This window comes from Euphorbia lathyris, chromosome 4, assembly GCF_963576675.1.
Source record: "Euphorbia lathyris chromosome 4, ddEupLath1.1, whole genome shotgun sequence".
Lineage (NCBI taxonomy): Eukaryota > Viridiplantae > Streptophyta > Magnoliopsida > Malpighiales > Euphorbiaceae > Euphorbia > Euphorbia lathyris.
The window spans coordinates 12684577-12756665 of record NC_088913.1 but is presented as its reverse complement, the minus strand read 5'-3'; the positions used below and the strand labels follow the sequence as shown (position 1 = coordinate 12756665).

The window sequence follows — 72089 nt, the reverse complement described above, 5'->3', positions numbered from 1 at the left end:
ATAGGCTTTAAATTATATGTAAATTTGTGTTTGTATGTAATTTGTATTTTTAATTTAAATTAGACTCATTTTTATTTAATTTTATAGGCTTTTATCGAGCCAAAATTTTATCAAGTCGAGCTTTTATTTGATATTCAATTTAGTTTTATCTTTAATAATATATATATTTATTTATTATTGATATTATTAAATTTATTAGAACCATCATTATTATTATTATTATAAGTTTATTAATGTCCAATATTATCAATTAAATTATTTTAAAGTCTAATATCATCATTATTGTTTAGTTCGGTTCAGTTCGGTAGTATTCAGTTAAGTTCAGTAGTATTCAGTTAAATTCAGTTCAGTTCAGTTCAGTATTCAGCAGTATTCAGTTCAGTTCAGTTCAGTTCAATTCAGTTCAATTCAGTTCAGTTCAGTTCAGTTCAGTTCAGTTCAGTTTTTTTCAGCAATAAAGAACAGAGCCTAACTCCATGAACTTGTTTAAATGTTGCAACTGTCCTCTCCAACTTTCAATTGTAACAACTTACCTCTTAAACTTGTCCAATTGTAAAACATAACCCCAAATTGGGAATTTTTTTACCCCGTACTTGAAGCAACCGTAAAAACATTTCTCCGGATTCGTATCATGCTAAAGATCTGATTATCATACTCCACGAGTATTGTAGCTTTTGTATTTCACGTGTTTCTTCAATTGCAGTCCATGTCAGCAATTTGGAGTTATATTTTACAATTGGACAAGTTTGAAGGGTTATGTTTTACAATTGGATAAGTTTGAGGGGTAAGTTGTTACAATTGAAAGTTTGGGGGTCAGTTGCAACATTTGGACAAGTTCAAGGGGTTATTTGTATATTAAGCCTTTTTTAAGCCTTTGTTTGGGAGGAGGTTAATGAGAGTAAATGGAAGTAATGGAATGTTAAGTATTAAGTTAACCTTGTTTGGGAGTTATTTTTGGAGAGTAAATGGAAGTTAAATGTTTACTTCCTCTAACCTCCAAACTCTAACATCCAAATTGGGGGTTAATAGGAGTAACGTAAAGATTTTTAAAATTTCTTGTCTCTGCAGAGTAAATTTAACCTTCATTCCCCTCCATATTTAAACTCTCAAACGAAGTTAAACATTTAACCTCATTTACATTCTATAAACTCTCAAACATAGTTAATTTTTAACTTTCCTTTCCATCACTTCCCTTTACTTTCCATTATCTCCTTTAACTCTCATCTCCATTAACCTCCAAACTCTCAAACAAATGCTAAAGTTTTTTTAGCTATTAAATGATAATTTTATTATTATTTAACACCAACTAGCTTTTGGCCCGTGCGATGCACGGATTCATCTTAACACACACACACACACACACACACACATATATATATATATATATATATATATATATATATATATATATATATATTAACAAAAATATAATCTAATAATTACAATTAATGATATAAAGGAGCAAGTGACACCACAGCTCCATCGTTACTGTTTTATATTATAGATAGATATGCAGAGAATTAGAGAGATTTTAGGGATTAATTTAAATTCTGTAGAACTCTTAGATATAGTACGGATAAAATAATTTTTGTATAGATAAATATAATAATATAATTAAAATCTATATATTATATATTATATTTTTTATTAGTAAAAAAGAAGGAAGTGACACATCAGCTCTATCATTACTGTTTTATATTATATATAGATATGCAGAGAATTAGAGAAATTTTAGGGATTAATTTAAATTCTTTAGAACTCTTAGATAGAGTACGGATAAAATAATATTTTTATAGATAAATATAATAATATAATTAAAACTAATATATTATATATTAGGGTAATTAATTTATTAGTCCATATATTTTGACAAAACACACTGTTTAGTCCCTGTATTTTCAAAAATACATGGTAAAGTCCTTAACGTTTTTTTCGGTGAACTGTTTAGTCCCTAACGTTTTTCTCGGTGAACTGTTTAGTCCCTGTCGTAGACTCTCATGAAGATTCTGTTAGTAAATTTGGATTTGTGTTCTTCTTTTCCTTTATTTTCCTTTCCTTTGAACTCTAATGCAACTGAAATCAACTTTGAGTGTTCGTCTTCTTGATTTTCTTCTTAATCGTTCAAATTTGGAAGCATTGGGTCTGTTCTTTTTCTTGTTCTCCATACAAATAGCTTCTTCTTCTAAATTGGATTTCCTCTTCTGAAGTTTGAAGGTAAATAGTAAAGGTTAATTTAGTCATTTCCGAAGTCATAAACGGTAAAAAATCTAACAAACAGACGGAAGAACTAAACAGTTCACTGAGAAAAAGGTTAGGGACCTTACCATGTGTTTTTGAAAATACAGGGACTAAACAGTGTGTTTTGTCAAAATATAGGGACTAATAAATTAATTACCCTATATATTATGTTATGTTTTTTATCAGTAAAAAAAGAGGAAGTGACACCTCAGCTCCATCGTTACTGTTTTATATTATATATAGATTTTTCACAACCTAGGGTTTTTATATTCCTCTATCCCATATATTTCTTCCTCAAGTGCAGCCGCCGCTGAATAACTAACAATGGAGGAGAAGGGTGGTTCATCGGCAAATAGTCGACTGGAGTTTGAGGGGAAAGAAGAGCGAATCAGTGATTTACCAGATTTTCTTATTGAGCACATCCTATCTTTTTTGCCGTCAACCAAACAAGCTACTCAGACTGGAATTCTATCAAAACGCTAGCGGAATCAATGGACTAGTGTTCCGGTACTCATTTTCTATTCCTCTGATAATTATAGTGGAGATTTCGGTACATTTATTGATAAAACCCTAACTCTCCATGATTGCCCAAAGATAAAGAAATTTCATATCGAAAAGTATTTCACAGACTATGAGCTTAACTTAGCTTCGAAAATCCATTTTGCAACAAGAAAATATGTGGAAGAGTTAATTGTAGATTACTTTCCTTCCAACGAGTATGCTAAGAAGAATGCGTACAAATTGCCCAAATTCCTTTACAATAATGCTTTTTTGGTTAAATTAGAGTTAACCAATTGTTATTTTAATCGTAAGTGGAGGGTAAATTGGCCATCTCTCAAGCAATTGAAGTTGAAATCTTTTGTTTTGCCGTTTGCGGCAATTCAGAAAGCAATCTCCGGCAGTCCCGCCCTCGAATCTTTGGAATTAATCAATTTTAATGCGGTTAAGGGAGATGCTCTTGTTTCCAAATCTTTGAAAAGATTGAGTTTTGTAGATGTTAATTGTGACCACGATACTCATCATCATATTGAAATTTCATGTCCAAATCTTGAAGAATTCTCCGTGAAGGCATTGTTTTTTGTCAATACTCATGTGACTCGTCAAACAATTGAAAATGTTTTATTTGGCTGTCCGTTACTTAGTTCATTGGAGTTAACTAGATTTGAATATGATGACGAGTTTGTTATTGCTTCAAATTCTTTGAAGAAATTAGTTATAGGAGAAAACGATAGTACTGGTGTGATTGAAATTTCATGTCCAAATCTCGAGGAAATGAAGTACTATGCTTCTGATATTTTATCTCTTAAAGTGGTGAATCTGCCATCTTCTGTTTTTGCAACTCTCGATTTTACTTCTTCTTTTGATGAAGTTCTAGCGAGACGGATCCTTGAACAGTTTCAACATGTCAAGAAGCTCAAAGTTGAAGAAGATGAAGATGAATTCTGAACAAGAAAATATTTTCAAGAGTGAACGTTTTTTTTTGTGGAGCTCAATGGTAGGAAAGATAGAGCAAATGTTTGATAGCTTTTAAATATTAGAATTCAATTCCATATGAAGAGTGTTTTTAGTTTTTGAATTTTGATTCTCATTATTGTTTGAAGGTGGAAGATCTATTTCTCTATTATTATACTGCAATTGTTTGACTCTGAATAGTAGTAATTTTGATAAGTAACTCTCCGGAATTGTATGTGCAATTTGTAGTTTACCGTGATTGGTTCCACGGTTAGCTAATAGCTGTTAGCTGTTTAATTATTAAAAAGTGTTTGGTTACTTTTTTCCTTTTATAGCTGAAAAGTAGCTTTTTACAAAAGCAGAGAATCCATACTTTTCAGAAAAGCAGCGTTTTGCAAAAGCAAACAGGAACAACAAGTAGTCAAACAGACTCTTAGTTTGGTAAAATTATATTGAACTATTGTTGTTCAGATTTAAAATGTCTAATATGCACACGTTTTAAATTAATCAACACGTTTTCTAGAGCTCAGTGGTAGGAAAGATAGAGCAAATATTTGGTAGCTTTTAAATATTAGAATTCAATTCCATATGAAGTGTGTTTTTAGATTTGAATTTTCATTCTCATTATTGTTTGAAGGTGGAAGATCTATCTTCTCTATTATTAAACTGCAATTGTTTCTCTGAATAGTAGTAGTTTTGATAAGCAACTCTCCGGAATTGTATGTGCAATTTGTAGTTTACCGTCCTTGCCTGTGTAATTTCAACAATATACATCGAAGAAGCAACATCCATGGAGTTTATCATCCTAAACAATACCATTTCTGCTAAAGTTTTATTCAATTATGACCATATCATATTTGTAATTATCAATTCATTAAATTCTTTAGCACTATAATTTATCCGGTATAACCAAGTGGAAATTTTCGATATGAATTTATATTTAGGACCAAAAAAATCACTCTAGAGGGTTTTTTCTGCAGCATTGCAAAGGTTCGGATTGCTCTGTATGGTTATCGTGTTCCCCGGAAACAACCCAAATAGAGGTGAAAGATGGCGATGATGCGCTTCTGGGTCCTCAAAATCTTGTGCCTCTGACAGAATTTATGCAAATGTTTCAGTGTATGGACAGAGGTGGATCCAGCTCAGGGGGCTCGGCCCTCGGCTTCACCCTTTAGTAAAATTGGTTCAGCACTTGAGGTCACAGATATTTTTATGTCTCTGATTGATAATTATTCAAGGATGACTTGGGTCATCATAATGAAGCATAAACGTGAAGCTTTCAAGAATTTTAAGCAGTGGAAAGCATTGGTGGAAAACCAAACATGAAAGAAGATAAAGAGGTTACGAACTGATAATGGTCTGGAATTCTGCTTGTCTAAGTTTGATCAGTTCTGTAAGGATGAAGGGATTGCTCGGCATCACACAGTCAGGAATACACCGCAACAAAATGGTGTAGCTAAACGAATGAACCAGACATTACTAGAGAGAGCGAGGTGCATGCTCTCTAACGCTGGGTTGGATAGAAGATTCTGGGCTGAAGCAGTGAACATAGCATGTTATCTGGTTAACCACGGACCAGACACCGGTATACAGTTCAAGACGCCCACACATATGTGGTTAGGAAAGGTTGCTGATTACTCAAATCTAAAAGATTTTGGGTGCACAATTTACTATCATGTTAACGAGGGTAAGCTAGAGCCAAGAGCCAAGAAGGGAGTGTTAATAGGCTATGGAGATGGGGTTAAAGGTTTCAGGATTTGGTCTCCATCAGAGAAAAGGGTCATTCTGAGCAGAAATGTAGTCTTTGACGAAAAATCTATGCTTAGACCCATGGTGAAGCCTACAACTGCAATAGAAACTGATAGCATTGATAAACAAGTGAAGTTTTAGGTCATGCAGAGTGAGAGTGGTTTGAAGGAACAAGAGTCAGAAGCAGAAATTGAGCTACTAGAATCTACACCATCAGTTTCTCAACCGTCTGAAGCTACATATCGTAGCTTAGCTCAAGATCGACCAAGGAGGGTTGGAATTGGGCCACCTAAGAGGTATGGTTTTGAGGACATGGTGGGCTATGCACTACAGGTTACTGAAGAGGTGGACACTCGTGAACCATCAACTTACAAAGAAGTTGTTTCAGGCACCGATTTTGAGAAATGGCTTGCTGCTATGGGAGATGAGATGGAGTCCCTTCATAAGAATCAAACATGGGATTTAGTCATACCACCTCTAGGGAGAAAGATTATTACTTGCAAGTGGGTTCTCAAGATGAAGGAAGGGATATCACCTGCAGAGGGAGTCAAGTATAAGGCTAGAGTTGTTGCTAGAGGTTTCAATCAGGGAGAGGCAGTGGATTATAATGAGATATTCTCACCAGTAGTCAGACACACCTCTATTAGAGTGTTGCTAGCTATAGTTACACATCAGGATTTGGAGCTTGAGCAACTTGATGTAAAGACAACTTTTCTACATGGAGATTTGGCAGAAGAGATATACATGACCCAGCTAGATGGTTTCCAGATTCATGGGAAGGAGAATTATGTTTGCAAGTTGAAGAAGTCCTTGTATGGACTTAAGCAGTCTCCTGGGCAGTGGTATAAGAGGTTTGATAGCTACATGATGCAGCTGAGCTACACCAGGAGCCCATATGATTGTTGTGTCTATTACAATAAACTGGAAGACGAGTCTTTTATCTATCTGGTGTGTCTACATGATGCAACTTGATGTAGATGACATGTTGATAGCTGCAAGGAAGAAACACGACATTCAGAAGTTGAAGGGTCTTCTCAGTGCAGAGTTCGAGATGAAAGGATTTGGGTGCATCTCGGAAAATTCTAGGAATAGAGATTTACAGGGACAGAAGCAAAAGGGAACTTTTTCTATCACAGAAGGGCTATATTCAGAAGATCTTATCAAGATTTGGCATGTCTACCGCAAAGCCCATAGATACTCCTAGTGCTGCAAGTGCACATCTGTCTATTGCTTTTGCACCTAAGTCTGCTGAAGAGAAGGAGTACATGTCTCGAGTTCCCTATGTTAGTGCGGTAGGAAGCTTGATGTATCCAATGGTCTGCACTAGACCTGATCTTGCACAGTATGTTAGTATTGTTAGCAGGTTTATGGGTGAACCTGGCAAGGAGCATTGGCATGTGAAGAGGATCTTTCAGTGTCTAAAAGGTACATCTAACGTTGGTCTCATTTATGGAGGTGATACAAAGTGTTTGGTGACAGGTTTTTCAAACTCTGATGATGCTGGAGATGTTGACAGTAGAAGATCTATGACTGGTTATGTTTTCACTCTTGCCGATTCAGTTGTCAGTTGGAAAGCTACTTTGCAGCATACAATGACTTTATCTACTCCAGAAGCAGAGTATATGGCACTGATTGAAGCTGCTAAGGAGGGGATTTGGCTTAAAGGACTAGTCAGTGATCTTGGTCTACATCATGATCAGGCTACAGTGTATTGTGACAGTTTGAGTGCAATATGTTTAGCCAAGGATCAGGTTCATCATGAGAGGACCAAGCATATAGATGTCATGTATCATTTTCTGAGAAGTGAGAAGAGGGTCAATGTGAAGAAGGTAGGCACTGCCGACAATCCTGCTGACATGTTTACCAAGCCCGTTCCACAGAGCAAGTTTCAACACTGTTTGGACTTACTAAACATCAGAGATTACTAGTTGTCTGTGGGCAACTCTGAGACAGAGGGAGAAGTCTGTTCATCTGGCACTGTCATGGTTGCATCTGTTATGTTTTTCAGGAGGATTCAAGTCAAGGTGGAGATTTGTCGTAATGCCTTGAATCAGTATATCTTGTTTCCTATTCGGAGTAGTATTATATTTCGGATTTCTACTTGGATTCGGAATCGTGGGGACATTGTGGGATCATGGGTTCCTAGTAGGATTAGGATCATGGGTTCCTAGTTGGATTAGGATCATGGGTTCCAAGTAGGATTAGGTTAGAATGGGTATTATAAATACCCCATTATGTAAACCTAATCATGGAATCTGATTTCCTGCCTCCTGATAAATACTATTTTCCTTCTGCCCGTGGACTAGCTAACATAACGTTGGTAAACCACGTAAATCTGTATTTTCGATTATTTATTATTTATCTTTCGTTAATTCCGCACAACATTTAGTTTATTTAATTTTAGTTAATTGAGTAACTAAATAAATCATTGATTTTTTTAAAAATGATTTGATTAATTAATTATAGGATTTGAAAGATTTTATTTGGAGAAATAGAATCAAAGAGAAGGGAAACTTGGAACAGTTAAAATTTGAGGGAGAGTTCTTTAACATAGAACTAGAACTACAAACGGAGCGGAATGGGACAGATATTGACTTAACCATCCCTGATCATTGGTCTATCGGGGATTCCCCATTCCCATCCCAAATAATATATGGAGAAAATTTGGCTACCATCCATATCCCCTGAGGAATCCCCATCTTCGTTTAACGTGTTAATTTCTTTACTTTTTATTCTTTAAACCGTAAAATAAATCCTAGTCCATCTACAATTAGGAATATAAAACTGTAAAGAAATAGAACTAAATTTTAATGGGATAATATGCAGGGCCGTTCCTGACATTTTAGAGGCCCGGGGCGAGATGATAAATTTGGGCCCCCATATATACATTTTACTCTTTTTTTTTTTAAGTTGGAGGCTGAATGATTTTTTTATTATAAGGAATAAGGTACTAAGAGGGCGAGCCTTGGCGAAACGGTAAACGTTGTTGTCGTGTGACCAAGAGGTCACGGGTTCGAGTCTTAGGAGCGGCCTCTTGCCAAATAAATTGGTAGGGGAAGGCTTGCCCCCAGTACACCCTTGTGGTGGGACCCCTCCCCGGACCCTCGATCAGCGGGGATGCGTAGATTGTAATTAGCATTCATATACAAAATAGTGCAATTTTAAGCTTAACGTTTATCAATTGGTACATTTTCAAGCTTAATTGACGAAAATGCAGTCTTTTATGTGTAATTTCTTATTCTATCCTCACACAAACCTCCACCGATCTAGTCACTCAATATGGAAAAAACTCATTTTTAATCAACTAGGTTTGAAATTGCACCAACTCGTAAACTTTATGTTTAAGATTGCTTTGATAGTGATAAAATAAGGTGGGTGAGAAAAAAAATATTTGAAAGTAATTAAAAAATGGGAAGGAGGAGGCTCGAACCCTCAACCTCAAGTTAAAATGAAATCACTAAGAAACTCCTCCTACCAACTGAACCAATTAATTCTAATGTTACATGTTCATCTCTATATTTATATATACACTATAAAAATATTTTATAAAAACACTATAAAAATATTTTTCGGGCCCCTTATCGTTATGGGCCCTGGGCGGGCGCCCCTCGTTTCATAGCCCAGGGCCGGCCCTGATAATGTGCAAAAATACCCTTAACGTTTACAGTTAGGAGTAATTTTCCCTAACGTCTAAAATGGTGCGATTTTACCCCTAACGTTGGCAACTAATAGCAATTTTACCCTTAACATTGATAAATTGGGTCAATTTGAGAAATAATTCATCAAACTGTCTTCTCGGTCATTAATATTATCATGTCCGTCATAATAGTTTATAACTAATTAGTAACAGATCATAAAAAAAGTAACAGATCATAAACATATGATTAGACGTGGAAAAAAATTCAAAAGAAATTTTAAAATATACTGTATTTTGTACGAGTTGCACAATTTTTTTTAAATATTTCACCGAATTTAAAAATATTAATTTCTAATTAAATTATTAAATCTGAAAAAGTATGATTTTTTTTTGAAACAACGGATATGCAATTGGTGTAGAATAATACACAAAATATGTGTGTTGTATAATAATGTCTGAAATTGAACCAACTTGTTAATGTTAGGGGTAAACTTGCTATTGGTCAGTGGCGGATCCAGGAATCGACGTCCGGGGGGCTAATTTTAGTCGGATTTCTAATTTTTCGAAGTTCAGCCTGTTAGGGCTACACAACTTTTTTTAACCTTCTTTTAGCACACTTAAACTTTATAGTTTTTGTATGTTAGCTAAAAATTGTAACATTTTCACACTTTTTTTATTTTTAGCTATAATAGAAAATTGATTTGTTTTATAAAAAAGAGATAATAAATTCTTAAAAAAATAGATATAATGAGAGAAGCTCTCACCTCTCTCTAGCTTTCTCCATTTATTTTTCTTCCAAATCTAGGTGTCTTCAACTCTTCATCACTCACTCATAGTTGCCGCTAACGTTTCCGATCTTGGTTTCTATTCAAGTTTTTTAGAGGAGGAAGAAGGAAGCTTATCTTCCTTCTTCCTCCTCCCATTTATGTTTAGATTTAGTTTTTAGTTTCAGATCTACTTTTTGTTGTTCGTCTGAAGTCTATATTCCTTATTGAACTTCTTTTTCCGTCAGATCTACAACTGTTAGCTATATTTCTTTCATTTATTCTTTTTTTTCGGTCTTGGCAAGAACGGAAAAGGTTTATCTTGTTCGTAGATCTATAGATTTGCGTGGTTGCAAAAACAGAAAGGATTTAGTTCCGAATGTCCGGAAAAGTCTAAATGATGAAGCATGGATTGCAGAGGTTTTTCAACGGAATTCTATGTACGAGAAGGATATGATTTCTTTGTTTGTTTTATTTGTACCTTTTATGGGTTTTATTGCTCTTTGTAGCCTTATTATTGCTCTTTGTAGTCTTATTGTTGCTCTTTGTAGTCTGTTTTCTTCCCTTTGTGGATGTAGCCTATATGGGTGGGAGGTTTTATTCCTCTTCATTCTCGTGATGTATTTGTATTGTTAAATTAATGAAATGATATGGCTTTTTATCAAAAAAAAAAAAAAAAATAGATATAATAAAAATAACTTCATATAAAACAAAAAATGAGCATGGTGTGGTTTGAACCCGTACCTCTCATCTTAAAACAAGACTTTTAACCAACCTAACTACTTTAAACTTTTGATATAATACTACATAGGTTAAATATATAGTAATATTTGGGGGGGCTACACGGGACAAAAATAACGGTACTCAAGGGCGGAGCCGATGGCTGGGGGGGCTTCGCCCGCCCACCCCCTCCCCCCCGGACTCTAGGCTGGATCCGTCTCTGCTCTTGGTTGCCAACGTTACGGGTAAAATTGTACAATTTTAGACGTTGGGATAAAATTGCTTCTGGATGTATACGTTAGGGTTATTTTTGCACCTTATCCCAATTTTAAAGGTTAAATATACTTACTAAATTTTATAAAACTTGTAATTTACTATCCCATATCTTAAAGAATTCTTTTAGATATTGGATAGTAAAGAATTCGAAAAAAGTTAATCTTCTAAAAAAACAGTTTAACAGAATGAAATATAGTAAAAGATTACTACTATTTTTTAAAGATTTTTTAGCTATTAAATAATAATTTTATTATTTGGTTAAAAAAAAAATTTATTATTATTTAGCACCAATTTTTCACAACCGAGGGTTTTTCTGTTCCTCTATATATCCCATATAATTCTTCCTCAAGTGCAGCAGCTGCTGAATAACTAACAATGGAAGAGAAGGGCGGTTCATCGGCAAACAATCGACTGGAGTTTGAAGAGAAAGAAGACCGAATCAGTGATTTACCAGATTCTCTTATTGAGCTTATCCTATCTTTTTTGCCCTCAACCAGACAAGCTATTCAGACTGGAATTCTATCAAAACGCTGGCAGAATCAATGGACTAATGTTCCGATACTCATTTTCTATTCCTCTAATGGAGATTTCGGTACATTTATTGATAAAACCCTAGCTCTCCATGATTGTCCAAAGATAAAGAAATTTCATATCGAAAAGTATTTCTCGGACTATGAGCTTAACTTAGCTTCGAAAATCCATTTTGCAACAAGAAAATACGTGGAAGAGTTAATTGTAGATTACTTTGTTCCTTATAATGCGTATGCTGAGAAGAATACGTACAAATTGCCGAAATTCCTCTACAATAATGCTTTTTTCGTTAAATTAGAGTTGACCAATTGTTATTTTAATCGTAAGTGGAGGGTAAATTGGTCATCTCTCAAGCAGCTGAAGTTGAAATCTTGTTTTTTGCCATTTGCGGCAATTCAGAATGCTATATCGGGTAGTCCTTGCCTCGAATCTTTGGAATTAATTGATTTTAATGCGGTTAAGGGAGATGCTATTATTTCCAAATCTTTGAAAAGATTGAGTTTCGTAGATGTTAATTGTAACGATAAAAGTGATCGTATTGAAATTTCATGTCCAAATCTCGAAGAATTCTCCCTGAAGGCATTGTTATTTGTCAATACTGATGTGACTCGTCAAACAATTGAAAATGTTTTATTCGGCTGTCCGTTACTTCGTTCGTTGGAGTTAAGTGACGAGTTTGTTATTGCTTCAAATTCTTTGAAGAAATTAGTTACAGGAGAAAATGATAGTACTGGTGTGATTGAAATTTTATGTCCAAATCTTGAGGAATTGAAGTACTATGCTTCGGATATTGTATCTCTTAAAGTGGTGAATCTACCATCTTTTGTTTTTGCGACACTCGATTTTACTTCTTCTTGTAATGAAGTTCTGGCCAGACGGATCCTTGAACAGTTTCAACATGTCAAGAAGCTCAAAGTTGAAGAAGATGAAGATGAGTTCTGAAATGCGTTTTTCAGTTTTTAGTTTTTGAATTTTCATTCTCATTATTGTTTGAAGGTGGAAGATATATCTTCTCTATTATTAAACTGCGATTGTTTGATTCTGTAGTAATTTTGATAAACAACTGTCCGGAATTGTATGTGCAATTTGTAGTTCACCGTGCTTGAAAAATTAAGGTCTGTTGGTTAATAGTTGTTGTGCTTACTGTTTGCAGTAAGCTGTTAGCTGTTTTATATTAGATGTTTAATTATTAGTGTTTGGTAAAATTATATTGAACTGTTGGTAGGGTTGCACGTGGTCACTTAACCAGTCCATTAAGGTTAATTCGGTCGGTTAACCATTTAATCGGGTTTTTAAAAACACTAACCATACACTAGTCCATTAAATTCGGTTAACTACTAATCGGTTAACCAATTATTTCGGTCGGTTAACCTTTTATTTCGGTTTTTAACCATTAGTAAAAAAAATAAAAAAAAAATAAAAGAATTCTAAATTTTTATTGTGAGGGAGACGGTGGGTTAATGGCGAGTTGAAGAGATTAACTGTGGAGATGAAGATGTATGTGCATTATGATCTCTCAGTTTTGATTCCGTTAAATTGTTTAGTCCTTATATCAAATCTCCGTCTAAAAATGTGTTAAAAAATAATTAAACGGATTAAAAAAAAACAAAATGCCCCTAATAAAACTTCTGACTATAAAGTTTTGGAAAATAAGTAATAAAATTTTATCATTGTTTCTACATCCAGAAACATAAAAGAAAAAAAAAACCGCATAAATTGAAATTAGAGAGACAGTAACAAATTAACTGAGAGTTAGTTACGTATTTTCATCTCATTTGATGTTAATATTTAATAGAAGGACTAAACCATTAAAAGTGAAAAAATTTGGAGACATTATAATTAAATAGTAGATTGATTAATGAGTTATGAAAAACTATAGGGACTACATAATTATTTACCCATATAAATAAATTTTTTATTTTTATATTTTTTATATTTAATTGAAATTCGGTCGATTTCGGTTAACCGCGGTTTTTAGAATAAAGAAACCGTAATCGTAACCATTAACCATTATTTTTAAAATTAAAAACCGTACATTAGTCTGTCGGTTTCGGTTAATCTTATTTTCGGTTTGGTTTTTCGGCTTTTTGGTTTTTCGGTTGCTGTTCGGATTTAAAATATCTAATATGGACATGTTTTACATTAATCAACAAAATTTTTTTATGTTTGTGATCTGTTACTAGTAATGATGATAAAATGATGCACATATGAAGTGTAGATGACAATATTCATGACCAAGAAGACACTTTGATGAATTATTTCTCAAATTGACCAAACTAGTGGTAAAGTTGTTCTTGACTGCCAACGTTAGGGGGTATAATTGCACAATTTAGACGTAAAGGGTAAAATTACTCCTAACTATAAATGTTATGGTATTTTTGCACATTGTCCTATTATAAAATAAAAAATGTGTTACATAAATTAATAAAAATAATCTGTATAAAAATTAAAAATTATTGAACGCAACAAAACTTTGTTCTTTGTAGAAATATAAATAATGTTAAAGAAGAAACATATTTTCTGGAAATAAGAAGGATAATTTCGTCAATAACAAATAACTACAAACAGCTGTTTATGAAAATATTCAGATAGGAGCTTTTCGTGAAAAGCTCCAAAACGTTACAGTTTCTAGAGAAAATGTTAAACGTTGCAGTTATATAAACCTAACCAAACGTTATATTTTCTGTGATTAATGCGAAAAGCTGAAACAAATATCACTTTAGTTATACAGTTTGTGGCAATATACGGTGGAAATCTACTATTATAACATGCTAGCTCTATCTACTAATATAATCACCAATAAACACATATTCCCTCTGTAACGATCCAGTCCAGAATGGGTGGTGCCGGAGTAAACAATTTATTAGTCCATATGTTTTTACCTATTACGCTAATCAAACCTTTGTTTTTAAAAATAATTATATAGTTTTTAAGTTGTTATAGTCCAAGGTCGGCCATGTATACATATCATGTAGTTGATGCGATTTCTTCTTAATTGTGTGATTTAGCCATTATGCATAATTTGAACACTTCACTAAATTTAGAATTTGGGATTCTTCTTTATTGCGTGATTTAAACAATTATGAAGAGTTTGAACAATGCACTAAATTCAAAATTTGGGATGACTGTACTCATCGAAATGGATACCACGCTATTAATTATTTTACTAATTATTAAACATGATGTGTTTACTAATGTGGACCAGTCAAATTTATAATATAATGTTTAGCTAATAACTTAATAATATGAAGATTTACTAATTATTAAACATGATGTGTTTACTAATGTGGACCAGTCAAATTTAGATATGCTTCATTTCATCACTTATAAGTAACAGATTATAAACATGTGATTAAACATGAATTTTTTTTGGTAGAAAAACATGAATTTTTTAAAAAAAATATATATTGTATTTTGTACGAAGTGGATAAAAAAAACCAAATATTTCACCAAATTCAATAATATTAAGCTTCAATTCTACTATTATATCACAAGAAATATGAAATCTTTTTTTTAGAATCAACTAATATGTATTTGGTGCATAATAATAAGAAATAAAATATCTGTGTTTTATAATAATATCAGAAATTGAGTAAAATTGCAATTAGCTGTCAACGTTGGGTACAATTGCATCATTTTAAATGTTAGAAGTATTTTTACACCTTATTTAAAGTATGTTAAAAAAAATTAAATTTTTTATATTTATGGTTGAAAAAAATTAAAGTTTTCCTATTTATGGTTAAAAAAAGATGGAAGATTTTTTATATGTATTGATTCGGAATATCACTTAGACCCAAGAGGCCCAACAGAGCCCGACCAGCGAAAGGGCCAGGGTAACAGAAAGCCCACAGGCCCAAGACAATTCACTATAAATATACCAATAAAGGAAGGAAAGAGGATCGGGTAACTATTTTCTACCTCACTCTCATTTGATTAGAATACACTCTCGAACTACTAACTGTCTTGACCGTCGGAGCATCCGCAGGGCCCGTTCCCCGCGCAGAGACGACCCCCGAAGAAGCCAGACCTTCCCGGCGAGGATCCAGATCACTGTTCCGCATTCCCTAATTATTTGGTGCGGTGAACGTGGATTATAAGTGACCTCGGAACCTCCAGCAAGATGCAAACGCCAACTGAGTCCGCTCCGACGCAAGCGCCAGAAGTGGGAGCAAATAGCTCCATGACTAACATCGAACGTTCCGGACCGACCATTCCAATTTCCCCAAGAAATCTGGGGCCATTGATGGAGGAGGTGAGCCCGGAAGAAGAAGAAACTTACAATACCACACAGCTCCTCAGTGCAATACAAGGCTTTCAGACTACTCAAGCTATTCACAAGGCAAGACCCGTGTCGAGAAGGAGTACTGCAAGTATCACAAATCCTCCGGACACTCCATGAAGAACTGCTATCAACTACAAAAAGAAATTGAGCGGATCATGGAGCAGGGTGCGCCACCGAAGGCAATTAGGCAAAGGGAACAAAGCCCGAAGCTGCGGGACGCCGGCCGAGCAGAGGAGCCAAAGCGAACAAGGTACCACGGGGAAATCCATGTCATAAGGAAGGGAGCATCGGCACTCTGTCCGCCTTCAGAGAGCTCCCGAAAGAGAAAAGTAGTTGATCAAACCCTGACATTGCAGCCACCACTCCGGACCAGCCATTCGGAAGCCCTCGTTGTCACCATCAACATCGCCGGCTTTAAAACACATCGGGTGCTGGTGGACACAGGAAGCTCGGTGAACTTGCTCACCTGGAAAGCGCTCCGAGCAATGAGGAATACTCACACGGCCCTCCGAGCCGGGACTTTTCCCCTGGTTGGCCTGTCAGAAATTGAGGTCCCTGTAAAGGGAGTAATCTCTCTATCAACAATTTTTGCCGAAAGCGACAAAGAGGTAGAGCACTCTGCAGAATGGGTGGTGGTCGACATCCCTTTGGCCTACAACGCCATCATCAGGAGGCCTCTGCTGGCTAGCCTAAAAGCCACCATTGATATCTCCGACCTATGCTTAACTTTGCCGCTTCAACACGACAAAATCACCATCCAAGGAGATCACATCCTGGCCAAAAGACTGCAGTGGGAGGCGACTCAACCTCGGACAGCGCTTTACCTAGAGGACGGTCTGATGGATATGAGGGGATACAATCCTACACCAATTGAGCCTGTCAGCGACTGTGCCATCGGGGAGTCCAAGACACTGAAAATTGGCACCAAGCTCCCTCCTCTGGCCGACGAGATAAAGGCCGTGCTAACGGAGCATTCGGACGTATTCGCCTGGTGTACTGAAGACATCACGGGAGTTTCACCCGAACGAGCAACTCACAAGCTGGACATCGACCCCTCCATTGAGCCCCTGAAGCAGAAGATGAGGGTGCAGGCGAAAGACAAGCAAACTTCATTCAAGGAAGAGATCGAGAAGCTACTAGCTGTAAAATTTATTCGCGAGGTCCACTATCCGGATTGTCTTTCTAACGTTGTACTTGTAAAGAAAGCCAGCGGAAAGTACCGCATGTGTGTAGATTTTACGAATGTTAATAAAGCGTGCCCCAAGGCTTCCTATCCGCTGCCTAACATAGATCAGCTTCTCGACCAGACAGTTGGTCGCAAAATCTTATCCCAGTTTGATGTCATCGCTGGCTTTCAGCAGATCGCTCTGGACCCGGCTGATGCCGAGAAAACCTCCTTCATTACGCACGAAGGCACTTATTTCTACAATGTAATGCCCTTCGGCTTGAATAATGCGGGAGCCACATACCAGCGACTGATAGATAAGATGTTCGCTCACCTCATCGGAAAAACGGTACAAGTGTACATCGATGATATGGTCGTCCTGAGTACTGTTGAAGACGACCATCCTCGTGACTTGGCGGAAGTGTTCAAAATTTTTAGAAATTACAACCTCAAGCTGAACCTGGAGAAATGTTTCTTCGGTATTCATAGCGGCAAATTCCTCGGATGCGTGGTTTCAGAGAAAGGTATCGAGCCTAATCCCGCAAAGATCGAGGCAATCTTGGGGATGGAAGCACCGCGCAATCTACAGGGAGTTCAGAGGCTCAGCGGAAGGATTATCGCCTTAGGACGGTTCATTTCCTGCTCGGCATAGCAGTGTTTACCTTTTTACAAGGCAATCAAGAAGGAGCATCCCTTCAAATGGTCTACGGACTGTCAGGCCGCATTCAACGCCATCAAAACTTTCCTCGCCACACCCCCACTACTGTCGATACCAAGGCCAGGACGGGACATTCACTTATACTTCACCATCGCCGATGAAACAGTGGGAGTCGTTTTAACTCAAGAAGAGGGGACAGAGCTCTACCCAATTTACTTTTTGAGCAGGGTCCTGAAAGGTGCTGAAATCCGATACTCCAAAGTTGAGAAGGCTCTGTTCGCCATAACTCAGGCATCCGAGCGTCTTTGACCATATTTACAAGCACACACGGTTGTGTTCAGGAACAGTTACCCTCTCAAGAAGGCCGTCCAGAAACCAGAAGTCTCCGATCGGATCACCAACTGGTCAGTTCAGCTATCACAGTTCGACATATGTTTTGAACCCCGCATGGCAATCAAAGCTCAAGTGCTGTCCGATTTCATTGTAGAATTTATCGGATCATCAACTAACAACTCCACACCGACAAAAGCCTACCATAACGACATCTGGACCATGAGTGTCGATGGTTCTTGCGGCCCAGGGTGGGCAGGCGCAAGCGTGGCCATTCAAGGACCTAATAATCTCCAGATACGGTACGCCATCTGGCTCGACTTCCCGACCATAAATAATCAGGCAGAATATGAGGCCCTGATCGCAGCTCTTCGGTTATCCAAAACGATGGTGAACGGACATCTGATGGTGTACTCGGACTCCAAGCTCGTTGTTAGCCATGTCAGCAGTACTTACAAAGCAAAAGATCCGACGATGGGTCAATATTTGGCGCTCGCCAAATCATTGCTCGATGATCTGAAAAACAAAGGAGTAACCATTGACCTCACGCTTGTCCCACGAGAAGAGAATAAGGAAGCGGACGCCATTACCGCTCTCGCAGCAGGTGAGCAGTCCAGTGATCCGCATACCCTTATAGAAACTGCTGCTGCCCCGGCCATTCATAAAGAGTGCTCATTACAGATCGACACAGCAGACGCAGCAGAGAGCGGGTGGAGGAGTCCGATAATTAGGTACCTACAGGATGGAACACTGCCGGAAGATTGGACGGCGGCATCCCTCGTGGTTCGGCGTTCCTAGCGATATGCAATGCACGACGGCTTGCTCTATCGGAAGTCCTCCGTACACCCTTGGTTGCGTTGTATATCCGAGGAGGAAGGGGATCACTGCCTAAAGGAAATACATCAGGGCGTTTGCAGCTCGCATCAGGGCGCTCGGGCAATTGCGAAGAAGGCCCGGCTACAGGGACTTTATTGGCAAACCATGGACTCTGACGCAATGCGTCTGGTTCGTAGCTGTCAGGCATGTCAACTACACGCCAACATTCATCACGCGCCGGCGGCTCCACTCAAAGGCATTATCACACCTTGGCCATTTGCAGTATGGGGCATTGATCTGCTCGGCCCGTTTCCGATGGCCTTAGCATAGAAACGATTCATAGTGGTAGCAGTCGACCACTTTACCAAATAGATCGAGGCAGAAGCAATCGCAAAAATCACCGCCGACAACGTAATCGGTTTCCTCAAGCGAACAGTCATATACTGATTCGGCGTCCCTCACTCTTTCATCACAGATAACGGGAGGCAGTTCGACTGCAGTAAATTCCACGAGTTCTGCGCGGAGTGGGGCATCAAAGGGCGTTACACCTCAGTAGCGCACCCTCAAAGCAACGGGCTCACTGAAGTAAGCAACCGGACAATCCTACGAAGGATTAAAGCGCGCCTGTCCAACCAGGGTCGAGCATGGCCTGATCATATCCTAGCGATATTGTGGTCATATCGCATGACCCCACACTCCGGCACCGGGCACACTCCTTTCTTCCTCACCTATAGGGCAGAAGCAATGGCGCCATCCGAAGTCATCCTTCGCTCTCCTCGGCGGATCACCTTTGAGGAGGCCGACAACAACGTGGAACTTGCCGAAGAAAGTGAGCGATTAGAGGAAGAACGCATTAATGCCTTACTTCACATCACGGCCCATAAGCAAAGCATAGTGTGGTACCACAATAGACGGGTCCGGCCCCGCACTTTCCAAGTCGGGGACCTCATGCTTCGAGACGCCGCTGCCGCTCAATCTCCACTAGCTCACGGCAAGCTCGGACAATCATGGGAAGGGCCGTACAAGATCGATACTGTCCTCCACAACGGCGCCTACAAGATCGCCTCATTAGACGGTTTGGTCTTTGACAATAGTTGGAACATCCAGACTTTGAAGAAATACTATCAGTAGCTTGTATACACAGTTACGATTAATCGAACGCCCGTTTATTATTATTTTTTTATTATTTTCTCCAGCATCTCGAGTGCCTTCGTAGTCGCCTAACAATCCCGTGTTGTTATCGATTATCTACAAGCGGACACCTAGATGCGTTTTCCGCTAAAATAACATCAACATGTTATCCAAAGGCTTCTCGAGCATCTCGAATGCCTTCGTAATCGCCTAACAATCCCATATTGTTACCGATTATCTACAAGCAGACACCTAGGTGCGTTCTCCGCTAAAATAAACATGTTATCCAAAGGCTTCTCGAGCATCTCGAATGCCTTCGTAATCGCCTAACAACCCTATATTGTTACCGATTATCTACAAGCGGACACCTAGATGCGTTCTCTGCTAAAATAACATCAACATGTTATCCAAAGGCTTCTCGAGCATCTCGAATGCCTTCGTAATCGCCTAACAATCCCATATTGTTACCGATTATCTACAAGCGGACACCTAGATGCGTTGTCCGCTAAAATAACATCAACATGTTATCCAAAGGCTTCTCGAGCATCTCGAATGCCTTCGTAATCGCCTAACAATCCCATATTGTTACCGATTATCTACAAGCGGACACCTAGATGCGTTCTCCGCTAAAATAACATCAACATGTTATCCATGGGCTTATCGAGCATCTCGAATGCCTTCGTAATCGCCTAATAATCCCATATTGTTATCGATTATTTATCAGCGGACATCCCAAAACGTTCTCTGCTGAGCAACACAAAATGTTAATCCCAGAACATCTCGAACGCTCCCCAAACAGTCACATAATGACTCGAATACTATTACCGAGGACTAAGATTATCAAGTCCGCGGAAAAATCCTTCACACGCAAGTTATAGTAAAATGGCTAAATAACAAAGCTGCATAGACACGTCGCTATTATGACGGCGAAACGAAAACAACATACACGATTCCATTACAAAAAAGAGATCAACAATTAGTACGACCAGTACAAGTACACATAAAACACACCACAATCAAACTCTCACTCAAGCGAAACACGGACACAGTCAGGATTCGGAATAGCCTCTGCATACATCAAGTCTTGATGCATAGCTCGCCAGTTAACACACTCATCGGTATTATGACCGTTCTGCCTATGGTACAAGTATGCTTTCCCCATGTGGGTGACACGATGATTCGGGTTGGCCGGAACGGGACCAAGGCTACCTTGTCTAGCAAAATCAAGAAATACTAAGCTTCGAGGTTTGTCAGGGTCGACGAATGTCGGACCATACGGACGTGTCGGGGAAGCATGACACCCCACTCGTCGATACTCCATCTTATGAGGCAAGTTCATCACTCTCTCCAGCTCATCGGCTAGCAGCCTCTTGATCCATGAAGGATGAGGATTCAGTACAGGAGCAACTGTCTCGTCAGGTTGAAGGTAACCGATACCGTCGTGAGACCAGATTTTCTTCTCAGTCGAAGAAAGCGCACTAACAGCCACTTCGCAGGAATCAATCATAGATCCAGTATAGGGAACGAAGTTCTCACTCTCTCTAGTCCTTTTTTGAGAATTTGCACCCCGCCTCATCCACACCGGGGAAGAATATCGAACCTTCCGCTCAAGTTTGTGCTCCTCGCTCGGCGGATAGTACACATACGGATGCGGCATCGCCGATATTGCTTTCTGTACCTCCAACACCCGGGCCGGATCAACGATGTCCCGAAGAGACATTTAGGAAGCAGAATAGTTGAAATAAAAAGAAGGTTTAACTCAAACAAATCAAGGTAAAAATATCGGAAAACCGGTTCCTATTTATAGCGGAAGAGGACAAGACAAGACACACACATCACAAACAATCAGGTCAGATCAGCATGCAAGGAAAATATTTAACTGCCAAAAGATCACAAAGGAAATCCAAATTGTACGAACAATCATTACATCTTTGAAGATAACAAAACAAGATAAGCAAAGGCCATTCCTATCAACTACTGCTTCTTCTTGAAACGACCGCAGAACTCAACAGCTTTCGCTTGCGCGGCTTTGTCGTACACATCCGGAGAGAATATGACCTCCGGGGAAACCTCATAACCGGCAGAGTAAACAGCAGCGATGAGCATCATGCGATCCATTTTTACCAGCTTCTCCTCGCGTTGTCCCGCAAAGGCTCGAAGGTCGGCAGCCTCCTTCCGAGCCACCTCCAGCTCTCGTCTGAGCTTCTCGGTCTCTGCGGACAGCATGTCGGCTTGCTTGGATTTTTCATTAAGTTTCTCTTTCACCCGATGAATCCACAGGACGGCCATCTTAAGCAGAACTTTGTGAGAACGGATCTCCTCGGCATCACGTGCCACCCTCCGCGACAGCTCCACTCGGCCTCCTGTCTCCACTTTCAGTTGCTCGGTCAGCACAGTGATCTCGCCCTCACGCCGCTCCAACAACTCTCCGGCAGTAGTTAACTTCCCTGTCGCCACCTCCAGCTCCTTCACCGCATTCCCCAACCCTTGCTCCATGTCCCGAAACAAGTTCTCATCATTAACACACATGTCGAACACCGTGTTAGCATTTTGAATGGCCTACATCAGAATACACGAGTCAGGACACAATCCTTAGAAACAAGGGCCGAAAGGGTTTCCACACCAAGGTTCATTTTGGACACACCGTCCATTCGGATAACTTCTCCGGGCACCTTGGCAACACGAGCCATCGCCCTCGCAAGGTCCGATGTCGCTATGTCCGAATGCACCGACAACCCCATCACGTATTCCCGGAATTTGGCTATCTTGATATCCATTCTCTTCATCATCTTTGGGTGATCGCCTACCCGGTCCATCGTATCCGCAGACAGCTCGGCTCCGCCATCGGTACACGCCCGTTTGGAACCCTCTCCTGCCCCGGCGACATCATCACCGACAGTTATTTCCCCACCCTCAGCTCCAGCAACTGACTTCCCTTTATCTTTCTTACGCTTTCGGGTGAGCACCCCCTGATTTTGGTTCTCGCTTTCCTCTTCTTCAATTGCGACCACCTCCACATCCGCCTCAGTCTCCTTACCCTTATGCTCGCTCACAGGCACACCTTGCGGTATAATGGTTGTCGCCTCAGCACCTTCGTGTGCAGCGAGCACCCCGCCCATGCTCTGAACCACTTAGTTCGCATCCTCAAGAGAAGAGAACAAAGCCAAGGAACCCGAAGCACCACCAAATGCCTCATCCACAGTATCTAGGCCAACACCAAACTCATTTGGATCAAAATCCATACTGACACGGGGATCTCCTGGACCTGCAAAGCAAGAAAGAGCGGAAAATTTAAACCACGCATAAAATATATAGTAACAACAACACACAGGATGAAATAAACGAAACCTACAACCCCGACCCCTCACCTACAACAGCGACGTTCACGGAGATCGCCTCTAGTTCCGCCAACTCTCCGGCTTTGAAGTTGTACCCACGTTTCCACTTCTCAAAATCCGCTGCCGTCCAGCCGGATAGCTGAGCCATTCGCCATTGGTTCCAGATATAGTACCCGGCGGCCAGGAAGTGACGCACAAGCTCATCCACATCTTGCTTACGATCTTTATCTGTCAGAAGCCCCTTTAAATATTTCACGAGCTGCTCCTCAAAAGGAAACTTTTCTCGCGGTTTCAGCCAACGACTGGAATCCATGGGGTCCTCGTTCCACACTACTCGAAAAGGGAAGTCGCTGTCCATCTTTCGCACCAAGAAGTAACGATGCCTATATTCATGAACCTTGTCCTTCAACCCACCAATCACCTTGAACTTTTGATGCGAGAAGGTCACATGTTGTGATCGGGGTCCCTTATTTGGCCGAAAGAACTCACGGAATACCAACCCAGTTGCCCGATATCCAGCTGATCGACATAACGAGTAGAATGCCACCATCATCCTCCATCCATTCGGATGGATCTAACCAGGGCACAAGTCATACTCTTTTAAAACCTACACAAAAAAAGGGAAGCAGGGGCAACCGCATCCCCGATTCCAACTGATCCTCGTAAACCACGAGCTCGTTCGCACCATCCGCATGATGAGCACGGATTTCTTCTCCAAGCGCAACTAGCTCATATGGCTTCCCAAGTCGATACACCGCGGAGATAGCAGCTAAATCCGCGGAGACAATGATACTGTGCGCGTCATCCATCGAAAAAGATTCCGGTCTTTTTGGCCGCTCTGCTCCCTCAAACCGCCTACCATCAACACTAGTGACCCCCGCGGAACGCATCCATTACCTCTGGCGCATTTCCTCGTAAATCGAGGCCAGGGGACGCTCTTCGGTAATCAAACCCTCTAGTACTACAACCGCTACCTCAAGAACGCCGGCAGCAACTCCTCCTATCGGCCGCTCGACACTAGGCGGCGCACGCTCTACGATTTTCTTTTTCTTTCTCGCAGCAGCAACACTCTCCTCTTCCATCTTCGCCCGCTTTTTTCGTTTTACGATCCATGTTCGCGAAGCGTAAAATCACTGGCGGCAGTCTTCTTAGGGCTCCCCATGAAGAACCCTCTGACATACTCCCCCTCCCCAGAAAAAACTAAACAAAAGAACTAAAGACAGGAGAAATAAGAGGTACGACTGACCTCGCAAAGGTTACGACAAGTGTCATAGAGAATCTTCACCAGAACGTCGTCAATCAATATGCCCGGTGCCCAGCAAGCGTGAGCAAACAACAGAACACCGACGGAAAGATCGACAGAAAACAACGGCTCCAAAGGGAAAAGGAGATGGTCAAATCGCACAAAGAGAAGAAAATTTGACGAAATAAGACAGAAATGGAGCCTCCCCCCGCATTTTATATCAAACAAAAAATGGAGGCGCCGGCAAGGCACGACGTTCAAATGTCTTTTTACGGCGCGTGCAGGCGCATTTAATGAAGGGGCAATCAATTGCGCGCTAAAACCCAAAAGCGCATGCAGCGGTCTGAAGGGTCTCTATGAGGAAATCGGGCACCTTTCATACAGCTGTCAACCACTCGTTGAGAAGAGCATGATCCGTTGAAATTCTCGTCTCCTCGCATGCAATACTCGGCTAAACTAGTCGGGGGGACTACCTGATTCGGAATATCACTTAGGCCCAAGAGGCCCAACGGAGCCCGACCAGCGAAAGGGCCAGGGTAACAGAAGGCCCACAGGCCCAAGACAATTCACTATAAATATACCAATAAAGGAAGGAAAGAGGATCGGGTAACTATTTTCTACCTCACTCTCATTTGATTAGAATACACTCTCGAACTACTAACTGTCTTGACCGTCGGAGCATCCGCAGGGACCGTTCCCCGCACAGAGACGACCCCCGAAGAAGCCAGACCTTCCCGACGAGGATCCAGATCGCTATTCCGCATTCCCTAATTATGTATTATAAGATGTTTTTTTCTATAAAAAGGGATAAAAATCATAATACATAGATTTAAAAATAAAACTTTTCAATAACTATAGACTCCTAAAATTAGAATAAAATTAAAATTTATGATTTTACAGGATTTGGTTCTCCCTTATATAAAGAGATGTTGAACCAGACACATTACAAAATTATTATTATCACATTTGTTTTCAGCAAAATGAAGCATTCTAAGCAGCTACCTTTCGTTGTTGTTTTGATACTTTTATTTCTTATTGTAGCAAATGGTAGGTTTCTCTACTGAATTATTAGTTTTTGTGCATATATTCGTAAATTAATAAACTCGGCCAATGAAAAGAGGAATGCAATGCATACCACTTTATAGGAGTTGTTTATATTACAATATAAATAGGGATAAGGTGCAAATTTGCCCCTAACGTTTGATCACATTTACCCTTTAAGTATGAAATAGCAAAATTTTAGATCTATGGTTTTCATACAGGTGCAATTTTGGGCTTATTAGATGGAAAACTTAACAGTGTCAACATTTCCATCTTCTTCCCCCAAATCACACGATTCTGCAGATTTTGATTATGGTATCCTTCTTCTTCAATTGCGATTTTGATTTTGCTCTCCTTCATCTTCTCCCCTTCAATCACGATTCTGTTCACCTTCTTCTTCCCTTCAATTGCAATTTTGATTCTGCTCTCCTTCTCCTTCCTTCAATCATGACCCTTATATCCTTCTCCTTTATCGCAAATATGCATCATTTCCTGCAATTTCAGCTCTGAAACCATTTTCACTTCCAACTCATATTTCTTCCCACCATTCATTTCTATTTCTTCATCTGGGTGTCCCCCAACTCAAATTAAGCTAAAAACATTTTAATTTTCCAAGGATACATTTGTAGTCTCTGTTTGAAGAATGAACCTTCTTTTTCTTGAGAAGAAGAAGGGTTTATAAAATTTGCTTTCTTTCTTTCACATGTGATTGAAGTGACTTATTAGGGATTTTTTCCTATTGCATCATGAAACTATCACTTTTGGGGATAAAAGAATATGGATTGAGACTAGTGTTTTGGAGGAAAAAGCTACAATTTGAACATGTTTTGCTGCTATGCTGATGAATTAAGGGAAGGATTAGTTCCTGATTAATGGTGAAGATGGAAAAAAAATATGAATGGATGGAGAGAACTAGAAGTTAGCCGACATTTGCAATAGACCTAAATTGCACCTTTAAGAAAATCATAGACCTAAAATTTTGCTATTTCATACTTAAGGGGTAAATATGATCTTCCTTAAAAACGTTAGGGGCAAATTTGCACCTTATCCCATATAAATATTTACAAGTAACACAATTAACTTGTTAGATTATTATTCCAGGAGTATAGTAGAGTTTTTTGTGCTTGTTTGTTACGTGAAAATTCTATATGTTAATTGAATTTTTTGATCTTATTTTGATTAAAAATACAGTGAAGTTGGAAATAGTGGAAGCGACAAAATGCGAGACCAAAAGCATGAAGTATAAAAGCAGATACATGAGTGACTTGAATTGCAATAACATTTGCAAGTTAGAAGAATATGAAGGAGGTCACTGTAAAGGAAAAATTCTCCATCGTTGTTACTGTTTTAAGGAATGTTCTTCTTCTCCTTCGTCAGAATTTTAGTATTAATTAATTTATGGAGAAGTTAATATTTATCTATCCTTTTTTTATGAAATAAATGTGCTGTTTTATTTAAATAAAATGATAGTATTTTTTGTGTGCTTCAGTTTACATGAAATAATATTCCAATGCTTGTCGGTTGCAAGTGTTACATATTTAAATTATATTTAATTAAACAATATATATATATATATAGATAGATATATATATTTATATTGATTTAATAAATTTATATTTAACTTTTAATTCAAATTATATAATATCTACTCCTGTGTAAGAAAATCGGAAAGCTAACTCCTAGAGAGGGTAAATTACACCCATTGTCATTAAACTTTACTTGTTTTACAGTAATATCATTGAATTTTAAAATGTAATATAAAAGTTAATGAATTTTATACTAAATTACAGGATAAATTACACCCACGGCCACTGAACTTTGCTTTTTTTTTTTAATAGTATGACCATTAAACTTTAAAATTGAACATAAAAATTACTTAATTTTACACTTTAATATTCGTAGCTACTAAATTTTAATTAACTCCTCAAAATGACCTTTAACGATCTCAAAATAAAAATATTTAAGAATTAAAGTTGTTGAGAACGACATTTACCATGAAATCACATTTTTTATTTTTCAAAAATTACAATTTTTTTATTTATCCATGGCCATACTATTAAGAAAAAGCAAAGTTCAATGGTCATGGGTGTACTTTACCCTAAGACAGGCCTTAACATCTTCTGCTATCTTTAAGCACGATATCAAAATATGGAAAAAAAAAAACAGAGAAATTATAAGTTAAAACGAGAAGTCAAAGTCATAATATACGATCAACGGTAATAGAGAACATGGATATAATTTAAACTAATATGCTATACGGAAGTTAAACTTAAGTAGTTAACAACTATGGATGCTAAAAGGGGAAGTTTAGAAAGCCATGGATATAGAGAGAAAGAAAGCTTTTATTGCTCAAAGCAAGTTATATCTCATACATCATATGTCTTCTCCTTATATAGGTAGAAGATCAAAGGTGAAATTACCAAAAAGGAGATTACATCATCACAAAAGTTAAAAGTACAAACTTTTAGGTTACACGTGTCGAATGCTTCTTATTTTGCTCTTCCACCTCAAGCTTTACATCTTGCCACTAATCTCTAATGTTTCCACCTCATGCTTCTTCTTTGGACACATGTCTCTTCATATCTTCATGTCTTGCCACGTGTTGATCTTATTGCCACCTTTTCTTTAGGTATTGACACCTCGTTCTTATATTTCTTATTTTTCGTATCCATTTTTTTCTCTCATTTTCTAAATAAATGGATCCTCCTCTTTTCCTGGATGGGCTTCTTCTTTGGGCCTTATGGAGTCAATATTCATGGGCTCAGGTCTTATGGGCTCAATTCTAATTAAACATGATTTTCTTGGGCCATATATAGATTCATAATGGGCTAATGTATCTGAACTATGTTTATATTTCTTATCCATCAATTTCGTATGCATTTCTATCAAAATTTGTTGACTCGTTTCATCACCCATTTCCATTAAATAGTTGATAGTTATCATTTCTTCAACTTCTCCATGATTCGATCTGGCTATTATAGCCACCTTTTTATTTCTAATATAGTCTTCGAGTCTACATTTGATCGTATGGATTCCATGTGCTCGTTTTTCTCCTAACCAAGATTTAAAATTTTCTAATTTGCATGGAATGTCCCATTGATGGTCGGAATTATCTACATCAATCTTAGTGTTTCTACCAGTCTTAAAAATCTGAGCAATTATTATCGGTTTCTCTTCTAAGTCCATAGCAGCATCAAAAATTTGAACACAAAATATTCCTCTTCCAAATCTTAATCCAAGTTCGTCAATGGATCGGGGTATGATAGATGGGAGTTTTGAAACACTATTAAGGCTCTCATCAGTCATGACTTTGTCCAGAAATCCATATCGAAATAGTTTCTGAACAACATCTGGACTGCAGTCTTCTGGGCATATATACCTATGGTATTTGGTCATCTTAATGGTTCTATATACGGTTTGACTCTTCTTATATGTAAAAAATTTCATGATATTCTTATATGCTTCTGTCATTTCTGGAGGGAATTGTATAACCTGGGAGGTTGTGATTTCTGATGAGTTCTGATTAATCAGCTTAGAATGGTTCAAGGTGGTGGCTCCTGAGAGTCCACTAGATGAAGTTGGCAGCTCAATTGGCTTCTTATGAAGATCTCCTAACAACTCATAAGATGATCTAGGAGTCATGGTTCGTATATTCTGATTGTTCTGAGACTGGAGTTTCTTGAGTTCTTCCTCAAGGTTGTCCAGAAAGTTCTCATGATTTCTGATCATTGCCAGCATCTGGCGGTTCTGATTTCTGATTTCTGATATTCGCTGGATCATTATCTCCATTCCTGCTCAAAAAATCAGCTAAGATATTTCGTTTTCCAGAGATAGGTTTAACAACAAAATTATAGCAATTGAAAAAACTTTGCCAATGCCTTCTTTTGTTCAGTTCTGGTAGGGGATCTATTTTATTTCTGATAAATGCTCCTACTTGTGTATTATCTGTTCTTATGATAAATTCTATGGGTAACAAATGATACCTAAATCCTTTAATTCCATTTTTAACAGCTAGTAATTCTTTTTCATTGATATGATAATTTTTCTCTGAGGGTTTCCAAGTTCCTGATCTATAGCCACATATTAAAGGAGTTTCTTTGTCTATATCTTCTTTTCTATATGCGATGAGTACTGCTCCCCACCCGATATCACTAGCATCTGTATATAATTCTAATTGATCATTATCTTTAGGTAGTCTTAATTTTGGGAGAACTTTTACTGCTTCTTTTATTTTTCTTATAGTATCAGTATGAGTTGTCGTCCATTCAAATACTTTATGTTTCTTAATTAGCTCTTGCAAGGGTTGTCGTAATTTTGGTAAGTCTTTTATATAATCTGATGCATAATTTATTATTCCTAGAAATTGTTGGACTTCTTTCTTAGTATCTAATTTTTCTTTAAAATTTTCGATTCTAGTTACGATATGATCTTGTAGTTGTAATCCTTCACTATCTATTATATATCCTAAATATTCTATTTTATTTTTAAAGATTTCTGATTTCTTTTCAGATAAAAGGATTCCATGTTGTCGTACTGTTTTTATAAATGCATCTATGTGCTGTAAATGGTCTGCTATATTATTACTGTAGATTAATATATCATCGACATAAACTACACAGAAGTCATTTAATTTTCTAAATATCGTATCCATTCGTCGTTGAAATATCTGGGGTGCATTTTTCAAACCAAAAGGTAACACAATCCATTCATAATGTCCTTGTGGTGCACTAAATGTTGTTAAAGGTCTTGATTCTTTAGTAAGCTTAATTTGCCAAAAGCCACTTTTACAATCAAATTTACTAAACCACTTTTTTTCTGATAATCTATTAATTAAATTTCTCTTATAAGGTAAAAAATATCCATCAAAAATCATTTTCTTATTTAGTTCTCGATAATCTATTACCATTCTTGCTTTGCCTCTCTTTTGTTCGCTATGTTTTCTTACTAAGAATGCCGGGCTACTATGAGGGCTTTTACTTTCTTGAATTAATTTTAAGTCTAATAATTCTTTTATTTGTATTTCAAATTCCTTTTGATCATCAGGACTATATCTTATTGGTCTAGTGCGAACAACATCATTAGGGTTTATGAGTTCTATCTTAGCATATATCTTTTCTTTTTCCCACAACGTTATAGGGTTTTCTCCAAAGTTGATCTTTAAATGGTCTAAATATTTTTGTTTTAAAAGTTCTAAATTAGTATCTCTGTTTGTTTTGATATTATGTATTGTGAGTGGATATAAAGGTAGGACGCGCTTAAGGATAATCCATTTATTACAAGGAGTTAAAAGACTTATGGTTTCAGGTTTGATTAGCTGGACTTTAAAGAAATCAAGGAAATTATTTCCTAATAATATATGTTGTTTCATATTATTTTCTTGATAAATTATGGGTAATCGAAAGATTGTCTTGTTAAGTATTAATCTCATATTTTCGGCTATAATATCTAATTCTTTCATTTGTTCATTAAATCCTGTAACTCTGACCTTATGTCCTTTAGATCTTTTCCATTTATGGGGAACTAGTACATCTTGCTTCGCTAAACATATATCAGCTCCACTATCTATAAATATGCGGCGTTTTATAATCTTATTAGGTTTATATTCTACCGGTGCTTCTACATATATGGCTACCATTAGTTATTAGTTTCACTATCTTCATATTCTATTGGTTCTAATTCTTCTGAGTTCTCACCTTCTGTTTCAGTAATATAAAATTCATCTTCTTTATGCCATTTATCATCGCTGGCTCTTATTTGTTCTAGACTCATTATAAATTCTGTTGTTCCTATATATTTGACACCTTTTTGTTTTAATTTAGGGCATTTATTAGCATAATGTCCTTTCTCATTACAATTCCAACATTTACATTCTGTAAGTTTAGTATTTTTATCCCTTAGTGGTCTTTCTCGTCTTTTCCTAAATTTTCGTTTATATCTAAATCTGTTCCGATTTTCGGGATTATTTTTATATCGTCTAAATCGTTTTCGTCGAAATCGTCCATTATCATACTTGTTAGTAAAAGACTTCTTATATGTCGGATTATGTCTATAAGTGCGATTAGGAGTATATCGTCTATATTTTCTCCTAACTTTATCATCACAACCAAAAACTAACCGTTTTTCCGTGAATCCACATATTTCTCGTAACCCGAGTTTCTTATCCTTTTTAACCTTTTGTTGAACTCTATATTCTTCACATTTTCGCATAAGATAAGCTCGTAGTACTCTAATTCTTTCTCCTAATGTATTTTCTTTTGGTTCTAATTGAGTATATTCTTTTGAAACTTCTACGTTGTATGGGTTTGGTAAGTGGTCATAATATAGTTGTTGGTATATCAATCCTTCTTGTGGTAAAAACCTAACTTCATAAAAGAACTTAGTAAAACTGATAGTATATTCTGGTAATTTACTAATTTTACAACATTTCATGTTATTCAAATTCATTATTATTTCAGCTTTTCTTTCAGCAAATACTGTTTCTCTAGCCACTAACCATCTTTCTCCTAAAAATTCTCTTTTTAATACCATATCGAATAATAATAACATTGATTTCCAATCATGAGCACAAGCTTCTATTTGTGGTCTTAACTGATGAGTTATAGATTCCATCCAAAATCCTACTTTTCCTATCATTGTTTTAGAGATTAGGTCATACATATAATCTAAATTTTCAGTGTGAGATGAATTCATTAAGGCTATGTACATTCCTAAATTCCAATCATTTATTCGTCTACTTATTTCTTGTTCATCATAGACATTATCTAAGTCTAAAAAATATCCATTTGGATTTAATCCTTGAGACATAGATCCTATAAATTCTTTAAAGTCTCCTTGTTGGCCTATAGGTATATGTTGTGGAATCGTAGGTACTCTTTTAGTTACTACGTCTAAATTGGGGTCTATCATTTCTTCTTCTGGATAATTATCGGCATCTTCGTTTACTATATTTTCTGATCCTATATCTGATTCTTCATACCTAGTGTATTTGTTGTTGTATTCGTTGTTTTCTATATCACTTTCTGGTTCTTCTTCTATTATTGCATTAATGTTCTTCATTTGTTCTAATGCTTTCATTATTTGATGATTTTCTTCTATTAATTTTGTTTCATCTTTATTTTCTTCTTCTATATACCCAATGATTTTTAGTTTATTTTCACTTTGAATATCTGAACTATCTGAACTATCACTACTACTGTTACTGATGTGAATAGTTTTCCCTTTTACTTCTTTAACCATTGTTCTTAAGACTCTTACTTCTTCCTTTAATTCTTTTAATTCATCTGTAATGTGGATTAGCTCTGTTTTTGTTTGTTTTAATTCTAGCTTTGTTTCTTTTAATTCTTTTTTAGTATTTTTAAATTTGTGTTTATATTTTTTATATTTTTCGACCCATTCTGTACTCGAATTTATGACTAATTTTATGTTTTCTTTTTGTAGGTCTTTGATTTCTTTATGTTGTTTTTCGATTTTTAGTTGAAGGTATTCGGCTTCGGTGCTTACGTCTACATTGGATGGTTTAGCATCATTGTCTTTGAGTTTGCTGTTTTTTAGCGGTTCATATTTGTATTTTTCCTTTTCAATAATTTCTTGGGCGTGATTTTTAAGAAATGTTATTACACTATGTTCTTGTTCGGCCATTAGATTAGAATTGTCCTTTTTTGTGTAAATCGGTTAACAGATCTAAGGTTTTATTTACGGTTGTAGGGATTTTAGGTTTTATTTCACTTATATCCATCATTATTGGGTCCTTGCTTCGTCTCCAAGCATCTATGGGTACTATTTCTGGAGTTTTAGTTTGTGTTATAGTAATGTTTAGATTTTCTCCTGAGGTAATGCTACAGCTTTCTTCTATGGGTCTTTTTCTTTTGTCTATATTAGCTACTAACATGTTTAATTTTTCCAAAATTATCTTAAACGTTGGTATTTCCGATGTATTCCACAGTTTTGTTAATTCATGTGTTATCATTTCTTGGATTTGAATATGGTTTTCTTGTATTAAACTAAGAGTATTCTTTAATTGTTCTTTTGCTACAATCTCTATCCATATTTGGTCCAATTTTTGGTTAGGATCACTCATCTTTGTAGATTCTTTTTATCCATCCGTCTTCAAGTTTGATCCATTCTTTCTTAGGTGGTTCTAATAAAGAGTTTAATTGTTTGATTTCACATTCTAGTCTCTGTTGTTTAGATTCAATTTCTAAATATTTTATTTGAGATTCTATGATTGTCTCTGCCATAATAGTTTTTATTATTTGTAATTTTTTCTCTTTTTTATCAAGTTGTTGTCGTATGTTCATATTTTATTTATATACCGTATTTTGTTTTGGTCCTCTATCGTAATTCCTTCATTATTTATCTTATATTTTATTTTATTTAAAAAGTCGTATCCTAATAATAGTGCATATGTACTATCATATTCTGTTACTCCTACAATTATCTCATATTCTAGATCTTGAATTTTAAATCTAATTCTTATGCTTTTAGTTATGATTATTTCTCTTGTATTATTTGGACAGTTATAAGTTTGTGGTTCGATTAGTTCACATTTATTCTCATTTATTTGGCTAATATGTACTAAACTTTTGGTTCCTGTATTAATTTCAGCTATACAGTCAGTTGCTCGTAGCTCATTAAATAATATTACTTTTATTCGTAACTTATCTTCATAATATGTATGTAATAAATCTAATGTTCTCGGTTGTCTTATTATTTCTTTCTTAAAACTTAACCTTCCTCCTTCTATCCTAGGTAATAATTTCTGGATTGGTTGTAGTTTTCTAGAATTAAAATCTATACATATTTCGTCTGGTATTGTTATGATGGAATTTTCCTTATGTTCTAGTGGTTCTAATATTTCCTGATATAATTTTGGTACTAATATATCCCTATCATTTTGTTTTCTGATATGATGATTACCTGTAAGGGCATATATCATTTTTGTTTCTATACTAATTACTTTACTTCCTAGGGGCATTCTTATTCCTTCTAATTTATAATAGAGTGTTAAAGCTAGATCTTTATGTTTATCTTCTAATGAGATACTAAAATCTGGTTGAATTGTGAATTTAAGTTTCTGATAAATTAAGTTTCCTCTTACTACTGCTATTAAGGCATCTTGGATATTATCTAATATTCTATCATCTAATACATATATTTGAATAGGAGTATCGATATTTTTCTGAAAATATGCTTTTATAGTGAATTCTATTCCTCCAAAGTAAATATTCCTATATTTCTTTGCTTCTTTATGTGATAATTTGGATAATTCTCTTTTTATTACGTCATTTGTTATTAAATTTATCCTTGCTCTACCATTTATAGTAGTTGTATCTATAATATTCTCATGCTTCTGAACAATATATCGTATATTTTTATTTCTCTCAAACCATTTTGTTTTAAATATCTTATTTACAGATAGCTCTTCAGTTTCATCTTGTATTTTCTGATAAATATCTGGTTTAAAACTTAAAGTTTGAGTTATACCACCTTCATAAGTATCCATTTGATAGTAGATATTAGTATTTTCTGTATGGGTTTGTTCTGTTATTTCTTTATTCTCTTCCATTGATTAAAGCTTGAATATGTCTGTAACTTTCAAATATACCAGGTGAAATGCTTATCTTAGCAGTGTTTCCTCTGTAATGTAATCTTTGGATAGAGCATTCATCCATGGCTATAAGACCAACTTCTTTGAGATCTCCTTCTTCCCACCATATGCTAACTGTTAATCCTCCTCGTGCTTTCAATCCTTTTACACATCCGTTCTGCCATTTTTCGCGGGGAAGAGCAGGAAGCAAGTATAAATCATCCATACTACTCTGCACAATTATTTCTGCAACTGCTGCTGTAAAACTGGAAACCAGCATTGCAGCTTCATTAGCATAGGATGATGAATCTCCAAGTTATAAAAATAAGGAGAAGTGCAATTTAAGTATCCTGAACATGCATTAGTGTTATTAAGTTGCTCAAAATTTTGTTTTTATTAAGGATTAATACATCAGAGGTGTCGTGTATTAGACCAGAAAATTCGATTGTCTCCCTGAATTTTAGAGATTTCTTATTAACCTCCTAACTTGCTTAATGTGACATGATTGACCTTCTTATTATGATGTGGCAGCGTAAAGAGGAGATTTGAGCAATTTGAAGTACGTATGATTTTAACCAAGTTTAAGAGTCAACATATCACTTTATTTAAGCAAGTTCAAGGGACTAATATGTCACTTTAAAAAACTTAAAGGAATCAACAAGTCACTTTAAGTAAGTTCGGGCTAATGAGGCATCTTCAAAGTTCAGAAGGCCAATTATTTTTTGGATCAAATTCAAGGGACTCCTGATGTATTCTATCATTTATTAAAGCTTAACACATCAAGGGCCCATGTACTTGACTAGAAAATCCGATTGACCCCTGAACTTTAGATATATCTCATTAGCCTATTGAACTTGCTTAAAATGACATGATTAATCCCTTAAGTTATACATGGCAAAACAAAGTGAAGATTTGGACAAGTTGAAGCATGCGGACTAATGGATCACTTTAAATAAATTCAGAGGGTTAATAGGTCAATTTAAGTAAGTTTAAGGAGCCTATATTGGTTATTTTAAGCAAGTTTAAAGAGCTAACGAGACATCTCCAAAATTCACGAGACCAATCAAATCATTTGGGCAAGTATAGGGAGGAGCCGCATTAAGCCTTTTTATAAGTTAGAACTTTATGATTAAAACCTATTATTTTCTTAATACAAACAAGTGAGTGATGTGAAATAAATCACACCGTGAAAGACAAGCGATAAAAGTTAAGAAAAAGATTAGATTGTAGACAAAACTGAGCTCAATGAATTCTAATTATAAATTTCAATGACTAAATACAACATTTTTGAAATTCAGGGACTTAATAGCACAAATTTCAAGGGGTTTAATAGGAATGAGTTTGAAATTGAGAGGCTCAAAAGCACAAACGTGTAAATTTCAGACACTTCAAAACGGGTTTTGCCTAGAAACTTAAGGCAAGCAAAACCAAAAAGCCCGTCTACATGAAGAAGACATCGCCTTTATAAAGGCAAAGTTGAATAACTTTATATAAAGTTGAGTGACTTTTATGTTAGATTTTCAAGTTGAATGGCTATAATGTTAGTAAGAAAAAGATTAAGTGGCCATGGTGTAATTTACCCTTTTATTATTATTTTGGACACACCCCTGCACGCAAACCTCTATTGGACTTAAAAAGGCATAGACATATCTTACTATGTGTTGAAACTCCATTAACAAATAGAGTTGTCGGGATTTAAAAACCATCGACCATTTGGTGTAACTATACGAAATAACCATTCGACCTAAAAGCTTAAGCTAATAGGTAAGATCTCAGAATAAGTTTTACTATTATCTCTTAGACAGCTCCGCAAGAGAATACCCCTTAAACTTAGAAGCGTGTACAACAAATGAACTTGTCATGATTTGAACTCTCGACCAGTTAGTCTCAGAGGGTGTGATACCATGTTAATGAACCATTTGATCGGAAGTGTGTCACGGATATTATTATTAACACATTTTCATTGACAACAAGATAAAGAAATGCAGCTTACCCAAAGTTAGCATCAATCTGAAAAGGAGGGTGTGCAGCAAATAAGTTGCTGTATAATCCACCTTCAAAAGCTACCTCATCATCTGGATCCACCAACTTAATCAAATGTTTAATCATCTTATAAGCATTCTCACTATTGTGTAGGCGTCCCCATAAAGCAGTTTTCCACGCAGTTGACCATCCCGGGCCATCCTCGCCTGTGTAATTTCAACATTATACATCTAAGAAGCAACATCCAGGAGTTTATCACCTAAACAATATCATTTCTGCTAAAGTTTTATTCAATTCTGACCATATCATATTTGTAATTAATTAGTCAAAGTAAGAGATTAGCTGCAATTATCAGCGCTTTAAATTCTTTAGCACTATAACTTATCCGGCATAACCAAGTGGAAATTTTCGATATGAATTTATATTTTAGGACCAAAAAAATCGCTCTAGACATTTAACGTAGACAAACCTCGTTTATAGAGGGTTTTCTCTGCAGCTTTGCAAAGGTCCGGATTGTTCTGGATGGTTATCGTGTTCCCTGGAAACAGTCCAAATAGAGGTGAAAGATGTCGATGATGCACTTCTGGGTCCTCAAAATCTTGTGCCTGTGACAGAATTATGGACTAATCTATTAAACCATTTCTACATGGTTTTGGGAAGCTGCTCAGTTACTAGGACTGTCAATTTCCGACACAAAATCTATCTGACACGATTATCATTTTTGTTGCATTTATATCATATATAATCATGTAGTATATATATCACGATTATGACACGATAACCCATTTTGACACTTACCCATTCCATTATAGAACCATCTTCAGCGATTTTTGTTGGATAAAGCCTTGGTTGAGCCATTCGCACTTTTTGAACAAGAACATCATCGTTTCTACCCAAAGCCTATTCTGAACAAATTCTGAAGTAAGAGAGAAGTTCAATTGTGCAATGTGAAAGGATGATTGTTATAGTAGCATTGAGGTTTACCTCAGCAGCTGAAGTAATTGAAGAGAAAACTTCTCTGATGATTGCCATGTCCATAGCTGATGAATAGCTCACACAAGCAGGATCACCATCTGGAGCAATAAACATATGTTCTGGAGAAGTGGATGGATTCGTTCCCAAATATCCATCACGCCCTTCAACCAACCAATCCAACAAGAATGAAACACATCCTTCTAACAGAGGATACGCCACACTCGTGAGAAAATCCTAATCATGGACAAATGTTCAGAACACAAAGCATAAAGGAAAAAAGCATTCGAGCTGGTGGATTGAGCCTCTGATCTTCTTCTTTTTTTGTCACATTAAGCCCCTATTTGCCAAATTAGTTAGTTGGGTGGGAACATCTAATTCAGTTTATAGCACGCACCCCTAGTTGGGAACATCTAATTCAGTTTATAGAACATTACTCATTTCATCTGTGTGAAATTGTATTTTCTTTTGAAGTTTGAAATAAGGTTTTTACAATTTCTCTGTAATCATATCATACGTATCAAAAACTGATTTTGAATTGTTAAATATGCAAGTACCTAATGCAGATAAAATGAATAACACTCTTTTAACCAAGCTTTATATTCAAAGCCAACTTTTATGGTCATAAGGGGCTTAATGTGACAAAAATAAAAGATTAGGGGCTTTAACATGTTAAAATGAAAGATCAGGGACTTAATCCATCAAAATCAAAATTACCAGGGGCCTCAAGGTGCTTTTTTCCAAGTAGAAAAAGTATTACTTTATTAATACCCTTATCAAGAATTAGAGTTCTGCAATACATCATACTTGGCCAAATAATCTGATTCGCCCCCTGGACCACTTGGTCACACCGGCTCTGATACCATGTCATGGAACCGTTTTAGCTAAAAGCTCAAGCTGATAGTTAAAGGTCCACTTCATATTAATAGCTGACAATGAGCAAGCTGCAATTTTTTGTCTTGAAGAAATATGCACAAATAACAAGTATAGATGATTCTGGATAAAATTTCAGTAAATTTACCTTGTCCATTGTATATTTGTAGTGCTCCCATAAATGGGTACAAAGCCAAGCACCACCCATTGGCCAAAGTGCCCACACAGCATCTCCTCTGTCTGCTGACGATTTTGCCCATATATCAGACTTGTGATGCACAACCCAACCCCTTGCCTTGTAGTTTACCTGCAACACTCTGAAAATAAAATCAGAACAAACTATGCATAAAGATAATGCTTCCATATGAATTAGATTAGAAGAAGATATTCTTCTTACATGAGCAGTTTTACTTCCATTTAGTGACAGGGATTTAATAAAATCAAACAACGGCTCCTGGCATTCTCTGAGATTGCATGGCAAGCACAGCCAATAATTCATTTCCAGATTGATGTTCAAGTGAGGTGCAGAACTGAAAAACGGGATAAAATAGGAAGTGAACAAATATACTAATCCCTGTAATTGCTACTTTGATTGCTCCCTAAAATTCTTGTATTAGAGCTAGCTTTGATTCACATATGTTCATACTATAACACTCCCCCTCAAGTTGAAATATAAGCTTAGCTTTGTTACAGATAGGGTATAGGTAACCTGACAAAGCTTTAGTGAAGACATCAACTAGTTGTTAGGTGAGATGAGACCAAATGAACATTGGAAATGCAGAGACGAGACCAGAAGTGACCGATTGCTGAAATGTGGTGAGACTAAACGCCATCTCTAGAAAAGGTGGAGTTAGTGTGGCTGCTCTCTAGGGAAGACCTGAAACTAGATACCCGAATGTGGCTGCTTTCTGTGGAAGACCCTAATATGGAAGTTTTTTGTGACAGACACGAACAAAAGAATAGGAAAAGAAACATGTATAATCTGAGAAACTCAACTCAGACATCCAAAACATTAACCAAAACCCAAAAGCTTAACTAGGCTGTGATATTGGGAGAAAACTAATATATTCATATATTGAAAAAAAAAGAGTTTATATACAAGAATGAGGATAGGAAGTGAAAAATATACTAATCCCTATAATCTTCTATTACATGAAACGTATGCTTGCATATTCGTCCATAGGTCAAATCGGATATGTAATTATTGGAATAATTGTTGGAGGGAGACTCAAATGGTGGATATGCAAGTATGATAACTTATATGCTCTTCTATAAGGGTGGCCCGGTGCACTCCGCGTCCCCGCTAAGCGAGGGTCCGGGAAGGGGTCCCACAACAGGGGTGTATTGGGGGCAAGCCTTCCCCTACCAATTTTTTGGCAAGAGGCCGCTCCTAAGACTCGAACCTTTGACCTCTCGGTCACACGACAACAACGTTTACCCTTGCGCCAAGGCTCGCCCTCATACATTCGAGATAATGCAGGATTATACACGAAAGATCCTTTTCTGTCTCTCTTTACAGCTAGCTTTGTTCACATATTTTCATACTATAACACAATTCATATGAAATCTCATTTAAATTAAATAAAGCTGTAGACAGCAATTAGTTGGCATCTTTTGCTGGAAATCATGTAACTTGTAGGTTGTACGAGAAATAAAAAATCAATATCCCTATTCAAGAATAGTAAAAATTAGAGAAGATACGAAAACTGAAACATACTCCCATGTTGGCTCTAGATCCTTGTTCCATAATCCCTGCAGGTTTGCCACTTGTGTTCCAGGGCGCGAGCATGAAATATGTAAATATCTGCCGAACTGGAACAGAAGCTCAACCAAAGATTCAAAAGATTTTATCCTCTCAAAAGTTGAAACTGCTTTATCTTTGTTCCCTTTGACAGGTAAGAAGCTTTTCTGAAGCTGAAACGAGACACGGTGAAAAAGATTCTGATAGTCATCTAAATGACGTGTGTAAAGATCAGAATATGAAAGATTAGCTATTGATTTTAACGCATCAAGACACTCAGAAGTAGGCTCTTTCCTTGAATCTGAAGGTTTTCTGAATGGATTTTCAAATGACGACGAAGCAACTAAAACCAACACAGCCCAATCAGAACCTTCGACTTTCAACTTCTTATTGTCCAAAACATGTATCTTCCCCATGTCATCACTAATCTGTAAATCAAGAACAGCCGAGAACTGAATTCCTTTTGGATTGTCATTAGCTCCCATTTTCGGCGGGATCCTCCTTCCGGGGCAACTTCCCTCCAGTATAATCTGATTTGAACCATTTATGTAGCAAAAATGATCTAATTTGCTACCAAGAGACACAGTAAAGGATAGAGACCCTGATTTTGTTCCAGAAAGCTTTGTCACGATCACTTGATCGGGATTAGATGCAAAATGCTCCCTACTGAATTCTACATCACCTACGGAATACTTCACACTTGCTGTTGAAGTATCCAAGTCTAGCTCCCTATGATATGTTTCTTCGGCATACGCAAGATGAGAATCATCAAATTCCAGCTTGATATCCCCAAGTAGTTGATAAACCTAAACCATCAAACAAAAATCATCAGAATTCTGTTACTTGAATAGTTAAAAAGTTGCAGCATACAGATGATACAGAAGTGGATATCCCACGTTGCTTAATTAGAGAGCTATATGGCTCCTTATATATGAGGAGGGGCAATCCTCCTCATTTGACATCAAAACCATGGTCTACAAAGAAATCAAAATTTCCATTTTGTTAACACGTAAGCTAACGCTATTGGTTTCCTGCTATCTATCAAACAAGTTCTGCACAAATATATAACTTTCTTTGTGAAAAATAGGAATAAAGCATCTTGATATGCCCCTCAACTTTGCGGGTTTGATATTTTGGGATAAGGCTCAAATTTGCCACTGAGGTTACAAGGGAAAGATCAATTTTAAACAGCCCAATGTTGCTAACCTATCTCAATTTCATATTTTCCCTAGTATATCTGTAAAATCGATCTCCGTTGATCATTCAATATCCACAATTTCCCTGGAAGAAAAGATGAATATACTCTAAATAATCCCGCTTGTGTGATTGTTGAGTAGAGTTAGCATCTCTTTTATACTTTAATGCTTTCAATCAAATTAAATTCTAAAGCTTGTTTAGAACTGTTTGATTGATTAGAGGTAATTAGTGAACGTTTCCTGATTATCTAAACTGTAAGAAGAGATTGGTTGTTAATGCTTCTTAATAACTAGCTAATTTATTTGAATGGCTGAAACATATCTTTTTCTGTGCTTGATGACAATTAGTTAATTTCAAGAATTGAATTTAACCTCTAGCCGGAATCACCTCATATTAATTTATCCATATCATTACTTGTTGTTTAATTGTTTTTGCTACTTAATTACTTCTAGTTAATTTTATTCACTGAAATCTACAAATGAAAACCCCCTCATTTACTTTTAATTGTTCATTCTACAAAGTTTTAATTCTACCAATCTTTTTGGATTCGACACTACTCCATATTTACTACTATTTTTGGATTCAAATAATAGGTAATTTATTTTTGGTGAATTCGACGCTCACCAAAGTTTGGCGCCTCATATTAACTCATTGAAATTAGGTAACGAAAGCGTACCTAAATCTACATCGCTGATGATTGTGCAACTTTGACGGTGCCTAAGGTTGAGGTAAGATGCAACTCATATCGTCTACAGAGGCTACTAACAAAAGATACCTTAACGACTAACCTAGCCCTATTTATAGACATAACATAGGCATAACAACTAATCTGTCCATCATAGAATTAGAATATTACAACCGGATATCTATACATAATTAAGTACAAACCCCACTAATATGCCTAAAGTCCATAACCTAAATTAGATCTCTTAATTGAACTTTGCTCATAATTTAAAAGATATCTTAATCTCGGCACAAAACTTAGTAAACAAATAGCATACATCTGCAGGGTTACCAAATAACTTGGCGGGGCAGCTGTAGCTTCTGCAAATTGGCCATCATCAACAAACTTTCTAACCTCTGATAATGCCTGTGGAGCATTAGGGTTAGTAAAATCACTTGGATTTCCAGTCCAGAGAGTATCCTCTGCACAAAAATTCAAATCAAATCACTCCAAACACCAATGTCGATAAAGGAATTTCAAGCTATCCACGAATTGAAAGTTAAAGGGAAAATGTGAAAATGATTTTGTACCGTTAAGCTGGATAATTTCCGATGAAACGCCACCCCAGACCATAGCACCGAGCCGACCATTACCTATTGGAATTGCGTCCGTCCAGTACTTGGACGGCCCATTAAAAGTAACCTTCCATGGCGTAGAAGTTTCAGAATCCGTCCAAGTGGGTTCCTTCGTGGTTTTCTTTGTGGGTAATTCCACTAGAACCCAATCATTGTCCTCCATCAATTAGGCTAGGAAAAGAAATGGAAAGAAGAAGAATCCTAGAAGAGAATAAGAGAGAAAGGTAGCTTTGCTCTGCACTGTAGTCTGGTGGTCTGTTTGTTCGTTAGACAAGATAGCGCCAAGCAGGTAAAAAAAAAAAAAAAAAAAGTAAAAGGCATAACAACCATGTCACTTCCCAAGCTAAAATCAATTTGCAACTTAAACTATCAAAAAGACTTTTTTTTTTTTTTTTTTTTATAAAAAAACTATAAAAAAGACTTAATATCTTCCAAACCATCTCAAATTGTCACAATCCTACAACTAATCCGGAACTTAGACTTTTAATAACTAATCGCCTCAATTTCTTTATTTGGAGCAAATAATCTCTCAAGATACGTGGAATACATCTTTTACATACTTTTTGCGACTGATTGATGAATTGATTACATTTTACATAAGTTCAGGGGGCTAACTGAATATTTTATGCAAAATGAAGGGCTATCGGGACACGTTACAAATTCAGAGGCAATCAAACTTTTTGGAGAAATTCAAAGAGCAAATAATATATGAGTAAATAATTTATTAGTCTCATACTTTTTACCTAACACACTGTTTAGTCTCCCTATTTTGAAAAACACATTATAAAATTCCTATCTTTTATCAACATTAACAATTTAGTCCTGTCTAGTATTTTTCGATTTTTAACCGAACATATCTTAGCTTTTAAGACAGTCATAGTAGATACAAAATGACCATATTACTCTATTATTTTCTGTTTGTCTATTTATGCTAAATATAACAGTTAAAAATCTAAAATGAAATAGACAGAAGGACCAAAGAGTTAATATTGACCAAAGATACAGATCTTGTAATTTATTTTTCCAAAAAAGAGGGACTAAACAATATATTAGATAAAAAGTACGGACTAATAAACTATTTACTCTACTCAGTCTTGATCACATGCATCTTAATGAGCAAGTAGAATTTACCCATTTACCGTTAGATCTAGGTTTATTAGAATCCTAAGGTGGAGATTCAAAGCATCCTAAGGCTTAAATTTAATAAGTCTATATCTAACGGTGAATGAACAAATTCACTTGCTCATTAAGGTGCATGTGAAAATTCATGTTCCTCTATAAACTTATTTTATTACCTTATCCCCTAATATTATTTTCATCTAAATCTTAATTTTTGCCCTACAAAATTTTTAGTTTTATGTTATTGTAAATTTAAAGTTCAAATGAAAAAAATGTTAAAAATTAAAGAAATAATGATCTGAACAATTTTAATTACATACTGACTCTTTTTATCCATATCGTTTATAAATTATAATTAAATACTTATTTTATCCTCTTCGTATACAATTTTTTTTTTCAACTCTCTATGTTTATATATAAAGTTATTGAGGGTCAAAATAATTCTTAAAATTGCTTTAAGTATTTAAAACTAATTGTATTTAAAACCATTTATTAAAATTTTGTAATTTGAGAGTTGAGTTAATATCAAATTTTAATTTGGATTAAATTGAATTCATCTGGATTTTAAATCTATTTATGTTATGATAATATAAATGAAAGAAACGGTCGATCATAGAAGGTAAAAAGCATCCTGAGGTCCCTGATCTTTCATTGTTTGGTGCATTAGGCCCTCGATCTTTTATTTAGACATATTAAGCCTCTGATCTTTCATCATTTTGTGCATTAAGCCCTCGATCTTTCATTTAGACACATTGAGCCCTTGATCTTTCATATATGGGTGTATTAGGCCCTTCCGTAAATCAATTAATATATAGGTTTATTAAGGGCATGTTTGGTTAGGTTTATATAACTGTAGCGTTTCGCATTTTCTCTGGACACTGCAACATTTTGGATCTTTTCACGAAAAGCTCTTTTCATGAACAGTTGTTTATAGTTACTTGTTATTGATAAAATTACCCTTTTTATTTCCACAAAATGTGCTTCAATTTTAACATTATTTTTATTTTTAGAACATAATTATCGAAAAACAAGGTTTTATTGTGTTCAATAAATTTTTCATTTTTCATTTAAATTATTTTTATTAATTTGTATAATATATTTTTTATTTTAGAATTTGTTATTTTTAGAACATCATTTGTTGTCACACCAAACATGCCCTTAATAAACCTATATATTAATTGATTTATGGAAGGATCTAATACACCCATATATGAAAGATCAAGGGCTCAATGTGTCTAAATGAAAGATCGAGAGCTTAATGCACCAAATGGTGAAAGATCAGAGGCTCAATGTGTCTAAATAAAAGATCGGGAGCTTAATGCACCAAACAATGAAAGATCAGGGGCCTCAGGATGCTTTTTGCCATCATAGAATTAAACTTATCCGACTCTATACTCCCGCTGAGACCAATTTGACTATACATATAAGACAAGTAGTTGATCTTATTTCAATAAACTTATCCGACTCTATACTCCCGCTGAGACCAATTTGACTATACATATAAGACAAGTAGTTGATCTTATTTCAATACCAAGCGTTCTTATTTAGGGAGATATTTTGAATTATTTATCTCGTTCCATTATCTAACAGATAGACAATCTTAGTCTCATTTACGTCCCATATAATTCACGAGTACCACTTTTACACTTGCCTATTTAAATATATAAATTAAATAATAAACAAACAAAACATGAATTTAACAAAACATACATAAATTTAATATTTCACAAATTTAACAAAATCATTCGCAAATTTAATAAAAAAAAATAAAGTTCTAAATAACATAATATACAATTCAATAACAAATACAAATCATCAAATATTTAATACTCTATATAGGAATAACCTCTATTTTGTTATAAAAAAAACTCGGTCCCAACTTGGGCCAGTTATAAATAGGAATAACCTCCCAAACGTTATTTGTTATACACTTTTCAAATCCAACCTTTAGAAACTATGCCTCTATATATATATATATATATATATATATATATATATATATATTAAGAATTCAAACTAAATTATAAAATATTAAAAAAACTATTGAAATTATCTATGAGTTGAAAACACAAACTACAACCTGAAATTATAAATATTTAATATTCTCATTGATATTTACATTTTTTCAATAAAACTTTTCCAATTATCTATATATTGAAAACCTAAACTCTAACTTGAAATTTTAAATATTTAATTTGTTCCATTAATGTCTATTGTTATACATTATATATAATGCATGCCTATGATAACAATTTAAAATTTTATGTATTGAGAAATTTTATTATATAAAACTCTATTTAGTAATAACCTCCCAATTGTTATATAAATAGTCCGGTCCCAAGTGTATTCCTATTTAGAGGTTTCCTGTAAATGCATTCATTAACCTTTCAAGAGTCTAAAAAGTACAATTTAGCAAAAATTGTCATTCATGTCCCAAATTTTTTCTTTTCATCTCACTCTCATCTCAAACCCTTTTATATAAAGTTCGGGTAGTCATTAGAGTCGAGTAATACCGGATACCTTTAAAACATGTACCCTTGTTCGATCCATGATCACTGCACTAATTTGATGTGAGTGAAAAATGAGGAGAGATCTCCTGGTGAGCAAATGGTGGAGGCGAAGTCTGCAATAAGAGAAAGAATTCAACGGAGGGTCGTGAGCCGACATCTACACTATGCAGTCTAAGTTAACAGAGCTCTTTTAGAAGAAGATGATAAAAATAGAGAAATATGATTCTTAGAGTTTGAGGATGAGAGATACCTTGGCTGCTTCCAAATCACTGCTATTTATAGTGCTTAGCGTGTTTAGGAAAGCACAAGTTCCTTTTTCCCTAGTTGATACCTTGAGCATTGTAAGTGTGAGGCTCCATACATACTGTCAGATGGAATCACACGGATGGATTTAGCGTGTGTCAGTTTTATACAGAGCGAAGAGAATGATTACTTTTGAGTTATTATATATCATTAGTCGACATGGCACATCTGGTTATCACTTTAGATCGAGGTGTGTCATTAGTCTATATGGTACAATCAGTATTTCCTTAACATTATCGGATACTCTCAAAACTGCAACCAACCCCTTCTTTTATTTTATATTGATATTTATTGTTCGTTAGTAGCCATCGACATATACAAAGACCCTTGAGTAGCCACTGGTCATTAGAAAACTCATTAAAACTATGTATAGAATTTTAATTTTTTCTATCAAAACATCTAAAAACTATCAATTAAGCACTCATACAGAGAGCACCCCTGTCAATCAATCTTGTATCTATCATCGTTGGTAGATGTTTGTTATTGTTATTTGATGCTAATAAATTTGTTATTGTTATTTGATGTTAACAAATGTTACTTCCAAAATAACTAACTGCAACAAATGTTACAATCCTAACTACTATTTGAAATAAAACAACAAAAATGAACTAAAAAATCTAAACTAAACTAAATTAAACTAAACGGATGTTTGGTTACTCATTTTTCTCGTCATGTTTATCTTTTCATTTTAAAATATAGAAATTTATGTGTTTGATTAGACACTTTCTGTTCACCTTTTATAACTGAAAAATGGCTTTTTACGAAAGCACATAATTCATGCTTTTGGAAAATCAGTTTTTTATAACGACAAAAAGTAAACAGCACATAAACCAAACGTGCTCTGAACATACATGAACTCATTTAACTTAAAAGAATTTATATTGTTTCATTAACCAACAAATGGTCATATAAATATTTTGACATCTTTGTCTTTATAATTCTAAACAACAATAACAATCAATTTTCAATAAATGAATCCTAGTTCCTCCGTGATAAATCAAAACAATGTCCTTTTCAGTATCTATCTCCTCTCCCCATCTTCAACAAGAAGCAGCTTCTCAAAGGGAATATGTCTTTATGCATTTTAACTGTCTATTAAATGTGTATACTTTACCAGATGAAATCTTTGCATTCACTACAACTCCTCTATAATTTAGTCGTTTTTGAACATTATTTTCCTTCGACCAAATTCCGACTTCATGAAGATCGCCCTCGCTCCAGCATATGTTAATGGTCAGCCCGCCCCGTGCCTTCAAGCCTTTGACACAACCATTCGCCCATTTATCTCGAGGAAGAGCCGGGAGAAAGTAGATGTCCTTTACCGTGCTTTGGACAAGCATTTCCGCAATTGCTGCTGAGAAACTGAAACCAGAGATCGGAAAATTAGTAGAATTACTCATATAGTTACGCGGTTATGCATGTGAAATAAGACATAGGATTTACTATCCATTGAATTTGCATGAATCACAAGTAAAAAATAATTTCATCACGTTTGGGGTAAATTACATACGTGGTGTACAACTTTTTGTCATATTTGTCACGTCCGTGTCTAAAATTCTAATCTTCGATATAGATTATAATATAATTTTTATAGTGTTAATTAATTACGAATTTAAATATATTATCGGGTGTAATTTATTGTTTTTAAATGTAAATTAAGAGTTTGGGATAAGTTTAAAAGAAATTATAAATTAGAAGGATCTTAATTGATATTTTATTATCAATATATGTTGATTTTTGAAATCACATTTATATTTAATCCTCCACTAATTATGAATTGATATTCATGATGATGTTTAAAATAATAAATTTATAATAATAAATAAGTGCATGACACATTTCATATTACATGTCAATATTTTATTTACTCTAAATACACATGTCCATCATTTAACTATATACAATACATGTGGCATTCATTTTTTAATTTTTAAAAATTCATGTAAACATCTATGTATATATATGTATAGATAGGGTGATATGATGGAGGATAGGGGGGCTGGCGTATTTTAAAGAAATAAAAGAAGGAAAAAAAAATGGGATACAAAAAGATGAAAAACTAGAGAGGTTTAGGGAAAAACGTTTTTGGTTTCGGTAGTCGACGACGACATTTTGGGTTAGCTGATGATGACGTTTTTGGATTACGACATTTTGGGTTAGCTGATGATGACGTTTTTGGATTAGCTGTTAGCGGATCACACCGACACATTTTCGGTGACCGACGACGACATTTCGGTAACAGTATTTTAGATCAAGTTATTTTTAAAATGTTATAAGTATGATTTTGATTAAGTTTGGTTTCGCTAGTTTCGTCAAATTTTAATAAATAGTATAACTTTTAGATTAAATAGTATAACTTTTAGATTAGATTGTCTTTGAGATTTATTAAAGTGAAATTCAGTATTATTAGACTTTAGAAGCGTAACGAATGTAAAAGTATAATCGGTTCAAATTAACTATATTGGTTCAGGGTTATACGTTAATATTCCATGACAAACAACAGTAGTCTAATAAAAGTATTCGGTTTAAAGTTTAGTTTTATATAATAATTAAGTGATTTTAAATTGTCGAGTTAAAGTTATAAATTAGAAGGATTAATACCGATATTTGTTTGAATATAAAAGCTAGGTACAATAATTTGAATATGAAGTTAGGACAAAGATACTCTTAACGTGGTTAAACGAGTCTAATAGTAATTCAGTTTAGAATTTTCGTTTCGGTGATCAAAAGTAGTCTGATAAGCATATTTACTTTTTAACGATATTAAATTTTATCAATATAATATTTTGAGCTATTTAATTCTTGGAGTTCGATTAAATTATGAATCGATGATTCTATACGAATTTTTAACAATTTTAGTTATATTAAAAGATTATTTGATTTTAACGATTGTGATTATTTTTGCGAAACTAGTTATTTGAAGACAAATGGTTTTTATGATTATGGAATGAATTGGACGTTTGATTGTGAAAAGAGATTTTAGCATATTGTGATTTTATGATTTTTATATCCATCTAGAGTGATCCGGATTGGTGGTTTATATTTGAAGACCATGTTCAGTGAGGGACATAGCCTGTGTACACAGTGTAAAGACCTAGTCGGGTATTGGCAGCGAAGTGTGGGGTAAGACCAATACGGGATTAGGCAAGGTTAAAGAGACGTCTCGATTATGTGAAATATGTGGTTATGGATTGATACATAGGGGAGAAACTCTAGGATGGATATAAGGATATAAAGTTTTATGTTTTCGGTTATGAATTGATTATGATATAGTTTGATTAATTACGAGTTTGATTGGTTACGAGTTTGATCGATAAAGTGTTTATTTGATTACGGATTTCGTTTGATAAAACGTTTGATTGATTACGAATTGGTTTGATAAAACATTTGCATGGTTACGAGTTGTTTTGATTTGCATAACGTGATTTTAAGATTTTTAAGTTTAAGTTTTATATTGTCGAACCGATAAAGTATTCGTGTATATTAAATAAATAATAAATAAATTTTAGACCGTCGGAATAAGCATTTTTGGTCTATTCCAAACTTAAGTTAAGTTATTAGGAAATTAAATTAAGTTTTAACATGTTAAAAATTGATGAGTCGAATTCGTAGATCGGGATGCTAAGTATATTGTGAATAGTAGTAGCGATAAAATGAAGTCTATTAATCTCATCAGCGTGTAAATTAATTAAGAGAATAGTAGAACTACGTGGCTTTGATTCCCGGTTTAAATATTAAAAGATGTTCGGGATACGTAGGAAGCTTGATAGAATTATCAAGTTCAAGCCAAATAATTAATAAAACTTTAGGTAGTCCATAATGAATTTTTTATCTATTGGAAAATTATATTAGGAATTTAACGAGTTAAAATTGATGAGTTGAATTTAGAGATTGTTATCTATTAGAAAAGATGTTCTCCTTTCAGACTGTTAGGCGTACGTTGTTCTGTTTTCCGTTCATACCCGATGCCGATTTGGGTCGGGTGTGACAATATTTCACACTTTGGTGTACAACCTTCAATTTTGCACACAAGTGTACAACCTTTTTGGTGACCTCTCACTAAAGTGTACATACGGTAATTGTGACCGGTCAATGCAAAGTCAACATGCCACATCAGCAAGTTGACCTCCATAAAAATCAAAAGTTGACCGGTCAATTTTGATTTTTATGGAGGTCAACTTGCTGACGTGGCGTGTTGACTTTGCATTGACCGGTCACAATTACCGACTGTACACTTTAGTGGGAGGTTATCAAAAAGATTGTACACTTTTGTGTGCAAAATTGAAGGTTGTACACCAAAGTGTGAAATAGGACAAAGGTTGTACACCACGTATGTAATTTATCCAACACGTTTGCAACATAAAAAATATGTACTATCCACGAGGATGAGACATTAAGATGATGCATACCCAAAGTTGGCGTCGATTTGAAAAGGAGGGTGTGCAGTGAACAAGTTACTATAGAGACCTCCTTCGTAATTGGCTTCATGATCTGGGTCTACCAAGTCAAACAAACGCTTGATCATCCGATACGCATGCTCACTGTTATGTAACCGCGCCCATATTGCAGCTTTCCACATGGTTGACCATCCCGGACCTTCCTCTCCTGTTTAGGCATTACGAAAAGTTAGAGAAAGTTCGAGACAAAAGTAGCGTAAAAGACGTAGTTCCAAATGGCGTGTCGCCAGTTCAAAACCAGACCTTAGTAAAGCAAATGGAAGCATAGTTGTTAGAATCGTACGAGTCGCGAGTCGACTCGTACGATTCGATTCGATTCATGAAGAATTCGAGTCGTATCTATGGTACGACTCGGAAGCTTCATGAATCGGCCGAGTCACCACCGATTCGGCCCGATTCACCGAGTCGCCGAGTCACTGAGTCGGTCAATTCAGGCCATAATATTTTTAAAAAAATTCAATTTTTAACAACTCAAAAACGTAGAGCAGAAGAAGATGATTATTCACTTTACAAAAACAAAAAAAACGTACAGAAGTTATGAAACACAAATAGTTTCAATTAGATGACTCTTCACTTTACAAATTCCAAAACCTTCCCTCTTTCTTTTCTATTTATTTGTTATTATCTTCTTCTACTCTTTGTTCTTTCTATTTTCCATGTTCTGTCCGTCTCTATTTTATTTTATAACTTCTATTTTATTTTATAACTTGATATAATTTCCATTTATATATTAAAATTGCATTTTTGGACTAATATTTAAAGTTAAATATGGTTACTATTTTATTTTTTTATAGCATTTTGAATTTGATCCGAATCTTACGATTCAATTCGATTCACGAGTCCCGATTCGCAAAATGAGATTTCGAATCTCGATTTAACAACTATGAATGGAAGATAACATTAGATACCTCTCTTGTAAAGTGTATAGTCAGCAGCTTTACATAAGTCTGGAGTTTTGTCCGGAGTTATTGTATGTCCCGGAAACAACCCAAATAGGTGAGAAACATGTCGATGATGAACCTCTGGATCCTCAAAATCCTGAGCCTGTAGACGATAAAGCGAATTTTTCACTCCAGAATACGATTTATTGGTCTGAAGAAAAATAAACTTGTTCATCTCAATCTTTGAATACCTGCATTTAAAGCAAGAGGCTTACCCATTCCATGATAGAACCATCTCTCGCAATTTTTGTAGGTAAAAGTCTCGGTTGAGCTTTCTGGACTCGTTGAATAAGTTCATCGTCGTTTCTACCTAGAACCTGTGTAAGAAATATTCTAGTTACAAAAGGAAAAAACCATAATGGACCGAGTTAAGTTTCACAATAAATCAATTTCGCCATGCTTATCAGGGGTTAAATGCATCATTGATCACTGAACTTACATGGTTGTCTTCAAATGGACACTCAACTTCAACTTTGAGTTTTATCTCAAAAGAACTGAATGATGACACGAGTGACACATCAGTACGAGTCAACTCAGATCTCTAACTGAAATGACATATGACATCCACGTATGTGCCACATGGCAGCCACGTGTCGGTTCTTTTTATGAAAAAAACCAAAATTTAGTTTTTTTTCATAAAAATAATCGACATATGACTGCGACATATCATTTCAGTTAGAAATCTGAGTTAACTCATGGTCACGTGTTAGCCATGGCATCATTCTGATGCAGTTTAACTACTAAAATTGTCGGAGTGACCTAATTGAGACAAAACTCAAAGTTAAGTATTTTAATTGAGACAAATTAAAGTTGAGTGACTATTTTGAGACAACCATATAAATTCAGTAACCAACGATGCATTTAACCCTGCTTATCAGTAATGAACTTTAGTTTGTCATAATCATTATTCTTTACCTTCAACTCAACGAAATCACTATCGCCAAAGTGTCGTAAAAATGTAAACAATATTTAGAAAAACTTATATACAACAATAACGTCACAAACATCCGTCTCAAATTTGCGACGAATATATTTGGCCAACATACTGTATTGCTGGAAATTCCATCACAAACTTTCCGTCCCAAATTCCATGTGGAAAGGTTTTTGACGGCCTGATTACTATGGAAATTCAAGGATCGGACCGTCGCAAATTAGCTTTCTTTCAGTAGTGATACAACTACGACCAAGCAATTGTTATCTTACAAACATACAAGTTTAGACGAGTGATTTAGTGACACAGATCGAAATCTAGTGATGTTGACAATAACTTACGGTAAGAAATAACAAATGGTGACCGAAGGTAAAAATAACATGTTTTATCAGTATAGAGAAAGAATATCACCTCTGCTGCAGAGACGATTTGGGAAAACACTTCTTTTATGATTGACATGTCCATAGTGGTTGAATAGCTCACACTAGCAGGTTTACCATCTGGAGCAATAAACATATGTTCGGGCGAAGTTGAGGGATTCGTTTCCAGATATCCTCCCGGTCCTTCGATCAACCAGTCCAACAGAAATTTCGCACATCCTTCCAACAAAGGGTATGCCTTATTTTTTAGAAAATCCTAATTATACAGCATACATTAGCAATCATACTAGACTAGGAAAATTACAGTATATATTATGAGCAAGAATCATACACAAGAACGTTAGATGAGTAACAATGTTTAAAAGGGGCGGCCAGGTGCACTACGTGTCCCCGCTAAGCGAGGGTCCGGGGAGGGGTCCCACCACAAGGGTGTACTGGGGGCAAGCCTTCCCCTGCCAATTTTTGGCAAGAGGCCGCTACTAAGACTCGAAACCATGACCTCTCAGTCACATCAGTGGGATGTATGTGAATACTACACTATATGCAAATGCGAAAATGCCAACGGAACCCTTTCTTATGTCTTATTAGAATATTTATGAAGTTACATCTGATTCTGGCTTTGATGAAAACTTGACATTTGGAAGTCCATTTTTCATTGAAGGGGCTTAATTTTTGAACACCCGTCCTACGGGCCAATTCAGATAGTCTACGAGACCATTGCAGCAGGCCTACACGCCCGTGCCTGGTGGGGGTCACCTGCCCCTTGTAGTAGCTCTTATACTAAGTCTAGACATGGGAGGACCCGACATTGATATGTTCCATTCAACATCACCCCTCCTAAACCGCCTCTAGAAGATTCCACCAGAAGCGTTGCTATGGTGAGAATGGACGGGATGGGGCATGATTGACCTAGAAACTTCAAGAACGGGTGAGAAAGTGCTAGGAGCTGCGAGAATTGGCTAGAAGCATCGCCTACAAGCCCGTGTGTGTCTGCCAGCCAACACCAGCGGGCACGCGCACTGCTGGATTGTGCCAGAAGCTGCTAGAAGCCCTAGAGACCGCCACCAAGCCTGCCAATGGACCGCCTCTATGGAATATTCTAGAGAATTAATATTAACCATTGGATGTAATTGATTATGGCCGTCCACTAGGTCAGTGCGAGCCCATAAATAGGGGTTTAGGCATCGTAAATGGCACAAGTGAGGTTAGAGTTTGTACAATCTTGTAAAGCTCATTCATGCTCGTAAAGAATTCTTAAAGCAATTTAAGAGGTTATTCCTCATAACCATTGTACAAGATCCATTCCGCTTCCGCTGTATTACTTAATCTTTGCTAGCATACTTGCTTAGCGCTGAGAGAGAGGCTGACTAGCAACACTTTAGGGGAGAAGTATCGCTAGTGTCGCACAGTCCAATTAGCGAGACAATTGTGCCCGTGAAAACAAGCAAGTAGTACTAGTTAGTTATAGAAACATAGGAACTTACTTTGTCCAAAGTGTATGTATAATGCTCCCATAAGTGTGTACAAAGCCACGCTCCACCCATTGGCCACAAAGCCCACAGAGCTTCTCCTCGATCTGGCGATGTTTTCGCCCATAGGTCGCTCACTTGATGAACCACCCAACCATTTGCTTCATAGTTCACCTGCAACAAATTGGGAACAACAGAAGTTAAGGACAATAAAGGGCGTATCTGTCACCAAACATGCATTAACGGCTCAAATAAAAGTTCATCAAATGAATATCATTCCAGAACTATATATTAACAGCTTCATACAAAATATTCGATCGACTGAGAATTTGTGTAAGAAAAACACTTACTTTTGCTGTCTTGCTGCCATTAACTGACAGAGAAGAAATGTAGTCGAACAACGGTTCTTGACACTCGCGAAGATTACAAGAAAGGGCAGGCCAGTAGTTCATTTGCAAGTTAATGTTCGTATGCTGCGCACCACTGGTTATAATAGAGAAAGCACAAAAAATAATTCATCGTCAAGAAATAGAAAGAATGAAAGATTTAATTGTTAGTTATTCCAAGAGAACTATGCTTATTACACATACAATGTCATTCAGGGGCGGATTTACAGGGATGACGGAGGGTCCATTGATCTCCCCCCTACCCCCCAATTTAGGGAGAAATAATAAAAATTTATAATTACGACGGAAATTTCCGTGCTTAAATGAAATTTTTCCATTGGTAGATGCAATCTATTTAGAATTTGTAACAGATTTGGTATTAGCGACAAATATCGGCACGGAAATAGCCGATCGTAATGCTTAGTCCTAACAACATCTGTAATTTTTAACACATTTTCGTCCAACCCTATCCGAAGTTAGGGAAGCAAGAAAAACTTTTATATGAAGTATATGGAGGGCGAGCCTTGGCGCAACGGTAAACGTTGTTGCGGTGTGACCTAGAGGTCACGGGTTCGAGTCTTAGAAGCGGCCTCTTGCCAAAAAATTAGCTGGGGAAGGCTTGCCCCCAATACACTCTTGTGGTGGGGCCCCTCCCCGGACCCTCGCTTAGCGAGGACGTATAGTGCACCGGGCCGCCCTTTTATAAGACAAATGACAGATTAAAAGAAAGAGAGCTTACTCCCAAGGCGGTTCGGTATCCTTATTCCATATACCCTGCAAATTCGCGACCTGAGTTCCCGGCCGTGAACAAGAAATAAGCAAATATCTACCATATTGGAACATAAGCTCCACCAAGGATGGATCTTCATCAGTTTGAAAAGACTTCACCCTCTCTGCAGCTGAAATGGTATCATCTTCAGCAGCTTTTACCGATAAATCCTTATTAAACGCCAACAATTTCTTCATATCTGAGTCTCCGTTTCCCAATCTGCTCTTTGAACTTTTCGAAAGCTTCAGCGAAACACGATGAAAAAGAGTCTGATAATCATCTAAATGGCGTCCATATAAATCATTATACGACAAGTTTCTAATCGAATCCATTGCATTTACAGACTCTGAAGTAGGATCTTTCTTCGAATCAATCGGATTAGTAAACGGGCCATCAAATGAAGAAGAAGCTACTAAAAGTATAACTGCCCAATCTGAACCTTCCACCTTCAATCTTTTGTCATCCAAAACAACTATCCTTCCACTTCCCTCGCTAATCCGTAAACTCAAAATGGCCGTAAATAGAACTCCCTTGTCATTGTCTGTTCTCGGAGCAACCCTCGACGGAGGACAACTTCCTTCCATTATTATCTGATTTTCACCTTTGACATATGAGTGGTGATCCATCTTGCTGTTTAGAGACACTGTAAATGATACAGACCCGGCTTTGCTTCCCGAAATCTTTGTCACGATCACTTGGTTTGGATTAGAAGAAAAATGCTCCCTCGTATATTCGACATCAGCAACAGTGTATTTGATTCTTGCAGTGGCCGTATCCAGGTCCAACTCCCTACGATAAGTCTTCTCATCGTATTTGAGATGCGAATCGAACTCTAGATTGATGTCACCGAGTAGCTGGTAAACCTTCAACAGCACAAAACAATAAAATGTTACAAAGAGTACCAAAGTGAACAAAATCAGCATGTCCGGGAACAGAAAGCATGAAGTTTTTTCAGGCCGATTTGGTGCTTTAGCTTTGGCTAATAAGAACGCATTAGATTCAGAACAAACCTTGAACGTTAGAGAAATTCATCACATAAACAGAAAACTGATTACGAAAAATGGCTATATCACAGGAAAACTAAGATACATACTTCAGAAGGATTTCCGGACAACTTGACTGCTTCGGTAGTAGCTTCAGCATACTTTCCATCATCAACAAGTTTTCTGACTACAGATAGTGCAGCTGGAGCATTGGGATCAGTATAGTTTCCCGGAGTCCCGGTCCAGAGTGTATCATCTACAAGAATCAAGATAACATATGATAAGCAGAAATTGGTCAATGTGTAATATAATCCATATGAATGATGTCTCACAGATGCGACACACGGAGGACAAATTCATCCTATACTACGGGATGCAGTAAGGCAGATGTTTTGCAACTCAAACAGAGATTATCAACAGAATAAACCAAAAGAAATTAGAATATTTTCTTTAAGGAACTAGACAAGGAAAAAACGAAAATCTAGGAGTGAATTGCCGTAACGACCCAGTCCTGAAAGAGCACCGCCGTATTGGAGCATCCCGTAAGGAGCGACCTTAAAGGATAGCGAAGGAAACCGGAATGAACTGAATCCCACGTTGAAAATGAGAGGGAGTGACTGGGCTATATTAGTAAAGCATGTTTCCGATACATGTAGAAGCGTTTTAAAGCTGTAAGGTCATCCATTGGACCAAAATGAATAATGTCTACATGATATTGGACCAAGCTATCAAATTGCTATCAAAGTTGTTTTACATATATGTTAGTTCGGAGATGAATCAAACGGAAGTTGGTGGGCTCGTAACAACCCGGTCTTAAGAGAGTTGGGTTGGAGTGGAAGGCCGAATTAGAAAGAGATGCTAAAGAATAGTGATGGGTAAGAAATGAGTTGAATCCGAAAGCAAACAATATCTACATAGTATTGGAACCATAGTTGTCAAATCAAGATTCAACTCGTGAATTGAAATCCACATTTTGTGAATCGTAAGATTCGGTTCAAATTCATAATACTACTATAAAAAATATATATATATTTACCATGTTGAACTCAAAATTTTGTCTAGAAATGCAATTTTAATCTCAAAAAAGAAATAATATCAACCAATTACTTAAAATTCAAATTGCAAATGCAACCCTAATAAAACTAATTCACAAATCGGACTATGGTTAATAACTTAGTTTGAGTTTTGGACTCCGTTTTTTGCCTTCTCAACTTGATAATGATCGAATGGAATTTAGTTTGAGTTGATAATTTGATAAATAACAATTATCGGACTAGGGACTAGAGGAGAGCGAGTTTAGTAGTTAGTTTTTTTTTTTGAAGTTTTTGATGAACTGTGAGTCTGTGACGACGATCCGGCTCGAAATAGAGCTGAATCGAATCGCGAATCGCAAGCTTCTATTATAATTTAGATTCTGCTCGAAATAGAGCTGAATTGAATCGAGTTGTACTACTCGAATGGCGAATTGTAAGATTCTAATAACAGTGATTGGAACATATAGTTACAATTTCTCCCAAATCCACCAATTTTTCCCATTTCATTACCTCATTAAAAACACACAAATTTTCAAAATTGGATGAATCCAAAAATTAGAAACAAACTGAATTTAAAGTGACTGTATATCTTCAAATTTAAAACTATGAAATGCATCTACCACCAAAATGCCATAAAAATCTCACAAACAAAGACAATACAGCATTAATTACTATCAATTTCAAATTCAAACAATAGCCATTTTCTTCAACAAAATCATAATATTCCAACCCAAAAGCTAACTTTTCCAGTATCAAAAGACCAAAACACAGCCAGTTTAGATCAATTTTTTCAATAATCTTTACCATTAAGTTGAAGAACATCAGCTGCAACTCCGCCCCAAATCATGGCCCCAATGCGGCCATTTCCGATGGGAATTGCATCAGTCCAATGCGTTGCAGGACCACTAAACACAACTTTCAAAGGCCTATCATCGTCTTCATCTTCATCAGCATCCATTGAACTCGATTTCCATAAATCTTTCTCCGCCGGCCGCCGTACCACCACCCATTCCCCATCCTCCTCCTCCATCCTTACTCTCTCCGTACTTGGGCTTCAAAAGTAGGTGAAGAAGAAGATAATGGAGGGAGGGCGGTGGTGGTATTAATGAACACTGCCGGTGATATCTGCAAAATGGGACCCATATGATCTGGCATTTTTGTTTGTTGAAAAGAAGATTTGATTTTTAATTGCTGACACCTTTGTTTGTTAAAAAAGATCAAATTTTTAACTTGCTTTGGTTTCGCGGCTTGATATTTTCACAATTGTGAATTTATTTATTTTAAGGAATTGTGAATTCTTTTTAAGAATATATTAAATGTGGTTGGCGCAGTGGTAGCATGGGGCTGCGTTTGGTAGGACGGTCTTAGGATCGATCCCCCACAACAGCGATTGAGAGGGTATTTAAATACCGTAATCTTTGGACCTGCCCGGATTAGTCGGCCAATGTGGTTTGGAGTACCGGATGGTTTAACAAAAAAAAAATGTGATAATGTAGAAATTCAACTTTATAGTTTTTTCTTTTTTTTTTTAAAGAATTCGACTTTATAGTTATTAAAGTAGTACGGTTTTTTTTTTTTAGAGAAGTACATTTTTTTTAGTGTTAATTACGGAACCAGGATTTGAGATTTGATGGGTTAATTTTAGTTACGTAGTTTGTGGTAATTTTTTAAACTGCAGTCCGTTAGGGTTAGGAAATCTTTTTTAGCATCCAGCATGATAAAGCTGCTTCATTTTGCCCAAAGTGAAAAGCGTACACATATTTTACAACAAAACAAATTTCTTAACCAACTCAACAATCTCAACATTCTGTTATATTATTACAAACACGCATTAATATACTAAAATTAGGGGGGGACACATTTTACTCAAGGATGGAGCGGGCGGCCAGGGGGGCGGAGCCCTCCCGAGCTCTGGGTTGGCTCCGCCCCTGGTTTTACGGATTTGTAAACTGGTATTTATGATATTTTTCATTACAAACACAACTATGTGGTTTGTAAAATTTTCACTTTTTATTGACATTGCCAAATTTGGATGGACTTTAAAATGAATATTTTTAAAAATTAAAGTTAGTTTAGCATCATATTTACCATGAAACTATATCTTTTATTTTTCAAAATCATCATTTTTGGAGTTTTTTTTGTCTTTAAACATAACTTTATTTCTCATAAAAAAACAGCACATAAATTACCTCAAATTTAAAAAGTTGAAGCATTAAAGTTCTTTAAAATATCATTTAACTCTTGAAATCATTTATGTTGAGGTCGTTATCACCCAAATTTGACAAAGTTAACAAAAAAAATGAAAATTTTACAAATTACATGATTGCTTTTGTAACGAAAAATACCACATGTACCCATATGCAAATTCGTGAAACCACATAGCATCTATTTATAATTAACCCTTTTTCTATTATTACACAAACAAGCAGTTCAATAATTAATCAAACATACAATAGATAGTCAGACTGAGAGCCGATATTGTCTGCTAACGGAAAAAAGCAAGATACTATAATGTATCGAATCACACCTAACAAGGATCTAAACACAATAAACAAAATTTCAACAACAGATTTAATATAAAGGTCAAGAACACCGCATATGGAATCTGTAAGGAGACAAATCACGTCTAAAACCAAATCTTTGAACTGGTAGGAAGTTTCCTGAACCTTTTGAACTTCATCAGCAGGCCGAAAAAGGAGATCCCAGGAATAGAATTGAAAAACACATACGAACCAAAAATGGTTGTATGTAGGTACTGAATCCTGAACAATAAAAGCAAACATATTAATGACGATGAAGAAGAGAATACCATTGAAGAGCTTATTTTTCCATCTTTTGTTCTCGCGGCCTACTATCTTTCAGGATTCTGCCAAATTTGGGTAGAGACGATGATGCTCCTCACAAAATAGAAAACACTTTGAGTTCTTTCTAGCTCGTGTTACAGAACCTCCACACACCGTGAACCTCCCCATTTAGATCCAAAAGAAACATATCCAAGGGAGTGGCGAAGAGAGTAGACTTGGGATAGGAGAAGAATAAAAGAAAGCAAGAACCTACTAAAATAAGAGGGAAGTACAGATCGGAGTGAGAACCAGTAAAATAAAAAGAAGAAAACCTCACTGGAAGAGCAAGTTTTAGAGAAGGTACACCTTTATTTGTTATATGCAAAACAATATAATTTTAAGTTTAACGGGGAAGCTAGGAGCCTAGGAAAACAAGAAAGTAAAAAGAAAAAATAAAACTAATTAACCTAACTACATGGGTTTCGAATTAGCTATATGAATATCCTGAATGCCGGCAGGAGGTACATCACACACGTGATGATCCAAGGGAAGACTACCTACGTAGCTCGCCATTTGTCACTCTCTCGGTAAGAATGCACTACTTTAACCACCCATTTTTCTCGCTTCAAACTTCTTACAATGTTTAATAATCCAATAGTATGAGTGATGTATCGATACAAACTGCTCCATAAAATCCCACAACGACCTGAGTCAAGTTCAATAATCAATTTACGCACCCCGGCCCTCCATGCGAGTTCCATACCATAGTAAAGTCCCTAGACCTCAGCTAAAGTAACTGTACAGACTCTGATGTTGACCGCAAAGCCACCAAGCCACTGCGATTTTCTAATTTGAGATTATCAATAATCAAATTACCAATATCTATTTAAAAATCTTTAATTTTGCTAATCGCTGAGAATCTATGTTTGCAGCGACAAAAATCACAGGCAAATTATTTTTGAAATTATCCTAAATTTTTTACAATATTTATGAATGCAAAATAATCCTTTTTTTAAAATTCTTTATATTTTCTCGGGTTAAATTACACCCATGGCTACTGAACTTTATTATTTTAAACATTGTGACCATTGAACTTCAATTTTTAACGATATGAACACTGAATTTTACACTTTTTAACATCAGTAGTCACTCAACTTTAACTAACTCCTCAAAATAACCGTTAACGGTCTCAAAATAAAAATATTCAAGAATTAAAGTTGTTTAGAACGGCATTTATAATAAAACCATATTTTTTATTTTTTAAACTCACCTTTTTTGAAGTTTTCTCTCTTTAAAAAGTCACTCCCTCCTAACCAAACAACACCAAAATGACCTCAAAACGAAAATTTTCAAAATCAAAGTTCCTTAGAGTGTCATTAACTCTTCGAATTTTTTATTTTGAGGCGTTGAGTGGCCACTGGTGTAAAAAAATATAAAATTCAATGTCCATACCATTAAGAATTGAAGTTGACTGGCTATAATGTTAAAATGGGTAAAGCTCAATGGCCATGGGTGTAATTGACCCTATTTTCTATCTAACGACACGGCGAGTTACGCGCAGACAAAGAGATACTGGAGGATATGTATCACGTGAGAACCTAAATAGATTTGTCTGCCTGTCTGAATTTATATTTATATTTAATTATTAATTTATTCATATCTTTTTCCATGAATAATTAATTAATTAATGGATAAATAATTTATTAGTCCCCTAGTTTTTACTTAACACACTGTTTAGTCCTCCTATTTTGAAAAACACATTTTAAGGTCCCTATCTTTTGCTAATATTAACTTTGTGGTCCTTTTATCTATTTTTTTAGATTTTTAACCGAACATATCTTAACTTTTAGGAGAACCACAGTACAATACAAGTTGACCATGTTACTCTGTTATTTTATATCTATCTGTTTATGCTAAAATATAACGATTACAAGTCTAAAAAAACTAGATAAAAGGACTAAAGGGTTAATATTAGCAAAAGTTAGGGATTTTATAATGTGTTTTTCAAAATAGGAGGACTAAACAGTGTGTTAGGTAAAAAGTAAGGGACTAATAAATTATTTACCCTTAATTAATTGATTGATTGATTAGTTTATGTTTACTGTACTTTTTTTTTCTTGTTTTGGATAATTTAGTGTACTTTTGTTTAATTGTTTAATTTGGGGTGTTTATGTCAGAGTTTAATTGTGATTAATGCCAATGGATTTATGAGATTTTAATATTTATAGTAATATATAATGATGATCAGGTGGAGGCCAAAGAATTTTCTACATTTATGCAGTAAGGTAGGGTGTGATGTAACCATGTTACTTAGGGAAATTATTTAATTAAATTAAGATCTAACTTTACATTATTAAAGATTTTGAAGAATCTAAAGTATTGAATTTCTCAAAAAAAAAAAAAAAAAAATCTAAAAGTATTGAAGGGCTTTCTACGAGATTTGTTTTATTTTATTTTAATATTAATTTAAATTTATATAAAACAAAAATGCAAATTAATAAAAACTTGCTGTTGAGGGCCATGCGAGGATGTTGGGAGTATCAACATTCTCTTCTCCTCCGGACTTTCTTTTTTCACTGCTGTCTGATGATCGGGTGGGGGTTAGCTTCCCTAGGCTAATCCCGGGTTAGTTGTTGGGGTTTTTTGTTTTTTCTTTCCCTTTCCTACCAAAAAAAATTATAATAATTCAATTTTTTTTATTAAATATAAATATACACTTAGATCTATTTTTTTTTTTAGAAAAAGGAAAGAAAAGACAAACAAGTACACTTAGATCTATTAAGCATGAAAAAATATTAATATTTAAAAAATCTACTATAATTTAATTAATAATTTTAAAAATATTTGCATAGATAGGTATGTGGATCTCTGTGTGAGATAACAAGTCTTCCTTTAAGTTGTTCGTGCATTAATTTTGAGGTCCAAGAATAGTTTTATTATAATCTTTGACAGGGGCGAAGCCAATCCAAGGCTCAGGAGGCACCGACACCCCCCCCCCCCCCCCCCCGGGCAATCGGCTCTGTCCTTGAGTAGTATTTGTTCCGTATTTGATAGACCCCTGACTTTAGTTTATATTCACGTGTGTGCAATGTAATCTCAATATTTTAAGATGGCTGAGTTAGTTAAGAGGCATGTTTTATTGTACGAAGTTATGGGTTCAAACCCTTTGAATCTCATATTTTTTTAAAGACTTTTATTTATTTATTTGAATTTTTTTCCAAATAAGTATATTATTATTATTATTAGTTACTTTCTATATTTTCTTAACACTTTTAAACTTTTAAACCCTTGAAGCTCCTTCGGCTTGGTGGAGATCTAGATCTAGTTGGGCTCCTCCCTAGAAAATGTTTTGGTGGAGGAGAGTATTTTTTTTTTCCGTAGGATTCTTCCTAGCTACTCTCACTATGAGGTAAAGAGGGTGATTTGGAGTGATGACATGTATGCTTGTGTGGGCTACACTTCTTCTCCTTAGACCTTCCTTTTGAGCATGCTTGTTCAGATTCCAACGATCTGTCTCTTATATAGGAGAAGTTGCAAACGATGTGGTCTCCGGTAGAAGATGAGACAAAATCCCGGTTATTCGAAAGCTTGATGACTTTTTCAACTTCATCCAGCTTCTCTTGCATATTCATATTGATTTCTTCTTGAATGGTCCCATATTGTAAATGAGTTGTTTGGTGATCATGTCCATGAACTTCCTGCTTCCAGGCTCAAGTGAGCCTAGGCATTCTTCAATATATTGGTTAAGATCAGGTATGACTTGGAGGAGCCTGAGGGGATTTCTTATAGTGTCTACGGGTATTATAGGTTCTTAGACATGTTGTGGGGGTGATAGATTCACAGTTTTTTCAAGATGAGGCATAGATGCGTCTGTTCGATCCACGCTCATTGCACCAATTTGATACGAGCAAATCTAAGTGTACTTCTCTAAAGTTAGCTAGGATTCCTTCGATACCTGAGATAAAATAGAAAATGAGATCAAATGAGAGGCTAGGGAGCGACAACCCCACTCTGATGCTAAAGTTAGCAGAGTTAAAGAGGATTGGTACTAAAAAAGTATTCAATTAGAGCTTATGTGTAGCGAATGTAAATGTACCTTAGGTGTGTAGCAAATTGTTCTATTTATAAAGGGTCAGGGGAAAATCTGTAGTCAGTCAAATTGTAAGCCCTAGTTCAGCCCATGGACACATGTTAGTCTTTGAGTGGGGAGTGTCTGCTAGTTGCAAATAATAGTTTACATTTCACCAAACTGTCATCCTGTGATTCTAGGCATCGAATCAAGGATGTGTGTTGCTGTGACTTCGGAATTCTCCTCCTATTCGTCCATATGGCTGAATGATTATATACCTTTACCCAGCTTGATGTGGAGGCTTTTCTTGCGATACGTGTCCTTACTTCATCCGATGGGAACACGTGTCCAACTTTGTATGTTTGTCTGATATCATATACTACAACAATAATTAATCACAATTTTATTTGATACTGATTATTAATCATCAAATAATAAACAACTAACAACAACATCATAAACTATTATTCATTTCTCAATCCCTGTTTTTGGATTGCTTATTGTCATCTTATCTCTTTTCATGTGAATTAATTTCCTCTGAATTCTCTGTTAATATTGATGGTATACTTGAGCTATAATATCTAGTCGTATTGTTTTGGGATTACATATATGAATATGCATCAGATCACGTCTAATCTCATATCTATGTTGTCCAAGAATAAGTTTCACTTCTACTTAAAAAGTTCAAATTATATTTTGTATGGTTGATTTTGATTCATTATATGATTGATAACATTAATTTTGAATGATATCTTGTATAATTGATTATGTGATTATATGGTTAAATGATTCATTTTGAATAATATTTTGTATGATTGATTATATCACTATATGAAATGATATTTTGTATGATTGATTATATGATTATACGATTGCTTTTGAATGATGTTTTGTGTGATTGATTATATGATTATATGAAATGATATTTTGTATGATTGATTATATGAAATAATATTTCGTATGATTGATTATATGATTGATTTTGAATGATATTTTGTGGGTGAATCATGGATAAAGTTAGTAACGTTGATTCGTCTACAAATAATGATGTTAATGGAAGTAGTAGTTGTTGTAAAAAATCTACCAAACGGAGGACTAAGAGAGGAGTCAACCACGATTGGACAAGAGGTGTCAACCAACTCGACACTAAAGGATTCTAGTAAAACAAACAATTCAAATGAATAAGCAACCTTGTCAACCAAACGAGGCCCGTCAAACCTATGGAATCACTTTAAAAGACAAAAAAAAAATGGTGACAAGTGGAAGGCAATTTGAAATTATTGTCATAAGAAACTTGGTGGAGAGTCAGGGGATGAAACCATACACTTATGTGGTCACTTCACATATGTCCATTAAGAACAACAAGGGACATAAAGTAAAGTATATTAGGAGGTAAGATTGATGATACAAGGAAATCACTTTCAAATTGGGAGTTTAATGAATAACTTGTTAGAAAATAGTTAGCATATATGATTACGTTTCATGAATACCCATATATAATAGTGGAGCATTATTGGTTTCACAGATTTATGAGTGTTACTCAACCAAAGTTCAAGAGTGTTAGTCGTAATACTATTAAAACTGACATCTTCATGATATATGAGAATGAAAAGCCAAGGTTGAAGCAGTTGCTTGAAAACAACAAGAGTAAAGTTGTCATTACAATTGACATGTGGAAAACAATACATCAAAAGAAGGGCTTTATGATAATAACAACACATTTTTATTGATAAATCATGGATTTTGAGAGGTCAAAGCATCGGTAATTTTTTAATACCTTAGCTTTTATTATTGTTTGAAATGTATAATTATACTTTTAATTAGGTTCTTACATGTGCCTTGTCCGCATACCGCTGAAGTGGTTTCTGATGTTCTTCTTGATAACTTCTAATTGTCTTTGGTTGGATAAACAATTGTTGCATGTACATTGTTATGCACATATTTTGAATTTGGCAGTCAATGATGGATTAGAAATTATTGATCAATTTGTAGAGAATGTTCATGATTCTATATCTTTACTTGACCGGATTCTGTCGAAATTTAATCCTTGAAAAGGAAAACTTCTATTGATGGCTGGGAGAAATTTGTTGGTCAAATCTATCATCTCTAGTTCCCTTTTGCATTCTTTGCTGTTTATAAATGGCCTGCTTCCATGCTAAAATATTTAAATAGAACTGTTAGGAATTTCATTTGGACGGACAGTCCAGGTACCTGCAAGTTTATCACCGTCCCTTGGTCTCTCTGTTGTATGCTGCAGTCTAAAGGAGGTCTTGGGATAAAAAAACTTTGTTGTTCTTAATCAGGAAATGATGGGTAAACTGGCTTAGGATCTTAATACGAGTTTGGTTTTCCTTGGAGCCGAAAACGACACCCATTTTCTCTTCCGTTTGGAGCTCTCTTCAGCCTATTTCTTCTTGGTGGCTCGGTTTGAACTCGATGATGCAATTCTTGTATGGGGGTTGGTTACGTCCATCGATCGCTCATCATCTTCATCTTCCTAGAAATGACCCTACCTTAGCAGCAGATACAGTTTCACGCTATTCTTCCACTTCATCTTAGTCTAATCTGCCAATTTCGGTAGTGGCTTTTCAAGATGATATCAAAGATGTGGCTCTTGAGCTTCATAAGGAGGATGTCCCATTTTGGCCTTCTTGCTCCAGCAAAAAAGTTCACAATAATTTTTTTTATTATTCTTTTCTTTTTGTCGCCCAGTATCTGGTTCCCTGACACTCTTTTATATGGAAGCATTTCCTTCCTCTATATCGTTCGTTGGTTTGTTGGAGAGCCATTCATGGCAGGCTCCCCACACAAGACCAGTTGAGGCTTCGGGGTCGCGCTCCCGTTATGTAAAAACGCTTCTGAGACTTTGGACCATATTTTCCTACGATGTTCCTCTGCTATTGTGATTTGGTCGGCTATTAAAAGCCTCTTTGGTAAACGTATTTACTATCTGGATATTATACTACATTTAATCCTCAAAGCTTCAGATCACTCTTTCAGTCCTCAAATTAGTGCTATGTGGACATCGATCGCTGTCACTTTGCTTTGGTTACTTTGGTTTATTAGGAATGATGTCATTTTCAATGGAACCATTCCTAACATTATCTTTGCTCTTCGAAAGCTCTGGGTTTTAATTCGAGAAGTTGACTCTGTTCAGATTGGTGTCTCGGGTTCATCTGTCAATCGTCAGATTCTTGATCAGCTATATATTCCTTATCGTCTGCCATAAGCTCCTGCTATTATATCCGTTCAGTTCCGGTTCTCTTATTTTGATAGCTTGTAGGGGTATTTTTCGTAATAATAGAAGGTTCCCATTGGGTTCATTCCCATTCACGAGTTCTTCCTCTACTTTTTTGGTAGAACTCCGAGCAACGATTTTTGCTGTTCCTTCGACCTAGGACATGGATTGACATAAGATTTGGTTAGAATCAGATTCCACCTATGTGGTGGAGCTTTTTCAATCCAAATCTATGGAAGTGCCTTGGGAGGTTCGTCATGATTGGTTAGCTTGCCTCTTATTACGCTCTCAGATGACTGTCTTTGCTTCTCACATTTATCGAGAAGGCAACAGAGCTGCTGACGCACTTGCGCGTCATGGTCATATTGTGGCTCATTTAGTTTGGTGGAACTGAGTTTCCAATTTCTGTTTTTAGTTTCTTTTGGACAACCTTTCTGATTGTCCGGATTATAAGTTTTGTCAACTCTCCTCTATTGGATGCTCTGTATTTTTCTCTTTCCTTTTTTTTATTTTAGGGACCCGATTGGAATTTTTCTCCTTTCCAACTTCCATCCTTAATAAAAATAAATAAAATATTTTTAAGCTTGATAGAAAAATTGGGTTTTTAAATTTTATTTATTTATTATTTTTCAACATATACAAAAACAAATAATAATAATCCACGTAAGATGGAACTCACATGGTGCTATTACACTTATTTTTTATTTGTTACTCCCTCCGTCCCATTATATAAGTCGTTTTAGAAAGTAATTTTTTTTCCAAAATATAAGTCGTTTTGGTTTTCCAAGAATTTTAAGTTTGGTTTTTTGATCCAAACATTAAATTTTTTTGTTTTGATCTATGCGTTTTTTAACATTCCAATACTTATTGTCCAACCATTACATGAGAGCTAATTTTTTTAAATTAACCAATATCAAATTCATTAATTAGGCTCTACATTAATTGTATTTCTTAATTTGTGTGAAAATCTTTAGAATGACTTATATTATGGAACGGAGGTAGTATTGATTTACAATAACCTAACGCGTATATGAACACGAAAAATGAGACTAGTGACCGAATAAAGGACTGAAAAATGTCTTAAATATAGGAAAAGAATCATATTAAGTATCGTGATCTTTATAACTTTTATTGATTAAGCTCACGGTCTTTATAATTTTTATTAATTAAGTCTTTAATCTTTAACTTTCACAAGCATTGAGTCCTTCACTAACAGTTTACTTAATGAAAACGTTAGTAAATGACTCAATGCCTGTGAAAACTAAAGTTCACATGCTTAATCTGGAAAAATAAATGATTAGCGACTCAATCTTTAAAAGCATGAAAGTTCAGTAACTTAATTATAGGATTAGCCTATCTTTTAAAACTATTTTTTTTTGAAGCAAAATATCATTAATGAGCCAAAAGCCGGTAAAAGTTTAACACAGAAAGAGAAAACCCACTAGGGATAATATCAAAGTAACAGTGACTAGCAAATTGAGAGGCCGCTCTAGCAAAAGCATGAGCTAACCCGTTTGCTTGTCTTCTAATAAAACGAATAGTGTAACCGTTTTGAGATGATAAAAGTGTGCGACATCGCCCAATAATATCACCAAACTCAGACTGATCCAAACTTCCAGAAGTAATAGCTTTAACAGTGGACAAGGAATCAGATTCAAATAGAATTTTATTGTAACCTGCCTCCATGGTCCATTCAAGTGCATGTAAGACCGCCCAAGCTTCCGCCTCCCTAACTTCCATAATACCTTCCACCAGATTTGTCTGGGCCGAGATAAAGGCACCATGTGAATCTCTAAGTATTGCACTACCTCCTGTTTTTCCAAGAATTGTAAATATGCTTGCATCTGTGCAACAGGAAACAACATCAGTCGGTGGTCGGTGCCATAATTTCTGACAGTCGTCCTCCCTAGGTATTGCAGAAGAAATTATACTTCGCTCCCTAGCCGTCTTCCAGTCCGCAAGACAACGCCTACTCCTCATAACGACTCTAACGGCTGTAGCCGATTTTTGATTCCAAAAGTAGTCATTCCTCGCCTCCCACCATGACCACAACAGCATCATAAAGATCTCTGAATTTTTTGTACCAGCTAATCTGCAAAAATAGAAAAAGAAGCCAGCAAAGTTCCGCATCAAGGCTTGATTGTTCAATTAAATTAGCAAGGCCCGCCTCCCTCCAAATTTCCATAACTTTTGGACATAGCACAAATAAATGCCAATTATCCTCCAAGTCCCATGCACACATAACACAATCATCCTCCATGTTAATCCCCCGACTCCTGAGCCGGTGACGAGTTGGGACACAATCACGAACAAGCCTCCAACAAAAATGTCTGACTTTAAATGGCACATTAGCTTTCCATATCTTTTGCCACTCCCCCTCAACTCTAAGATGTGTACTGCTTGGTATTTCCTCCATCCCAAGGCGGTATGCACTACAAACCGAATAACACCCATTACGGGAAGCATTCCATATAAACTGGTCTTTTCTTCCAGATACACGCGGAGTTGACCGAATGATGGCCATTACATCTTGTTCCGAAAAGATTTCTTATAATAGTTCAACATCTCATTCTATTGTTCTAGGTATAAAGAGATCGCTTACTTTTAAATTTTCCAACCCTTCAACCATTGCGGTAGAGATCGTCATAGAAGGCGAATCTCTTAACCATGGATCTTTCCATACATTGATAGATGTACCATCTCCTATTTTCCACCGCCCCCCTTTTTGCAACAATAGCTGAGAACCCCAAATACTTCGCTATATATAGCTTGGTGAGTGACCCAACCTAGCTTTTAAAAAATCCCCATTTGGATAGTATTTTGCTTTAAAAAATTTACTGACCAAAGACTCAGTGGCTGACTGTAATCGCTAACCTTGTTTTCCCAGCATTGCTAAATTAAAGGCAGTGAAATCTCGGAAACCCAATCCACCATCATCTTTATGAATACATAATTTATCCCAAGCCAACCAATTTATCCCTCTTGACCCGTCTCTCTTAGTACCCCACCAAAATGAATTCAACATCTTTTGAAGTTCTTCAGCAGTTGAAATAGGAAGCATAAAAACACTCATAAAATAAACCGGCAAAGCCTGACCTGCTGCTCTGATTAGAGTATCTTTACCAGCTTTTGATATGGGCTTAGATCTCCAAGATTGAATTTTCTTCCATAGTTTATCTTTTAAGAATGCAAATATCACCTTCTTCTTTCTTCCAACAAGTGAAGGTAAACCAAGGTATCGACCTGTATTGATAGGTTGAGAAACTTCCAAAATAGATGAGATCCCCTCAACTAGCATTGGATGTACATTATTGCTACACAGTATGCCTGATTTAGAGAAATTGACAGCTTGTCCTGAAGCATGCTCATACAAATTTAGCAACTTCTTTAATTCTCTACACTCCTCAATATTCGCTTGAACAAACAGAAAAGAATCATCAGCAAACAATAAATGAGAGATTGCTGGAGCCCTTCTATTCACTTTAGCTCCATAAATAACCCCCCTTCTTTCAGCCTCCAGTATCAAAGCAAACAACCCTTCAACACATAATAGAAATAAATAAGGCGATAGTGGATCACCTTGCCTCAAACCTCTCCGGGGGGAAAAAGGACCAACAATTTGATCATTAACTTTAATTGAATATTTCACACAACATTATATATCCAATCCACACCTCCGAGAAGACCAACTTCAT

General features: G+C 35.9%; 1 protein-coding gene and 1 pseudogene across 1 annotated transcript; both read right to left on the bottom strand.

The window, feature by feature from the left end:
- Positions 1 to 27792: 27792 nt before the first annotated feature.
- On the bottom strand, positions 27793 to 43281 carry LOC136227373 (alpha-L-fucosidase 2-like; annotated as a pseudogene).
- Positions 43282 to 47814: 4533 nt separating this feature from the next.
- LOC136225909 (alpha-L-fucosidase 2) lies at positions 47815 to 59384 on the bottom strand. Its single transcript, XM_066014073.1, has 10 exons — positions 59109 to 59384; positions 57381 to 57526; positions 56258 to 57150; positions 55483 to 55615; positions 55148 to 55306; positions 53695 to 53919; positions 52568 to 52669; positions 52320 to 52455; positions 51364 to 51559; positions 47815 to 48316 (listed from the first exon to the last, which is right to left on the bottom strand). The coding sequence occupies exons 1-10, from the start codon at positions 59332 to 59334 to the stop codon at positions 48013 to 48015; spliced, it is 2520 nt and encodes an 839-aa protein (XP_065870145.1). The 5' UTR covers positions 59335 to 59384; the 3' UTR covers positions 47815 to 48012.
- Between the last annotated feature and the right edge of the window lie 12705 nt (positions 59385 to 72089).

Coding starts and splice junctions, on each gene's coding strand:
- LOC136225909 (XM_066014073.1), bottom strand. CDS start 59,334: ATGGAGGAGGAGGATGGGGAATGGGTGGTGGTACGGCGGCCGGCGGAG. Junction 55,616..56,257: donor GATACCGAACCGCCTTGGGA/GTAAGCTCTCTT, acceptor TATTATAACCAG/TGGTGCGCAGCATACGAACA. Junction 52,670..53,694: donor AAATCGTCTCTGCAGCAGAG/GTGATATTCTTT, acceptor TTTCTTACACAG/GTTCTAGGTAGAAACGACGA.